General features: G+C 34.8%; 2 protein-coding genes, 2 non-coding genes and 2 pseudogenes across 4 annotated transcripts; 5 read left to right on the top strand and 1 right to left on the bottom strand.

Moving 5' to 3' along the window:
- Positions 1-12,602: 12,602 nt before the first annotated feature.
- Positions 12,603-12,709, top strand: LOC131176965 (small nucleolar RNA R71). Its single transcript, XR_009146746.1, has one exon. It is a non-coding gene; the product is annotated as a small nucleolar RNA R71 (small nucleolar RNA).
- Positions 12,710-35,959: 23,250 nt separating this feature from the next.
- On the top strand, positions 35,960-36,067 carry LOC131176966 (small nucleolar RNA R71). The gene has a single exon (XR_009146747.1). It is a non-coding gene; the product is annotated as a small nucleolar RNA R71 (small nucleolar RNA).
- Positions 36,068-48,498: 12,431 nt separating this feature from the next.
- LOC131176961 (germin-like protein subfamily 1 member 13) lies at positions 48,499-49,448 on the top strand. Its single transcript, XM_058141975.1, has 2 exons — positions 48,499-48,654; positions 48,829-49,448. The coding sequence occupies exons 1-2, from the start codon at positions 48,531-48,533 to the stop codon at positions 49,377-49,379; spliced, it is 675 nt and encodes a 224-aa protein (XP_057997958.1). The 5' UTR covers positions 48,499-48,530; the 3' UTR covers positions 49,380-49,448.
- A 2,270-nt stretch (positions 49,449-51,718) lies between these two features.
- Positions 51,719-52,551, top strand: LOC131176956 (germin-like protein subfamily 1 member 7; annotated as a pseudogene).
- Positions 52,552-53,880: 1,329 nt separating this feature from the next.
- LOC131176964 (germin-like protein subfamily 1 member 7) lies at positions 53,881-58,054 on the bottom strand. The gene is made up of 3 exons (XM_058141979.1): positions 57,868-58,054; positions 57,272-57,710; positions 53,881-54,004 (listed from the first exon to the last, which is right to left on the bottom strand). Exons 1-3 carry the CDS (start codon positions 57,992-57,994, stop codon positions 53,881-53,883), a joined length of 690 nt encoding a protein of 229 aa, XP_057997962.1. The 5' UTR covers positions 57,995-58,054.
- Positions 58,055-58,403: 349 nt separating this feature from the next.
- On the top strand, positions 58,404-59,289 carry LOC131176958 (germin-like protein subfamily 1 member 7; annotated as a pseudogene).
- Positions 59,290-72,089: the final 12,800 nt, after the last annotated feature.

The following is a 72,089-nucleotide window of genomic DNA, read 5'->3' as shown; positions in this document are numbered from 1 at the left end:
TTAACAATGATAAAAAGGCGATTCAGGAGTTCGGGATTTCATATTCAAGCTATTTCGGGATTTTTAAATTGGTTATCCAATCTTATGAAACTTATGAGTTTTAAGGAGATTAATTCTTAAATCCTTTGAATACCATTTCGAGTGAGACAAAGAGTGCCTTAATCAATATAATTCTACTTTCGTGGAGTTAGAGTTAATCAAGACCCATTAAGTTCCTCAATTAATCTGTAAATCCTCTTAATCCTTAGTCTATTTCTAGATCTAAGTTAATTAAGTTCAATTTCTTGATTATCTATCACAAGGCCTTCTCCTTTTGGTGCCTCAACCATGGATTAAGAACATCACTTAATGAGATCCTACATTAAGCATGTCATTAAGCACACAAGAAATGAATAAAACTCATTAAGACCACAAAATATGGATTACCCAATCAAAATCCACAAAATATCTCAAATATTACATCCCTTACTCCAAAATCTATCTAAAACTACTCACTATCCATAATGTTTACAAGATATGCTGAGTTTGTATGGAAATAAAGCTTTAATCTAAACTAAGAAACAAGAAGCTCAACACTAGAAATGTAGGAAAAATATAAGAAAAGAAAGAAATCTCCAAATTTGGTTGGAAATGGTGTGGGAGGTGATTGTGACTCTTCAACTATTGCCTCTCCTTTCCCTTTTCTTCCTCTCTTCTTTCCTTTTTTTTTAAAATGGGAAATGGGCCTATTTATAACATTTTCTGACATGGAGCCCTAAAATGGTGTGTTTGATGAGAGATTTTCTGAGGGAATCTTCTGCCAGCTCATTAATGAAATCTTTGTGGGACTGCATAAGTGGACTGCATAAGTCATGCAGTCCCTTATGCAGTTTTCGGCTGGTTTCTGGCTCACTTATGCGAAACTGCATGACCAAGCGCATAGGTTATGCACAATTCCATGAGATTGCATAAGGGAGGCGTTGGTGTGGCGAATCCGCAAGTATACGGGTCGTCTCAAGTAATAAAGTGATGAATCAAGTATCGTTCCCACGAGGATTTGCTGTTTGATTACTAAACTATGAATGAAGCGATTATTTGGGCTAATGATTAATGAATAAATGGTAAATGTAAATGAGCAAGGTAAATTGATTAATCCAATTGAAATGGGTAAAGAGCAAACAAATAAATTCTAATTCTAGCTCGCAATTAAACTAAAATTAACAATGGGTAATTTAAGCAAAAGTCTAGTTATGGTAAAAGTAATTCCAGAGTTGGGGGTTTATGCATAAATTAATTGGGATTTGTCTTGGGCATTCCAATTTTTAAAAGAAAATAGAGTTTGAAGGAAATTGATTCTAAATCCCTTTGATATCTTTTTCAAGCAAATCAAAGCGTATTCTAAAATAACCAAACCTACTTTCGTATGTATTTGATTATTTTAAAACCCATTAAGTTTTGTAACCAATAATTAATTCCTCTTAAAGTCCTAGTTTATTTCTAAATCTAGGTGATTTTAAGTTCCAATCCTTGATTAACTATCAATGACTTTCACCTTTCGGTCCTTCAATCAAAGATTAACACAATACCCAATGGGTACCAACATTAGGCAAGTAAATCAAGCACACAAGGAAGGAATCAAAACTCATATTTATGTAAAATAAGAAAATACCCAATCCAAATCCACAAATTAATCTAAAATATATTTCCCAACTCTGAAATCTAAAGAAATTACTCACTCATGATGGTATTTACAAGAAATATAGATGGAAGAATAAAGAAAAACATGATAAAAGGACTGAAATAGGAAAACCCAGGTGGAAGAACCAAGGTCTCTGGTTTCTGGAGCTCCAAACTCGTGCAGCAGCTCCTCTTCCTAGAGAGAATGGCGTCTTCTCTCTCTCTTTCTATTCAATTTTTCCTTCCTTTTTGTTTTTCCTCCCCCTTCCTCTTGTGGCAAAAATAAGGAAATGATGAATTTATATGGTCCCTAAAAGTTACCCTAAAAGTAAATAAAAGACAAGGAGTGGATAGGAAATGAGGTGTAAAATTATCCAAGTCAGCAGCACTATTCACGTTCTGGGCATTACGCAGGGTTCGCTTAACCCTAGCGACTTCTTAGCAAATTTAGCCTGCAGTCGCCTTTATGCGCTTAAGGTTAAGCAGACCTTCAGCAAATCTCGGCAGACTTATAGTAAAATGGACTTTTCTGCTCATGCTTGACTTGTGTTGCACCTTAAGCATTGCCGCTTTACCCTAAGCATGACCTTAAGCAAAGCCTCAAGCAAATTTCGGCTGGTTTGCTTTTTCAAGGTTTGATTTCTTTAACTTTCCTCCATGCTTAAAGAACTCCAAATTTCTTCAAATCACTTCCTATTGCACTCATTGATCTTCGATTTGCTACAAAATCCTATCAAAAACAATAAAATTACAAAAATCACATATAAAGTATTTAAATTTAACAAATAAGCTAAAATAAAGCTAAAAACATAAAATATACTAAAATATAAGGGCAAAATGGATGCAAAACTACCCTAAAATGCCTATATGAAATGAGTGTAACAAATTCCCCCAAACTCAAATCTTTGCTTGTCCTCAAGCAAATTAAAACAATTAATGCAATTTGGGGTACCTTACCTTAAATTTATGAAAATTACTTATCCAAACTCTTAAACTTACTTTTAGCCACCAACAAACCATATACCCACTTTCAAGGTACAAAGAATTCAATCCTAACCAAAGTTATCACCGCTTAGCCTTGGGTCAATTATCCATATTATCAAGTCCAAACCAATCAATCACAAAGAATAATCATGCCTAAATAGACATTAGGGTAATCCATAAACTAAAGTGTCTCAAATAATGATGGAAGTAAATGAATGTATTAGTGATATCACAATCCCATAGGCAATTCTCCTATTCCAATCTCTACTAATGTAGCAAAACACCATCAAAAGATCAAAAGGACTTTCAAGGGTTGTAATGGGGCTAAGGGGGTGATAATGTGGCTAACAAGGAAAGGATAAAGGTAACAAAATATGAGAATAATCAAATTATTAAAAGATCAAGACACACAATTTTTTTTTATTTTTTTTTGTTTTTTTTTTTTTTTAGATGAATCAATTTGGGAGAAGGAACTTTACAACTATTCACCAATGCTAGCATATAATTTTGAAGTTTTTGGAGGGACTACATAAATGACATTGACTTTGAATTATAATTGTCCCTTTCAATTCACCCCCAAACTCATTTTTTTGTGTACTTGGGTGGTGAATTACTTTACATACCATAATTGAATTTGCTAGCCTTTTTACTTTAGCCACTTCTCCCAACTAATTATTATTATTATTATTTTTTTAAGTGTATCTATCACTCAAAGAATTATTCTCATGGAGGGTAGGTAAGTGTTTGGGTTTATGGCTAGGCATTAATGTGGGTTCCAAAGGAATAAGAGAGATAAATGTAGGCTCAAATTGGTTCCAAAGGGAAATTTTAAAGTGAAGTTGGTTAAGGCTAAAATATGGGTTTAAAATTCAAAGAATGCCTAGATCATTTCTTTTTCAAGTGTATGCTATGATTTCGCCTTGAAAGGTTTAGAAAGATTGTTCTAGGATTGGTGAGACATCAATTAGCTACTTCTCACCCTAGAGTTTTCTCTAGACATTCAAAGTCAATGCAATTGATTGGGTGGCCCTTGGCTAAGAAGATATAAACTAAAACAAGAATCTAATAACTTTGCACCTATCTAGAACTTTCAATCCATCAAACCCTTCTAAAAGTAAGCTCAATTGCTCTTCAAAGCAACTCTCAATCCTCTAAGGACAAGGTAAAAATTTGTTTTTATGATATGCATGATCCTAAAATGAATGCATAAATCAAATTAAAACTAAGTGTAATCTATATGAAGACTATATGCAAATGTATGTGTATAAGTATAGATATGTGTGTGGTATATGTAAAAGTGTATGGATTATCTATATATGGATGAATGAAATGCAATAAATGAATGAATGAAAAATTTTAAATTTAAAAATTTTGCAAAAATTTTGCCCTCACCCCCAAACTCAAATGAAACATTGTCCTCAATGTTTAAAATGAATGCAAAGATGGCCAAAATTGTGTGAACTAATCAATTAATGAAATATATACAATTGGGGATTAAATCAATGTAAGCTCAAGTATTTCAAAATTAGCTCAAAATGATATTAACAATGAAGTTTTATAGAGAAAATGTGAAAAAAGTATCCCAAATGTATGAATTTACACTGCTTAAGATGTTGCTTAACCTGCTGCGTAGGGTAAAACGAAAGCATAAGCATTGGTAACATACCATAAGCTTAAATGGTGTAAGGGTAAGCTGTTACCTCCAACTGATGTGGAACAGGTGTGGCTCAAAGAAAATTTGTGCAACTCATCAATGTCAACAAAATTAGGATTGAAGAAAAGATAAAGTGCAAAAATAATGTGCAAGAAGATGAAAAAGTGTAAAGAAATAAAATCTAACAATTAAATCAAAAATTAAACCAAAAAGCATTCACAGAGTAACTATGTCCATAGCAGAAAATAAAATAAAATAAAATAAAATAAAATAAAGTAAACTAAAGGAAAGAAGTGCAAGTATAATCATAAAAACTAATTACCAAAGTATTACAACTAGTACCAAAGTTCGAATGCTAAAATAAACAGATTACAAAATAAACTTAAAATAGAAATTAAAACTGCTGCTACTGATCAAGTTCTGCTATCAAGCCTTTGTTCTTTGCATCGAGTGCCTTGAGTTCTGCAGTAGGTTCATTGTGATCCGAAGCTTCAGAAGCAGTTTCCAAGTTTTCTGTTAAGTCTTTCATTTCTTGAAATATGGCTTAGCCCCAATGATATAAATTGTTGTAGGATTGGGCCAGTTTGTTGTAAAGCTCCAGCATTTGAAGTTGATGTTGCTTCTGTTTCTTTTTAAGAGATAAAAATCTCTTTTTAAGTTTCTTTTCTAGCTTCTTCTTTTGGTTAACCTGCTCCTGACCCATGGCTTCAATTTTGATTTCTAAGTTTTTCAAGGTAGCAAGAATTTCTGTGGTGTCAGGTGAGGGAACAGATGGTTGGACAGTGAAATTTGTTATTCTGGATTCCAAGGATCTTAAGATGGATAAAATGTCTGCTGAAAACTGTGGGGTATTGGTTGGTTGTGGTTCTGCTGGTGTAAAGGTAGTGGGGTCTGTAGTACCAGTGGTATCAGGATGCTGCTGTAACAGAGTATAGGTATGGCCTATTTTCTCACAAACATCCATATGCAGCAACATTGTGCTGTCTATATATGATTCCCCAGAAACTGGCAGCAATTTATATAGACTAGCATCAAAGCTAAATGAGTTTGCTATAGCAGTTATATACCCCCCAAAAACAATACTACCTTTAGTATGCTTTGTGACAATTTGGTGCCAATGAGTAGCTATGAAATGGGCTGTACTTACTTGTTTTCTCTCCTTCATGCACCACAAGAGAAACAAATCCCCAGCACCCACAATACTGTTACTGTGTCCCCTTCCTAAAACAGTGTAAGTAATGAACCTATGGAGGTATTTCAATACATGGTCAACTATCCTAGAGGCTTTTGCAGTCCTCTGTCTATAATAACCCCCAAAAGGTGCAATATCCTTCCAGAATTGAACAGGGTCATAAACAGTTTGCTGCCACTCAATGTTTTTATACCCCGAATCCTGAAAACCAAAAATTGCATTCATAGCAGCCATGTCTAACTCCCTATCAATTCCAGCACATCGAAAATATATCATATCTTTATGTTCAGGCACTGTTGGTTTGAAACTCAACCTTAGGGAACTCAAAAATTCGAGGGTTAGATCCTTGTACACTGGTTCCCTAATTTTAGCAAAATCAGTCCAGCTAACAACATCCAAATAGGCAAATACAGAATCATAAATGCCTAATTCTTTCAAAATCTGCTCATCCATATACTTGTTTGCCAAAATAGTTTTAGAAAGTAATTTCTCATAGGCCTTTTTCATATCCATATCCCTAAAAGCCCAAGGTAATGGAGAAATTACCTCCTCTATAGTATCTGCAGATAGACGAGTCTTTGGAGAGTGTAAGGGAGGCGAGTTATTGGTGTTTGGGTCACTTTGGTGCTGGAGTTTGTGAGGAAGACACAGGTCCTTTTGCTAAGCGGTTCGGAAGGGCGGTGAGGTGGAGAATTCAGGTCGAAAGGAACAGAGGGTACTCGTTTCCGTTTTCCCACAGGGGTTTTCTTAGGTTTACTTGCAGCCTTTTTTTGTTTTTCCTTGGGTTTTCGTTTGAGTAGGCACAGGTTCAGGCGCTGGTTCTGGGGAATGGGAGTCGGGAATTGGTGTTTCATTTGGCGGCTCGGATTGCGGCGAGAGGGGAGTCGGCGGAATGAGAGGTGGTATTTGGCTTGGGGGTGGTGGCGGTGACTGAGGTGGTGGTGATTGTGGTAATGGCGGCGTTTGTGGTGGCGGTGACTGAGGGAGTGGCGGACTGGGGCTGGGGTTAGGGTTTGTGGGCAATGAAGATGGAGTACCCATTTTAGGTCGAAATTTGCTGAGTTTGGGTTTGTGGGAAGACCACATTTTAGTTCTTACCATTTTAATGGAAAGGAAGAAACTGTTCGGCTTCCTGTAAAAATTGCCGGAAGAAATGGCGTGGGAAAAGAAGTCGACGAGGTCTATCGGGAGTGTTGGCGGAGGCTTTTGGAAAATTGGCGGACATCTTGGGCTATTTTAAATTGTGGGGCAGACCTGTTGTAAGATGGGCCATGCTTGGGGTTAAGCATAAGGTTCAGCAGAATTTGCTTAAGACTCTGCTTGACAAGCAATGTCATCAGCAAGTTTCGGCAGGTTTTGGGAAAAATTATGGTTTTGCTTGCCAAAAACAGTCCAAAAGCTATGGAATGCTATCATGACCCTCAGCAATTACCAAATACACACAAACACCATAAAATTGAGGGATTTAAGTTCATCTCTCTCATAAACTTAGTAAGCATAGCACATGTTCATTTAGCTTTTTGCAATCATTGTTCATTTTAAGCACCCATTGTGACTACCTTTTTGCACATTTAATGAAATGGTCTCCTTTCTAAACTTATACCAAAAGCACATTTTCAGCAGCATTTTAGACAAGTTCCAAGCATTCAAGAATTGCAGAAAAGATGTAGAAATTGACCTTTTTAACAGCATGAACAGTAGCATATACAGTAACCAAAATCTGCGATTCAAAATTAGCAGCAATTCCAAACAAAAGCATGCAAATTCCTATCAGACTACAAAATTATATATACACTAAAAGGTGAAACTTAACAAACATTATTTTTGCACTTCAATAAAGCTCTCATCAGTCCTAAATATCAAAATTGATCCTCATTCAAGTTGCATTTCACAGAATTTACACAAAACACAAAATCAAACATGTGCTATCAAGTATATTGCAATATCAGCAATTTATCACAAGTTTAAAGGTGTTACTGTTCACAGGCACTGCATAAAGTGTAGAATGTTGCTTATACTTGCTTCCCTTCAATTCTTTCTTTTTGCCATAAGTGTAACTTGCCCCATCTTCATGAATGACCTACAAAAGATAAACAAATGTCACTTTTGAGATTAATGGGGGTGAAAACTGAAAGTGAAATGAAATGGAAAATTAATAAACTATAAAAGGATACGTTTGGGTTGCCTCCCAAGAAGCGCTTGTTTAAGGTCTTAAGCTTGACCTTCCACTCCAATTCTCCTAAGTATCCCTGACTGGAGAACCAAGCCATGAAACCTCTACAAACTTTTGCGTGGGTTCTCCAACAATATAATGTTTTAATCTCTGCCCATTAACTTTGAAAGTCCCTGAGGTCTCATTGCCTATCTCAACAGCTCCATAGGGGTATACTTTTATAACAGTGTAGGGCCCTGACCATCTTGACTTCAATTTTCCTGGAAATAACCTTAACCTAGAGTTATATAGGAGAACAACATCACCTTCTTGAAATTCTTTCCTTCTAATATGCTTATCATGCCATCTCTTAGTTCTTTCCTTGAAAAGCTTGGCATTTTCATAAGCATCCAATCTAAGCTCCTCAAGTTCATTTAGTTGCAGCATTCTTTTTTCTCCTGCAGTTTTTAAGTCAAAGTTCAGTATCCTTATGGCCCAATATGCTCTATGCTCCAACTCCAAAGGTAAATGACAAGCCTTCCCATAAACCAATCTAAATGGGGTAGTTCCGATAGGAGTTTTAAAGGTCATTCTATAGGCCCAAAGAGCATCATCTAACTTTAGTGACCAATCTTTCCTCGAACAATTCACTGTTTTCTCAAGAATTCTTTTCAGCTCTCTATTGGAGATCTCCACTTGACCACTAGTTTGTGGATGGTAGGGTGTTGCAACCTTATGCTTCACACCATATTTTTGCAATAATCTTTCAAATTGATGGTTGCAAAAATGAGAACCTCCATCACTTATAATGGCACGTGGAGTTCCAAATCTTGTAAAAATGAACTTTTTAAGGAATTTAATCACAACTCTAACATCATTAGTTGGAGATGGTATAGCTTCAACCCATTTGCTTACATAATCTACTCCAACTAAAATGTATTTGTGTCCCAAGGACGATGGAAAAGGTCCCATGAAATCAATGCCCCACACATCAAATAATTCCACTTCCAATATATTTTGGAGGGGCATTTCATCTCTCTTTGAGATATTACCCATCCTTTGACACCTATCACATGCATTTACAAACTTCCTCACATCCTTAAACATGTGTGGCCAAAAGAACCCTGCTTGAAGAACTTTTTCTGCAGTCTTTGTCACACTCATATGACCCCCATAAAGTGAAGAATGGCAATCTTTGATAACATTCCCTATCTCCTCATCAGCTAAACATCTTCTAATCAGCCCATCTCCACATTTCTTGAACAAAAATGGTTCCTCCCAATCATAATCCTTCACATCAAAAAGAAATTTCTTCTTTTGCTGCCATGTTAGATCAGGTGGAAGGATTCCACACACTAGATAGTTCACAAAATCTGCATACCAAGGGGTTTTTGCATTCATGATTACTAACAATTGCTCATCAGGAAAATAATCATCTATTGGGGGCTCTTTTCCCAGATTGTCTCCTTTTTCTTGCCTCAATCTAGATAGATGATCCGCTACCACATTTTCTACTCCTTTCTTATCTTTAATTTCCAAGTCAAACTCTTGAAGGAGTAACATCCACCTTATCAATCTAGGTTTAGCATCTTTTTTCTGAAGGAGATACTTGATAGCTGCATGATCCGTGTACACTATTACCTTAGACCCCACAAGATAGGACCTGAATTTGTCTACTGCAAATACTACTGCAAAAAACTCTTTCTCTGTAGTAGAGTAATTTATTTGAGCATCATCTAAGGTCCTACTTGCATAGTATATTGCATACACCTTCTTATCTTTCCTTTGTCCCAAAACAGCCCCAATGGCATAATCACTAGCATCGCACATTAACTCAAAAGGTAATGACTAATCGGGTGGCTGCATAATACGAGCAGATATCAAAGCTTCCTTTATCCTGCAAAAAGCATTCATACAATTAGTATCAAAATTAAATTCCACATCTTTACTCAATAAATTGGTAAGAGGTTTAGAAATCTTAGAGAAATCCTTGATGAATCTCCTATAAAATCCAGCATGCCCCAAGAAACTCCTCACTCCCTTCACAGATGTTGGGGGTGGCATTTTCTCAATAACTTCTACCTTTGATTTATCCACCTCAATACCCCTGTTTGACACAAGATGTCCCAAAACAATTCCTTCTTGTACCATAAAGTGGCACTTTTCCTAATTCAAAACTAAATTGAACTCTTCACATCTCTGCAAAACCTTAGACAAGTTAGATAAGCATTCATCAAAAGATTTACCATACACAGAAAAATCATCCATGAACACTTCCATAATACCCTCAATCATGTCAGAAAATATGGACATCATACATCGTTGAAATGTAGCAGGGGCATTACATAGTCCAAATGGCATCCTTCGGTATGCAAAGGTACCATAAGGACATGTGAAGGTAGTTTTATCCTGATCATGCAGGTGAATAGGGATCTGAAAGAACCACGAATAGCCATCAAATAGCAAAAATAAGAATGATGAGCTAGTCTCTCAAGCATTTGATCTATAAATGGTAATGGAAAATGGTCCTTTCTAGTTGCCTTATTCAATTTCCTATAGTCTATACACATTCTCCATCCAGTTACAGTTCTTGTAGGTATTAGTTCATCATTTTCATTTTTCACCACTGTGATGCCCCCTTTCTTAGGTACAACATGAACTGGACTTACCCAATTGCTGTCAGAAACAGGGTAAATAATACCTGCATCAAGCAATTTCAAGATCTCCTTTTTCACAACCTCTTTCATGTTTGGATTCAATCTCCTTTGTGATTCTCGAGAGGCTTTATGGTCATTTTCCAACAAAATTCTATGCATGCATACAGAAGGATGTATTCCTTTAATATCATCAATGGTATAACCAATTATCCTTCTATGCTTCCTAAGAACTCTCAATAATTTTTCAACCTCACAATCAGTCAATTTAGCACTAACAATCACAGGATATGTAGAATTTTGACCTAGAAAAGCATACCTGAGATTTGTTGGAAGAGGTTTCAACTCTACCTTAGGTGCTTCACCTTTTTCAAACTTTGATGATGAAGTTGTTTCTTGCTTCAAGTTCCCAATCTTTTCAATATCAGCCATAGGCAATGGTGGATTTCCTTCCAAAATTGTAGCATATTCTGCAGCTTCTTCAATCTCATCCCTTTTTTTGATGTTATGAACCAAACAAGCTTCTAAGGGATCTTTAGGATGTTGCTTTTTAAGCACTTCTCTAACCTCTTCATCTATCACATCAACTCTCAAGCATGAGTTTGAATCATCTTTCTTTTTCATTGCTTGAAACAAATTAAATTCAACTTTCTCTTCCCCAACTTCTAATGTAAGCCTCCCATTTTTTACATCAATCACGGCTCAGTAGCAAGGAAAGGTCTACCAAGAATAATAGGAATGTGTACATCCTCCTCCATCTCCAATACCACAAAATCCACTGGTATGAAAAATTTCCCAACTTTCAGAGGAACATTCTCAACTATTCCAATTGGAAATTTAATAGATCTATCTGCTAACTGTAGTGATATGGTAGTAGGCTTCATTTCTCCAATCTTCACTTTCTCATAGATAGACAATGGCATCAGACTAACACTGGCTCCAAGATCGCATAAAGCCTTATCTATACTGATATCCCCAATGTGACATGGTATGGAGAAACTCCCAGGATCTTTCAGTTTGGGTGGAAGCTTATTTTGCAAAATGGCACTGCTTTCTTCCGTGAGAGCTACAGTCTCAAATTCCTCCAATTTCTTCTTGTTAGATAAAATCTCCTTCAAAAATTTAGCGTAAGAAGGCATTTGTCCTAAGGCATCAGTGAAAGGAATAGTCACATGCAAAGACTTCAATACCTCCAAAAACTTCCCAAATTGTTTATCCAATTTTGCTTTCTGAAACCTTTGTGGGAATGGTAAAGGTGGCATGTAGGCTTTAGGTGCAACATATTTGGGCTCTTCTTCTTTGCTCTCCCTCTCCTTACTTCCTTTTTCTTCCACTGAATTTTCTTTCTCAGCTTCAATTCTAACTTCAACTTCAGTTTGTTCATCTCCTTCTCTGCTTTTCTTTTCTTCAACTTTCTCTTCAATATTTTTATCCCCATTCTCCAATATTTTTCCACTTCTCAATGTAATAGCCTTGCAATGCTCCCTTGAATTTTCTGGTTGGCTAGGAAGCTTCCCAAATGCTTTGTTACTTGAAGAGCTAGCTTGTTGAGCTATTTGATTCTCTAACATCTTGTTGTGTGTTGCCATTTGATCCACTTTAGATGCTAATTGAGAAATCATTTCTTGTTGACTTTGATGGCTCACAAGTAGAGTTTCAATCATAGATTCCAATCTAGCTGTCTTGTCTAGTTGTGCTTGTTGTGGTAGAGGTAGAGCAGGTACATTTTGAGGTTTAGAAATTCCAGGAGGAGGACCTCTATTCTGCTGAAAGTTCTGATGTTGTTGATATCCAGAAGGTTGCTGAAAATTCTGATTTTGCCCTTGTCTACCTCCCCAAGAGAAATTGGGGTGGTTTCTCCATGTTGGATCATAAGTTGCAGAAAATGAGTTACCACCTGGTCTTTGATTGTAGTTCCCCACATAATCCACTTGCTCACTTGAAAAATCTTGATTAAGTGCAGAAAAATCTGCTGCACAATTGACATTTGCAGCTCCAATTTCTAGTGTATTACTAGAACCTCTGGCTGAAGAATCTACTTTCATGCTTAGCTTGTCCATCTTCCTTGTCAAAGCATCAAACTTAGCATTAATCATATTCATGGCATCAAGCTCAAACATACCAGCTGGTTTCTTGATCTCATTCCTCTCACAACTCCATTGGTAGTTGTTATAAGCAATTTTATCAAGAGCAGAAAAAGCTTCATCTTTAGATTTCTCCATAAGGTCATCTCCAGAAGATGCATCAATTGTACTCCTAATAGCTGGTGAAACTCCATTATAAAAGTGTTGAACAAGCATCCACTTAGGAATCCCATGATGTGGACATCTCCTTTGCAAATCCTTGTACCTCTCCCATGCTTCATACAAGCTCTCATCATCTCTAGGTTTAAAAGAAGTCAGCTCATTTCTTAGCTTAGCTGTCTTGCTTGGTGGAAAATATTGAGCCAAAAATGCTTGAGAAAGTTCATCCCATGTTGTGATAGAACCCGGTGGCAAAGAATGTAACCACTCTCTAGCTCGGTCCTTCAGAGAAAAATGAAATAATCTGAGTCGAATTGCATCATCAGAAACTCCATTTATCTTCAACATATCACTGATCTCAAGAAAGTGTGCCAGATGCACATGTGGACTTTCACTTGGATTTCCTCCAAATTGTGCTTGTTGTACCATTTGACAGAGTGCGAGCTTGATTCAAAATTATTAGCTTCTACCCTTGGTCTTGTGATACTTGGCATGAAATCTCCAATGTTAGGATAGGCATGATCCTTCACAGAGCGGTTGTTATTGTTGTTGTTGTTGTCAGCCATTTCTTCTTGTAATTGCTCTTGCTCTTGTGCTCTTTCTTGTTGTTGTTGAGCTTTAATTTCAGCTTTTCTCCTCTTAGATTCTGCTCTTAAAGCTTTTGCTGTCTTCTCTATTTCTGGGTCAAAGAATAGATTGATTTCTTCACTTTTTGTCATTCTCATAAAATAAAGCACCTGAAAAACAAAAATAAACAAATTCTCAAAGTAAAATGGTAAAAAGAAAATAAAATAAAATGCCCAAATTAACCAAACAAACAATTGTTCAATATCAAACAAAAATCAAATCCCCGGCAACGGCGCCAAAAACTTGGTGTGGCGAATCCGCAAGTATACGGGTCGTCTCAAGTAATAAAGTGATGAATCAAGTATCGTTCTCACGAGGATTTGCTGTTTGATTACTAAACTATGAATGAAGCGATTATTTGGGCTAATGATTAATGAATAAATGGTAAATGTAAATGAGCAAGGTAAATTGATTAATCCAATTGAAATGGGTAAAGAGCAAACAAATAAATTCTAATTCTAGCTCGCAATTAAACTAAAATTAACAATGGGTAATTTATGCAAAAGTCTAATTATGGTAAAAGTGATTCCAGAGTTGGGGGTTTATGCATAAATTAATTGGGATTTGTCTTGGGCATTCCAATTTTTAAAAGAAAATAGAGTTTGAAGGAAATTGATTCTAAATCCCTTTGATATCTTTTTCAAGCAAATCAAAGCGTATTCTAAAATAACCAAACCTACTTTCGTATGTATTTGATTATTTTAAAACCCATTAAATTTTGTAACCAATAATTAATTCCTCTTAAAGTCCTAGTTTATTTCTAAATCTAGGTGATTTTAAGTTCCAATCCTTGATTAACTATCAATGACTTTCACCTTTCGGTCCTTCAATCAAAGATTAACACAATACCCAATGGGTACCAACATTAGGCAAGTAAATCAAGCACACAAGGAAGGAATCAAAACTCATATTTGTGTAAAATAAGAAAATACCCAATCCAAATCCACAAATTAATCTAAAACATATTTCCCAACTCTGAAATCTAAAGAAATTACTCACTCATGATGGTATTTACAAGAAATATAGATGGAAGAATAAAGAAAAACATGATAAAAGGACTGAAATAGGAAAACCCAGGTGGAAGAACCAAGGTCTCTGGTTTCTGGAGCTCCAAACTCGTGCAGCAGCTCCTCTTCCTAGAGAGAATGGCGTCTTCTCTCTCTCTTTCTATTCAATTTTTCCTTCCTTTTTGTTTTTCCTCCCCCTTCCTCTTGTGGCAAAAATAAGGAAATGATGAATTTATATGGTCCCTAAAAGTTACCCTAAAAGTAAATAAAAGACAAGGAGTGGATAGGAAATGAGGTGTAAAATTATCCAAGTCGTGACACTATTCACATTACGGGCATTACGCTTAGGGTTCGGCAACCTAAGCGACTTCTTAGCAAATTTAGCCTCTGTCGCTATGTCGCTTAAGGTTAAGCGGACCTTCAAGAAATCTCGGCGGACTTATAGTAAAATGGACTTTTCTGCTCATGCTTGACTTGTGTTGCACCTTAAGCATTGCCGCTTTACCCTAAGCATGACCTTAAGCAAAGCCTCAAGCAAATTTCGGCTGGTTTGCTTTTTCAAGGTTTGATTTCTTTAACTTTCCTCCATGCTTAAAGAACTTCAAATTTCTTCAAATCACTTCCTATTGCACTCATTGATCTTCGATTTGCCACAAAATCCTATCAAAAACAACAAAATTACAAAAATCACATATAAAGTATTTAAATTTAACAAATAAGCTAAAATAAAGCTAAAAACATAAAATATACTAAAATATAAGGGCAAAATGGATGCAAAACTACCCTAAAATGCCTATATGAAATGAGTGTAACAGGCGTGAATCTATAGAAGCTATGCACTCTTCTTATGCACAATTCGGCAGGTATTGGAACAGTGTTTCTTCTCCTTATGCAAATCTGCATAACTTATGCGGCAAGTTATGCGCAATTTGGCCAATGCATATTTCAACTTTGAAACTTGTTTTTGACATCTTTGGCTGCAGAAGTCACTCCTTAATGGAAAAATTTCTTTTTAGTCCTTCAAAAACACCATTTTTCCTACAAAACGAAGTAAAAATTACAAATTAATCCAAAATTGACAATTATGAAAAACTAACTAAATAACTAATGAAATTAACTAAAAGTGACTAATAATCAAATAAAATGGCTATGAAATTAAACCTAAATGATTATGCAAAATGTATGCATCAAATACCCCCAAACTCAAGCTTTTGCTTGTCCTCAAGCAAACTTTAAAATGTGATGCAAAATTCTTTAGGGGTGCCTTATCCAAAGAGCTATGAAAATCACCTATTAAAGTAACTTAACACACCTTTAGCCATACCGGCAATCCATATACCCATCCTTCAAAATGCAAAGAATCTAATGCTTATCCAAGATTTCACTGCTTAGCCATCAAGTCAATTATCATTCAAAATTCCAAAACCAACCAATCAAAAGAGAGATTCATGCTCAAAAGGAATTCTAGGACAATCAATAGTCAAAGTGTCTCTATATAGAATGATGGAATTAAATGAATGAATGGATAATTTTTCAATCCCATAGGCAAATTTCTTACTCCTATCTCCACTAATGTAGCAAGTACTATCAAGAGATCAAAGGTCTTTTTAGGGATGTAATGGGGCCATGGGGTTCAAAATGAGGCTAAGAAGAAAAATGGGTAAAAAGGATTCAAAGCATGAGAATATTTCAATCTTGACAACATAAGGTACACTTCTTATTTTATTATTATTATTATTTTTTTATATATATTTATATGGGGGAGAGAAATACACAATGAGGATTGTCAAGTGCTAGCATATTTTACAAAACACATAAAAAATGGAGGGACACTTTGATACTTTAAACTTGTATCTTGCATTTTCTTTTGATGATTGTCCCTAAAATTGCCACCCCCAAACTCATTTCTTTTAATACCTTGGGTGGATTTCTTTCATTTTGAATGACAATAGTGAAAAGCACATATACTAGCACTTTTACAAGATGACAAGCATTTCTTCTCCCTTGTATTGAAATTTTTTTCTCTCTCTCTTTTTTTTTTTTAATGTACCTAATGTTATAAATAATTATTTTCATGAAAAGGGTTGGAGTGTTTAGTTCATTGGCTAGGTAGCAATAAGAGATTCAAGAAAAATTAGGATTAAAAGGCTCAAAGGGGTTTGCAAGGGTCAATTTTAATTAGGAAAAGGGCCAAAGGTTTAAAATGAGAAGGTTTAAATCAAAGAATGCCTAATCATCTCTCTTTTCAAGTACAAGCTGGTATTTCGCCTTGAAAGGTTTAGAAAATTTATTCTAGGATTGGTGAGACCTCATTTGACTACCTTATATCCAATAACTCCCTCTAAACACTCCAATCTCTAAAGCACTAGTTGGGTGGCTTTTTGGCTAAGAAGATATAGGCAAGGGATAGACACTTCAAAACCTTGCACCTCTTAGGAAACTTTTAATCCGCAAACCCAACTAAAGGTAAGTCAAATCACTCTCATAGGCATCTTTTCAATACTCAAGGGATTTGGCAAAAGATTTTAATGCATGATGCATGATTCCTAAAAATGAACAATGCATTAACTAAATGGAGGAAATCTAAATGGAGGAAATCTATTTGTATGCAATGTGTACAATTTCTAAGTGATGTATAATGTGTGTGTAAATGTGTTATGTATATGTATGTATGGATGTATATGTAAAATATTTACAATATATGTAAGTGTAATGGGATGAGATGTTCCTATACTCAAAATGTGAAAAATGTAGCAAAAATCAAAATGCACACCCCCAAACTCAAAATTGGACATTGTCCTCAATGTCTCAAGCAGTGCATTATCAAAACTCAAAGCAAATAGTAATTACCAGGAATTGTGAAATTTAAGAGCAAAAAGAAAGAGTTACCTGGTATAGAGCAGATGAGAATTCAAGAGATAATGGGGATGCATAAGAAGCTACACAGGTTATGCAGAATTAAGTGCTGTCCAGAACAGGTGCATAAGGAGGATACATAAGCTGTGCGGTTCTGCATGAGTGGCAATAAGGACTGCACAGGCTATGCAGAACATTTGCATAAGGGGGGTACAGCCTGTGCAATTCTGCATGAGTAGCAGAAAGGACTGCACAGGCTATGCAAAATATTTGCATAAGGGGATTCACAGCCTGTGCAGTATATTTAAAAGCTGCTGGATGATGAAGAGCAAGGAAAAATGTGCAAACACCAGTAGAAGCATGCAAATAGATACAGTGTATGGACAAGTATGCACAAAGGGGCAGTAAAAGCAATGAAAATCAATGAAAAACTAATGTAATAGCCATCCAATAGAACTTCAAGAAAAACAGAATTCAAAACAAACTAAAATTGTTGCAACATATCTACAAAGAAAAACTCCTACAAGTTTGAACAAAAGTAAAGCAGAAAATAATCTAATTCTATTGTTTTGCCCTTGTCCAAAGATGCTCCTAAAGGACTGGTTGGAGCTGTTTGCTGTTGAAGTGATGGTTCTGGATGAGGTGATGGAGGTGGAGGTGGCATTCCCACAAAAATCATGAGCTGCTTCATCATCTCCTTTAATTCTTTCTGCTTATCTCTGGTTTCCATGACAAAATCAAAGAGTTGATCATGACGATCCTTGAGGGTATCAAGACTAGATTCAAGCTTTCTATCCACAAAGTATATATCATCACTAAGCCTTTCATGATAGGTGAATAAGGCTTTAGTGTTGAAGGGAGGAGGTGCTGTGGATAAAGAGGGTCCAGTGCGCAGGTTGTAGGTGCGAGAATCTGTTGGGATGTCTGTGTAGGCGAGGAGGGGTGTGGGTTCGTGAGAATCTTTGTTGGACTGGTGGGACAGATTGTCCCTCTGGTTGTGCAGTGGGTTCAATTTCTGTTGCTGGTTGTGCAGTGTCAGAAGGTGGCAAGCTGAATCCAGTTTTGGATAGGTGTGTAGCATCAAAATATAGGGTGTCTGAAAGTGCTGGTAGTGGATGCTCTTCCGGATTAAAACCAAAATGCTTGGCTATAACAGTTATGAGCCCACCCAAGACAATGTCACCTATGGATTTGGTGGCAATATGTAACACATGTTCACAAAAGAAGTAACTAGGAGAAACTTTAACTTTGTGAAAAGCACACCATAGCATGAACAATTCAGATTTCCCAACCGCACCAGAACTAGTCCCTCTGCCCAAGATAGTGCTAGCAATAAGCCTATGGATAAATCTAAGTGCAGGGTCTAGTATTTGAGAGGTTTTGGATCTGCCAGCAGAAAAAGTCTGAGGTTGGTTTGTGATAATTCTCCAAAACTGAGCAGCATTCCAAATACCTTTGTTTGCTACCTCTACCCCTGTATATGGTACCCTAAATAGTCCATCAATTGCAAACCCAAAAATGCTATGAAATTGGTCCAATGATAACGTCACACCTTACCCCTCTGTAAGGCATAACATGATCCTGTAGAATACCTAATGAACTACCGAACTTTACCTACCGATAACTCATTAAGTACCCTACAAGGGATTTTAAAACAATTTTCTTATTTTTGATAAGTGGTGAGCATTTCTAATAAGTATTTTAAACATGTAATTAAGTTGAAAGCTAGTTGGAAATTTTAGCTCATTTTATTTTTTCGCAAATTTTATAAAAATTTTGACAGAGTTTCCTCTGTATTTTGAGAAAACAGTTCTTCAAATACCTGTAAAAAGCACTTCTAAAAGTTTTTCTCAACCACTACTTCGATTTCACAATCAAACTCAATCAATTTCACAATCATTTCAATAAATTTCTCAAGTTCAAAATTCAATAATCCTCAGCATACTAGCAATACATTTCATTTAAATTAAATAAAATAGTTGTACTCATATTTCATTAGAGACAACACAATTTATGTACATTCTTACAAAATTTACATCAAAAGAAATACAACTAAACTTTATTACAAACTTCATACAAATTTTTGTACAAGCTGCTCAAGACCCATTTGCACGTCCATACATTTATATGCAATACATACATAAAAAGAAATATTTACAATTAGGGTATAAATTATACCCGAAAACTTTAGGCTGAATGATCCTCAATCTTTAGCAGCTCAGTCTGCTGCTCCTCTCGTCTCTATATCTGCGACAGCAATAAAAGCTATCTCTGAGTACTAGGACTCAGTGGTGCACAACATACTAAAATAATCTTTATGCAAAAATAAAATTATATTTATTCAAAAATTTGACTAAACATGAGAATTAAACACAAACATGAATTATGAGATTTTAATGCAGACCACGTTCATTTCGAAGTATCAAAACACATTTCATAAAACCCACAGTTAAATCATGCCATTCGAAACAAATAGAATCTCAATAGCCAGAGGCTAAAGAGAAATCACATCACAAGGCTAGCTAGCTCAAATATATGTATATCCATTCACATCCTCTTCTACTGGCACACCTCAACACTTCTCCAGAGAAGGAATCAAAATTCGAAACTAATTACCCCCACTAGTCGTGCTAGTGAGGTGTTCAAATATATGGTCATGACACTGTGGTTTCAAAACTTATCTTAACAATTTCCTAAACATTATCATTTCAAATATACACAATAACTTTCACAGTTTAAATCAAAACATCATAAATAATGTCACAATTAAACTTTCAACAATTCCAAAGCACAAGTAAAATACATATTTCGTTCACTTTATCAATGAATTTTAAAGCATGGAGATGTTGTGCACAAACCTCAAGCGAGTCGTCCCTTAGCCTCGACTCGGTTCCTCGGGTTCCTTCCCGATATTCTTTTCAACTGAAACACACAATTTTACAATGTTTCAGTACTAGAACTTAACACAAATCCAAAATAAATTTAGCTTCACATTTACCTAGTTCTAACATGTTAAATTCGACGTTCTCAAAATTTTTGTGTTTCGGGTTACTATTTACTATACTATTCAAGTCAAATAGTTGACTTTCTAAGGCTTAATAGGTATGAGAATTCCAAATTCACCTACCTTCCACATTTTGGTCACTAAATTTGTTGGTTTTGGTCATTTTCTCAAAACTTAGGTCTTTTAGGCAAAATTGTCAATTTTCGGTTTTGGAGTCCTAAGTTACACTGTTTCATTGGCCCTTTTACTGTTGAAATTTGGCAAAACTTCCTTCATAGAAAATGTTCCTTATTGTCTTAAGTGTATCTCATTTTTGGATCACCCCAATTGGAGTTTTGTAGCTCAAGTTATAGCCAAAATAAAATTACTGTTCACGTGCACTGTTCATGCTGCAATTTAGGTTATGGTAGATTTTTGATCCAACTTCGTTCAATAATTTGATCAAGTTAAGTCCATAATTTGGTCTAATTTCCTTCATACGAAATGTTCTACTACGTCTTAGGTTTCCATCGGTTTAAGAATCGCCTCAATCGGAGTTTTCTAGAGAGAGTTATAGCCATTGGAACTTTACTGTTCAAATGGAAATCTGCAGTTTTGCAGGTTCAGTAACTCAACTTTGCTCAATCATTTGATTAGGTTAATGGCATAATTTGGGTTGGTGTTCTTCATGAAAGTTTTAGATCTATATATTACCTAATTACTGGTAAAATTTCAGGTCATTTTGACCTGCCTAGCTCGAGTTATGACCAAATGAACAATTACTGTTCATTTGGTCAGTTTGTGTAGTGGCAGCCTACTCTCATTTCACTTTGGTCAATTGGTTCACTAAGTTTTGGTCAGTTTTTGGCCATGGTTCCTTAATGAAAATTGTGCCATTTTACGTCTATTTTCATCCCCAATTGGTGGTATATCAATTGGACTTGTAAAATTTTCGTTTTGGTCCTTCAAAGTTGGCTTGGTCATGCTGCCAGCAGCATGACCATTTACCCTACGAATTTGACTTCCATTCTAAAAATTCCCACACATCTCCTTTGGTCATTATTGACCATTTTTCTCTTCACAATAGGTCCAAGACACCATTTACTCATTTCTTACATTTTTGGTTCATAAACCCTAAGTCCCAAAACCCTAATTTTGTCCAATCTTCACAATTCATGTAATCTAGTTATACAATCGCATATATAATATCTATTCACCAATATTTCATGTTTAACCTAACTAAATATCATTAAAACCTTAGAGTTCTATGGCTGCCACATTCTTTCTTCCCTTATTTAAGCATGATTTCCTTTATTTCAAATGCAATTTCATCACACATAAACTCAAATTCATGAATTCCATAAGAATCCAAACTTGAAATTGCACTTACCTCAATTTGTAGATTTCCTAATTCTTCACTTATCCAAGTTTTCTTTTCCTTCTTGCTCCCAAAGTGTTTATCTAGGTCTAGGGATAAGATTTAATGTTGGGATTTAGAGGATTTCTGGAAAGGAACCAAAGAATTTCAAGCTTTTCTTGCTTAAAAATGGTGGAACAAAATAAGAAGAGAGGGAGAGGAGAGAGCTACGGGAATAAGCAAAAGAAGAAGTGAAAAAAAATCTTTTTGAATTTTTGTTTTTATGCCCATAATTGACTTAGTCAAAAAAGGTTGGAAAATTAAAATTAATTTTGACATCTTATATGATGTCATCATCATGATGTAATAAGTATCATTTTTATTCTTTTTCTTTTTCTTTAATTCTTCAATAGTTCTTTAATTTAATTCTGGATCCCAAAATTTTCTTTTCTCCGATTTTATTTGACAGTTAGGTCAGGAGTTAGCTCTCGGGGTCCATTGACTAAATTGCCCCTCGCCAGTTCATCCCGGTTTGCAAATAATTCCCTATTTCTTTCGGTTCTCTGACCTAATTATTTGACTGACTTAACAGTTCTTTTTTGTGATTTTCTCTTTTCCACTGTGTCCATAAGGGTCCTAAGGACCGTAGCGTCACTTTTTACGGTTCGAATTTTGAGTTTAAAATGACTTCGCAGTTGTTCCCGAGGAGGTCACCCATTGCTGTGACTCTCGGCTCGTTTAACTTCTTATGTTTTTATTTTTCTTGTTTATACTTAACTAATTGAACATTACTAATTATTTGTGTTTATGGCTTCTCTAATTGTCTTAAGTGTTATTCTAATCCCCTTAATTGTCCGGACCGACACCGGTCACCGGAACAGTGAAATCTACCAGGCTATGCAAACGGGGTGTTACAATTCTCCCCCCCTTAAAATAAATTTCGTCTCGAAATTTTACCTGGTATCAATCTCTGAACAGCTGTGGGTGCTGTCTCCTCATGTCCTCCTCTCGTTCCCAAGTAGCCTCCTGGCCCGAATGATGGTTCCACAGCACTTTTACCAACGGTAGACCGCTTGTTTCAGAGTCGCTTCACCTCATAAGCCAGAATCTCTATGGGTTCTTCTTCATATGTGAGGTCTGGATTTACTTCAATTTCCTCTACTGGTAGTACATGAGATGGGTCTGATCGATACCACCTCAACATAGACACATGGAAGACGTTATGTATTTTCTCTAACTCTGGAGGTAGTGCCAAACGATAAGCCAAAGGACCCACCCTTTCCAGAACCTCATATGGCCCAATGAAACGAGGACTCAGTTTTCCCTTTTTGCCGAATCTCATAATTCTCTTCCAAGGAGAAACCTTGAGGAAAACTTTCTCACCCACTGCATACTCAATATCCCTTCTTTTCAGATCAATGTAGGACTTCTGACGGTCTGATGCAGTCTTAAGTCGATCTCGAATCACCCTGATTTTCTCTTCAGTTTGTTGAACAATTTCGGGTCCAATCATTTTTCTTTCACCCACGTCATCCCAACACAAAGGGGTTCTTCATTTTCTGCCATACAAAGCTTCATATGGAGGCATCCCAATACTTGATTGATAGCTGTTGTTATAAGCAAACTCAATCAAAGGCAAGTGTATATCCCAACTACCCTCAAACTCAATCACACAAGCTCGTAGCATGTCCTCCAAGATCTGAATTACCCTCTCAGACTGGCCATCTGTCTGTGGGTGGAATGCAGTACTGAAGTTCAATCTAGTTCCTAGGGCTCTCTAAAGACTACCCCAAAATCTAGAAGTGAACCTAGGATCTCTGTTTGACACGATGGATACTGGCACACCATGCAGTCTCACAATTTCATCGATGTATACCTTGGCCAATCTTTCCAAACTATAATCCATCCGGACTGGCAGAAAATAAGCAGACTTAGTTAGTCTGTCAATAATGACCCAAACTGCATCATGACTCTTCTGTGTCCTCGGAAGTCCCATCACAAAATCCATCGTTATTCTTTCCCATTTCCATTCGGGCACTGGTAGTGGATGTAACAGCCCAGTGGGTAGGCCTTCACTTGCTGACAAGTTAGGCATTTGGATACAAACTCTGCCACACCTCTTTTCATACCCATCCACCAGTAATGCTCCTTTAACCCTCTATACATTTTTGTGCCACCAGGGTGCATGGCAAAAGGAGACTCATGTGTTTCTTTCAAAATGATCTTCCTCAATTCAACATCATTGGGAACACATATTCTGCCCTGGTGTAGCAGTAGACCGTCATCTCTGATTGAGAATTCTGGTTTCTTGCCCTGTCGGACTTCTTCCATCAACTTCTGATACTTCTGATCATTTTGAGCAGCCATTCTAATCTGATCAATCAACACTGGCTGTACATGCCATGCAACTGCTGTCTGCCCATCATCATTAATCTCTAAGCTGGCATGCAATGATCTTAACTCATGTACCAAAGACAAAGGAGTAACTTGTAGACTTGCCATAGTCTTGCGACTTAGGGCGTCAGCCACAACATTAGCTTTCCCTAGCTGATAGTCTATCAGACAATCATAGTCTTTTATCAACTCTAACCATCTCCTCTGTCTCAAATTCAGCTCTTTCTGGGTGCCCAAATACTTCAAACTCTTATGATCTGTATAGATGTAGCACTTCTCCCCATACAAATAATGTCTCCAGATCTTAAGAGCAAACACTATAGTTGCAAGCTCCAAGTCATGTGTCGGATAATTCCTCTCATGCGGTTTTAGCTGGCGTGATGCATAGGCAATGACATTTCGATCTTGCATCAATACACAGCCTAATCCATTGTGAGAAGCATCACTATATGCTGGGCTTCAAACCCGTCTCAAATCTCTTGCATCTTGCCTTGCTGGTAGTAAGGAGACTCCCCGCATAGTGACTCAGGCAGGAGAACTCTCTCTCATACTCTGCCACCGATCGGTTTCCTTGTTTCAGACTAAAAAATTCTTGCAGTTTCTGGTCAACATATGCATCTGGGATGTATTTCTGTCTAAATTCTCTGATGAAGTCATCCTGTGTCAAGATCGTGGTTCAAATAAGCCGTGGGGATGGTCTTCCACCAATCATATGCATTCCCTTGCAATAGTGACACCGAATACTCAAACTTTAGTTCATCTTGGCAGTGCAGTTTCTTAAACACTCTGTCCATTCTTTCAAGCCATTGCTCTGCCTCTAAAGGGTCCACTGTACCCTTGAATTCTGCAGCCCCATACTTCAATAACTTGTCATACTGTCTGACTGGAGGCAATGGTTGTGCCACAGGTGGTTGTGGTGGAGCTTGAGCAGGCATACCCCCAGCCATTTGTTGAAACATCGCAGCCATCTGCTGTGCGAATTGTGTAGAAAACTGCGGCATTTGCGGGGCTGGTGCTACTGACCCACTGACATTTCGTAAAGCTGGGGCTTCCCCTTGTGCCTCAGCTTCACAGACTGCTCAACTGAGCGATCCCCTTCTTCCATTTCAGTCTGAAGTTAGGGTATCTCCTGAACAAGTAACACATGGAGATTTCCCTCCGTTAGTTCATATTCATGATGTAATGCACTGTATGTAACAAATATGGACATTGAGCAGTTGTACTTAACAAAGAAAGACACAAATTTATATGTTAAAACATACTTCAAAAATTTGCTTTGATACCACTAAAACATGTCACACCTTACCCCTCTGTAAGGCATAACATGATCCCGTAGAATACCTAATGAACTACCGAACTTTACCTACCGATAACTCATTAAGTACCCTACAAGGGATTTTAAAACAATTTTTTTATTTTTGATAAGTGGTGAGCATTTCTAATAAGTATTTTAAACATGTAATTAAGTTGAAAGCTAGTTGGAAATTTTAGCCCATTTTATTTTTCCGCAAATTTTATAAAAATTTTGACAGAGTTCCCTCTGTATTTTGAGAAAACAGTTCTTCAAATACCTGTAAAAAGCACTTCTAAAAGTTTTTCTCAACCACTACTTCGATTTCACAATCAAACTCAATCAATTTCACAATCATTTCAATAAATTTCTCAAGTTCAAAATTCAATAATCCTCAGCATACTAGCAATACATTTCATTTAAATTAAATAAAATAGTTGTACTCATATTTCATTAGAGACAACACAATTTATGTACATTCTTACAAAATTTACATCAAAAGAAATACAACTAAACTTTATTACAAACTTCATACAAATTTTTGTATAAGCTGCATAAAGACCCTTTTGCACGTCCATACATTTATATGCAATACATACATGAAAAGAAATATTTACAATTAGGGTATAAATTATACCCGAAGACTTTAGGCTGAATGATCCTCAATCTTTAGCAGCTCAGTCTGCTGCTCCTCTCGTCTCTATATCTGCGACAGTAATAAAAGCTATCGCTGAGTACTAGGACTCAGTGGTGCACAACATACTAAAATAATCTTTATGCAAAAATAAAATCATATTTATTCAAAAATTTGACTAAACATGAGCATTAAACACAAACATGAATTATGAGATTTTAATGCAGACCACGTTCATTTTGAAGTATCAAAACGCATTTCATAAAACCCACAGTTAAATCATGCCATTCGAAATAAATAGAATCTCAATAGCCAGAGGCTAAAGAGAAATCACATCACAAGGCTAGTTAGCTCAAATATATGGATATCCATTCACATCCTCTTCTACTGGCACACCTCAACACTTCTCCAGAGAAGGAATCAAAATTCCAAACTAATTACCCCCACTAGTCATGCTAGTGAGGTGTTTAAATATATGGTCATGACAATGTGGTTTCAAAACTTATCTTAACAATTTGCTAAACATTGTCATTTCAAATATACACAATAACTTTCACAGTTTAAATCAAAACATCATAAATAATGTCACAATTAAACTTTCAACAATTCCAAAGCACAAGTAAAATACATATTTTGTTCACTTTATCAATGAATTTTAAAGCATGGAGATGTTGTGCACAAACCTCAAGCGAGTCGTCCCTTAGCCTCGACTCGGTTCCTCGGGTTCCTTCCCGATATTCTTTTCAACTGAAACCCACAATTTTACAATGTTTCAGTACTAGAACTTAACACAAATCCAAAATAAATTTAGCTTCACATTTACCTAGTTCTAACGTGTTAAATTCGACGTTCTCGAAATTTTTGTGTTTCGGGTTACTATTCACTATACTATTCAAGTCAAATAGTTGACTTTTAAGGCTTAATAGGTATGGGAATTCCAAATTCACCTACCTTCTACATTTTGGTCACTAAACTTGTTGGTTTTGGTCATTTTCTCAAAACTTAGGTCTTTTAGGCAAAATTGCCAATTTTCAGTTTTGGAGTCCTAAGTTACACTGTTTCATTGGCCCTTTTACTGTTGGAATTTGGCAAAACTTCCTTCATAAAAAATGTTCCTTATTGTCTTAAGTGTATTCTCATTTTTGGATCACCCTAATTGGAGTTTTGTAACTCAAGTTATAGCCAAAATAAAATTACTGTTCACGTGCACTGTTCATGCTGCAATTTAGGTTCTGGCAGATTTTTGATCCAACTTCGTTCAATAATTTGATCAAGTTAAGTCCGTAATTTGGTCTAATTTCCTTCATACGAAATGTTCTACTACGTCTTAGGTTTCCATCGGTTCAAGAATCGCCTCAATCGGAGTTTTCTAGAGAGAGTTATAGCCATTGGAACTTTACTGTTCAAATGGAAATTTGCAGTTTTGCAGGTTCAGTAACTCAACTTTGCTCAATCATTTGATTAGGTTAATGGCATAATTTGGGTTGGTGTTCTTCATGAAAGTTTTAGATCTATATCTTATCTAATTACTGGTAAAATTTCAGGTCATTTTGACCTGCCTAGCTCGAGTTATGACCAAATGAACAATTACTGTTCATTTGGTCAGTTTGTGCAGTGGCAGCCTGCTCTCATTTCACTTTGGTCAATTGGTTCACTAAGTTTTGGTCAGTTTTTGGCCATGGTTCCTCAATGAAAATTGTGTCATTTTACGTCTATTTTCATCCCCAATTAGTGGTATATCAATTGGACTTATAAAATTCTCGTTTTGGTCCTTCAAAGTTGGCTTGCAGCATGACCATTTACCCTACGAATTTGACTTCCATTCTAACAATTCCCACACATCTCCTTTGGTCATTATTGACCATTTTTCTCTTCACAATAGGTCCAAGACACCATTTACTCATTTCTTACATTTTTGGTTCATAAACCCTAAGTCCCAAAACCCTAACTTTGTCCAATCTTCACAATTCATGTAATCTAGTTATACAATCACATATATAACATTTATTCACCAATATTTCATGTTTAACCTAACTAAATATCATTAAAACCTTAGAGTTCTATGGCTGCCACATTCTTTCTTCCCTTATTTAAGCATGATTTCCTTTATTTCAAATGCAATTTCATCACACATAAACTCAAATTCATGAATTCCATAAGAATCCAAACTTGAAATTGCACTTACCTCAATTTGTAGATTTCCTAATTCTTCACTTCTCCAAGTTTTCTTTTCCTTCTTGCTCCCAAAGTGTTTATCTAGGTCTAGGGATAAGATTTAATGTTGGGATTTAGAGGATTTATGGAAAGGAACCAAAGAATTCCAAGCTTTTCTTGCTTAAAAATGGTGGAACAAAATAAGAAGAGAGGGAGAGGAGAGAGCTACGGGAATAAGCAAAAGAAGAAGTGAAAAAAAATCTTTTTGAATTTTTGTTTTTATGCCCATAATTGACTTGGTCAAAAAAGGTTGGAAAATTAAAATTAATTTTGACATCTTATATGATGTCATCATCATGATGTAATAAGTATCATTTTTATTCTTTTTCTTTTTCTTTAATTCTTCAATAGTTCTTTAATTTAATTATGGATCCTGAAATTTTCTTTTCTCCGATTTTATTTGAAAGTTAGGTCAAGAGTCAGCTCTCGGGGTCCATTGACCAAATTGCCCCTCGCCAGTTCATCCCGGTTTGCAAATAATTCCCTATTTCTTTCGGTTCCCTGACCTAATTATTTGACTGACTTAACAGTTCTTTTTCGTGATTTTCTCTTTTCTACTATGTCTATAAGGGTCCTAAGGACCGCAGCGTCACTTTTTACGGTTCGAAATTTGAGTTTAAAATGACTTCGCAGTCGTTCCCGAGGAGGTCACCCATCGCTGTGACTCTCGGCTCGTTTAACTTCTTATGTTTTGTTTTTCTTGTTTATACTTAACTAATTGAACATTACTAATTATTTGTGTTTATGGCTTCTCTAATTGTCTTAAGTGTGGTTCTAATCTCCTTAATTGTCTGGACTGACACCGGTCACCGGAACAGTAAAATCTACCAGGCTATGCAAACGGGGTGTTACAGATAACTCTCTATTTTGCCCCAAACATCTAAATTTCATAGTTGGCATATAATCTACGTCATGCAATTTCAGGATAGTAGAAAATGAGGAAATAAATTCCAAAACTAGAGCTGGATAAACTATTTCTTGCTTATGCACAAATTCCATCCAACCTAAACCATCAAGATATGCAACCACATTATCAAATAAACCAACTGATTGGAGGGCATCTGCAGAAATATTCCTAGTGGGTTGCACCCTCCTTTCCTTAAGTCTCTTAAAGGCTGCCTTTTGAGCTGCATCAGGAAGAGGCCAAGGTAGTTTTGATACCTGTGAGGCTGCTGACATTTGCTTTTTGCTGGAAGAGGGTGATTTGGCCTGTGGGGTAGAGGTAGAAACGCTAGCCTCATGTCGTTTGGAGGTTGAAGTTTTGGGGTTTTTGGGTGGAGGCTCTGACAGTGGAGTGGTGGGTGGTTCTTTGCGTTTGAGAGAGGAGGTGCAGAAGCCATGGGTCGGGTGGATTTCGACCTAATTTTTCTTTTATATGTGGCTGTGGGAGGTGGTGGAGGGGTTTCTTGTGGAGGGGAATCGGGGTTGGGAGGCCGCATTGCCAAGGGCAAGACTTGGAGAGGGGAAGTTTGAGGGGAATGAGGAGGCGATTCCATTGGGTGTCGATGGTGAGAATGGAGAAAATAAAGGATGCAGAGGGAAGCTAGGGCAAAGGCAGCGGAAAGATGAGTGGAGAAGAAGGGGAGGGATAATGCCGGGATAAATGGACGTGGAGGGACAGTCGTGAACAGAAAAGACGGGAAGTGGAGGTGGGAAAAATGGATGCCGAAGAAATTTTGATTTGAACAGGACTTGTGTAAAACTGCATAAGGGGAAAATGAGTATGCATAACTTATGCACTCTCTTATGCAGGTTTCGATGGAAGATAAAAAGTGTGAAAAACTGATTATGCAAGAGTGCATAGCTTTTGCGCTAACTTATGCAAGTTTCGGCCTGTTTTGGATTTCAGAGAAATAGGTCATGCGGAAGTGCATAAGTCATGCACTCTCCTTATGCAGGTCTTGGCAAGTTTTGATTTTTGGAAAGTGTGGTCATGCGAAAGTGCATAAGCCATTTACTCTCCTTATGCACGTCTCGGCAAGTTTTGGAACTCAGAGTTGGTGGTTATGCGGAAGTGCATAATTTATGCGCTCTCCTTATGCAAGTCTCGGCAGGAAGAGAAAATGCAAGAAAATTAGTCATGCAGAAGTGCATAAGTCATGCGCTCATCTTATGCAAGTCTCGGCAAGTTTTGGTTTTTCAAAATTTGTGGTCATGCAGAAGTACATAAGCTATGCGCTCCCTTATGCAGATTTCGGCAGAAAGAGAAAATGCAAGATTTGAAGTCATGCAAACGTGCATAAGTCATGCACACACTTATGCAAGTTTCGAAAGATATGAAATTTGACAAAAATATGGCTATGCAGAATTGCATAAGCTATGCACATCCTTATGCAGTTTGCAACAGAGATGAAAAATGGCAAGAATTGTGGTTATGCAGGATTGCATAAGCTATGCAGTTACTTATGCACAAATCAACAAGATTGAGATTACAATTGAAAATGATTTGCAAGTGTGAAAAATACCCTAGAATGAAGAAATATAATTCTATGAAGCATAAATCATGAGAAATTGTCATCAAAAACACATCAATATATACAAAATCCATCCAAATTGCATTACACAAGCTTGTAGAAGTGAATCCTGCATAAGAGGCATTTGTGAATCATGCCATTTCAACTCAAATTCTGCAAATCAACATTTAGCACATTAAGACTCAATAAAATCTGCATAAAGTTGCATCTATCCACAAATGAGAATGGACTCCCCAAGTTATGCCAAGAAAATACAGTATGTCCACCTTGAATTTCACAACCCAAATAAGCTCAAAACTACAAAAATGACCCACTTACCATCATATTAACATGATAAGCACAAATACTTAAAAGTTACACACCCAACCTCACAAAGAAACATAAGCCATGTGCTGCAGACCCTTCTTTGCTGCAAATTTCATTTTTTTTTCTCTGCACAAACCAGGTAGCAAACCTTCACAGGTTATGCAGTAAAAATCAATCAATTTTGGGAGAGTTGAAGGACATAATTTCAGATTAAAAGTTACTCCCCAGCAGTTCACCAACCTTCCTCCATTGAAATACATCTACAAGGGACAAGATTCAACAATGTCAAAAATTGAATTTGGGGAGATTTAAGATAAAAACAAAAGCAATGTAAATAAAAGTAAATCAGCAAAAGCAAAATAAAAGAACTTGGGATGCCTCCCAAGAGGGCTAATTTATAGTCCTTAGCTGGACTCTTCATGCATTTCACTAAAGAGAGGTGAGGGGTTGGAGAGCTTGTAACAGCTTGCTCCCTTTATTGGGTCTCCAGTTATGTAATGTTTCAATCTATGCCCATTGACCTTAAAATTCCTAGATTTTTCACTCCAAATTTCAATTGCTCCATAAGGGAAAACCTTAGAAACTCTATATGGACCAGTCCACCTTGATTTAAGTTTTCCAGGGAACAATTTCAATCTTGAGTTTAATAACAAAACTGAATCACCCTCTTTAAATTCCTTTTTCCTAAGATGCTTATCATGCCAAACTTTAGTTCTTTCTTTATAAATACTGGCACTTTCATAGGCATCCATCCTCAATTCTTCAAGCTCATTAAGTTGCAATAGTTTCTTTTCACCAGCTTGCTTAAGATCAAAATTCAAGGTCTGAATGGCCCAATATGCTCTATGCTCTAGCTCCACAGGTAAATGACAAGACTTACCATACACCAACCTAAAGGGAGTAGTTCCTATAGGGGTTTTGTAAGCAGTCCTATATGCCCATAAAGCATCATCTAGTTTGACAGACCAATCTTTTCGAGAATTGCTCACTGTTTTCTCCAAGATATGTTTGAGTTCTCTGTTAGAAATTTTAACTTGTCCTGAAGTTTGAGGATGGTATGGGGTAGCTATCTTGTGCACTACACCATACTTCCTCATTAAGCTTTCAAATTGCTTATTACAAAAATGTGAACCCCCATCACTAATTACAGCCCTTGGAGCTCCAAATCTACTCAAGACAAATTTCTTCAAGAATTTCACTACCACTCTAGCATCATTAGTTGGAGTTGCAATAGCTTCCACCCACTTTGACACATAGTTAACTCCAACTAGAATGTATTTATTACCATATGAAGGAGGAAATGGCCCCATAAAATCTATTCCCCAGACATCGAATAATTCCACTTTAAGAATATCATTTAGGGGCATTTGATCTCTTTTTGACAAATTTCCACTCCTTTGACATTTATCACATTCTAACACAAATTTCTTCACATCCTTAAAAAGATTTGGCCAAAAGAAACCAGCTTGCAAAATTTTACTAGCTGTTTTAGAGATTCTAAAATGTCCTCCATAATCAGAAGCATGGCAATGATGCATATACTCTGTGTCTCCTCATCAGGAATACATCTTCTTATTAAACCATCACAACATCTCCTAAAGAGTAAAGGATCATCCCATCTATAAAATTTTGCCTCATGCAAAAACTTTTTCTTTTGTTGCCATGTCATTCCTAGAGGTAAGACTCCACAAGATAGATAATTCACCAAGTCTGCATACCAAGGTAGTTTAGTAACAAGAGAGAAAAGTTGTTCATCCAAGAAAAACTCATCAATAGGGACTTCATCCATTTCTTCATCATCCAATTTCAACCTGCTAAGATTATCCGCAACTACATTTTCAGCTCCCTTCTTATCTCTAATCTCCAAATCAAACTCTTGTAGCATCAGAATCCACCTAATGAGCCTAGGTTTAGCCTCCTTTTTACAGAGTAAATACCTGATGGCTGCATGATCTGAAAATATAACCACCTTTGAGTCAATAATGTAAGGTCTGAACTTTTCTAATACAAAGACAATTGCTAAGAATTCCTTTTCAGTTGTTGCATAATTTGTTTGGGCCTTATCCAATGTTCTACTAGCATAATAAATAGCATAAGCCTTTTTGTCCTTTCTTTGACCAAGAACAGCTCCAATTGCATAGTTGCTAGCATCACACATGATTTCAAAAGGTAGGCTCCAATCGGGCGGTTGCATGATTGGTGCAGTGATAAGAGCTTGTTTCAACCTGCAAAAGGCATCCAAACACTCTTGGTCAAATACAAATGGTGTGTTATGACTTAATAAATTAGACAAAGGTTTGGCTATTTTAGAAAAATCCTTGATAAAGCGTCTGTAGAACCCGGCATGTCCTAGAAAACTTCGAATTCCTTTGACATTGGTAGGAGGAGCCATCTTCTCTATCACTTCAACCTTGGCTTTATCAACCTCTATTCCTCTGTTAGACACCAAATGTCCCAGCACTATCCCTTCCTGAACCATGAAATGACACTTTTCCCAGTTTAACACAAGGTCAGTATCCGCACATCGCTGCAAAACTTTAGAAAGGTTAGCCAAGCATATGTCAAACGAAGATCCATAAACAGAAAAATCATCCATAAAAACCTCCATTATATCTTCAATGAAATCTGAGAAGATTGCCATCATGCACCTTTGAAAAGTGGCTGGTACATTACACAACCCAAATGGCATCCTTCTATAAGCAAAGGTTCCATATGGACAAGTAAAAGTGGTTTTCTCTTGATCATTTGGATGGATAGGGATTTGAAAAAAACCTGAGTATCCATCTAAATAGCAAAAATAAGAATGCCTAGCTAGTCTTTCTAACATTTGATCAATGAAGGGAAGTGGAAAATGATCTTTTCTAGTGGCTATATTTAATTTTCTGTAATCTATGCACATTCGCCAACTAGTCACTGTTCTTGTAGGAATTAATTCATTATTTTCATTTTTGACCACTGTCATTCCACCCTTTTTTGGGACAACATATACTGGACTCACCCAAGTACTGTCTAAAATAGGATATATGATCCCTGCATCTAGCAACTTCAAAATTTCTTTTTTAACAACTTCTTTCATATTTGGGTTCAACCTCCTCTGATGTTCAATAGATGGCTTACAATTTTCTTCCAAAATAATTCTGTGCATGCAAAAGTGTGGGCTTATTCCCTTAATGTCGTCTATGGTGTATCCTAAAACTTTCCTAAATTGCCTCAACACTCTTAACAACTTATCAGCCTCTAAGGTACTCAAGTTTGCATTTACAATTACTGGATAAGTGTTATTAGTGCCAAGAAATTCATACCTGAGCTGAGAAAGAAGTTGCTTAAGTTCTACCTTAGGTGCATCTTCTTCCTTGAATGATGGTTGCTTAGATTCGACTTTTTCCTTTTGTGTGAGTTGAAAAACTGGAGCAGAAATGAATGGTGGACTACCCTCTAGATGTTGAGCATATGCAGCCACATGAGGGTTGTCATAGTCTATGCCTCCTCCATGAACCAAACAATTTTCAAGTGGATCTTCCGGATATCTCTTTCTGAAGTGTTCTTTAACCAGCTCATCAATGATATCAACTCTCAAGCAAGTATCAGCTTCAGAATGATGCTTCTTCATAGTGTTATTAATATTGAAAACCAATTGATCTTCACCAACTCTAAGAGTCAATTTTTCTCCCTTAACATCAATCAATGCTCCTGCTGTAGCTAGAAAGGGTCTTCCCAAGATAATTGGAGTATTAGAATCCTCCTCCATGTCCAAGATGACAAAGTCAACAGGTATATAGAACTTCCCAAACTTTAGAGGCACATTCTCCAAAATCCCTTCAGGATACTTAATTGATCCACACTAATCAAGAGAAATGTGGGTTGGCTTAAGATCTCCCATATTGAGCTTCTCATAAATGGAGAGGGGGCATAAGGCTAACACTAGCCCCTAAATCACATAAAGCTTTTGTAGAACATGATTCCCCAATGTGGCATGGAATTGAAAAACTCCCTGGATCCTTGAGCTTTGGAGGAAGTTTCCTCTGGAGGATAGCACTACATTCTTCTGTCAAAGCTATAGTTTCATGGTCTTCAAGTTTCCTCTTGTTTGAGAGAATTTCTTTTAAGAATTTTTGCATAAGAGGGCATTTGTGAAAGAGCATCAATAAAGGGCACATTTATGTATAGCTTCTTCAAAACCTCTAAGAACTTCCCAAATTACTTATCAAGCTTGGCTTTTTGAAATCTTTGTGGGAAGGGAAGTTGTGGCTTGTAGGGCTCTGGAGGTATATACTTCTCTTCCTTCTCTTCAATTTTCTCTTTATATTTTTCTGCACTTTCTTTCTCACTTTCTTGTTTTTCACTCTCATAAGTTTCTTTCTCATTTTCTCTCTTCTCACTAGTTTCACTTTTCTCATTTTTTTCACTTTTCTCATTATTTACAACTTTCCCACTTCTTAAAGTAATAGCTTGACACTGCTCTCTTGGGTTTTCCGGTTGACTTGGAAGTTTTCCAAAAGACTTGGTACCTGAGGAAGATGTTTGTTGTGCAATCTGATTTTCCAAAGATTCATTATGTGTTTGCATCTGTTCTAGCCTTGCTTTCATCTCTCTCATCTCTTCATCATGCTTAGTTTGGTTAGCAAGAATCTGTTGTAATAAAGCTTCTGTGGTGGAACTTTGTTCTTGCTGTTTTGGTGGAGGTGCAGGATTCATGTTTCTCTGCTGAAAATTAGGCAATGGTTGCCTATTTTGCTGATATGGCATTCCTTGTTGCTGTTGTGGTTGAAAATTATGATTTGGAACTTGACTTTGCTGATTTCCCCATGAAAAGTTGGGATGATTCCTCCAAGTTGGATTATAAGTTTGAGAGTAAGGATTCCCCATTTGCTTGTTTCCATAATTACCAACATATGCAGCTTGCTTTCCATAGTCTACTCCACAGCTAGCAGTTCCCTCTGCATAAGCGACTTGTTGTGAACTTCCAGATGATGATGATGAACTAACTAACATACTCAAATCTTCCATCTTCTTAGCCAAGACATTTGTAAGTGCATCAAACTTTGCATTAATCATGTTGAATGGATCAAGGTCGTACATTCCAGCAGCTTGCCTTTTTTGAGTTGGAGCTGGTCTTCTTGGACTACTCCAAAGATGAGTGTTCTTTGTAATTTTCTCCAATAGCTCATAAGCTTCATCTTCATGCTTCATAATAAATTCTCCTCCTGTTTGAGCATCAATAATCCCTCTAATTGCAGGAGTGACATTGGTGTAAAAATTCTGGTTTATCATCCATTTTGGAATGGCATGATGTGGGCATTGTCTCTCTAATTCCTTCCATCTCATCCATGATTCATAGAGAGTTTCATCTTCTCTTGGTCTGAAAGCTGTCATTTGATTCCTTAATTCTTGAGTTTTTACAGGTGGAAAATATTGAGCAAGAAATGCATCAGTGAGTTGCTCCCAATTTGTGATGGAGTTGTGAGGTAAAGAATCAAGCCAATCCAATGCTCTATCTTTCAAAGAGAATGGGAATAGCTTCAATCTTGCTGCATCATCAGACACTCCAGGTTGTTTTTGCATGTCACAGATCATAGCAAACTTCTTTAGATGTGTGTGTGGAGTTTCAAAAGGATGTCCCCCAAATTGAGAATTTTGAATCATTTGAAGAACTCCAAAATCCATCTTGTAACTATTTGCATCAATCCTTGTTCTTGCTATGCTTTCTCTCAAGTCATCAAAACGAGGAAAAGCATGATCCATCATACTTCCCCTAGGCACATTAGCATTTACAACTTCTTCTCCTTGGGCTACATTTTCATTGTTTCGATCATTCCCAGCGTTACCACCAATTCTAATTCTTTCATTAGCCATGTCTGCTTCTAATTCAGTTTCTCTCAATGCTTCTTTTCTTCTTCTGGTTTCTTTCTTATTGGCTTTACAAAATTTCTCAATTTCAGGATTAAACAATAAGGATGTGTCACTTGTGCTTCTAGCTCTTCTCATAAAAGATTAAGAGTACCTGAAAAAGAACAAACAAACACAAAATGAAAAGATAACAAAGATAAAACTAAAAACAACTAAAATAATCAAGAATTCAATCTTAAACAAATAACTCCCCGGCAACGGCACCAAAAACTTGATGTGGCCCAACCGCAAGTGCACGGGTCGTACAAGTAATTTAGAAAAGATATCATTCCCATGAGGAGTTGTGTTAATGATTGAATTTTTAATATAAAAAGTTGACTAAATTGAACTATTTTTGAAATTAAAGCAATAAATTGATGGGTATTGGAGTATGAAGTCTATATGTGCAAAGTTAATAGTCTATTCAACTATGTAGAGATTTAACTAAATTTGCATCAAATTAAAATAAGCAAATTCAAATATGGCAAGATTTAAAAATGGCAAGTGATTAAATTCAATTAGAAATTAACAATGATAAAAAGGCGATTCCGGAGTTTGGGATTTCATATTCAAGCTATTTCGGGATTTTTAAATTGGTTATCCAATCTTGTGAAACTTATGAGTTTTAAGGAGATTAATTCTTAAATCCTTTGAATACCCTTTCGAGTGAGACAAAGAGTGCCTTAATCAATCTAATCCTACTTTCGTGGAGTTAGAGTTAATCAAGATCCATTAAGTTCCTTAATTAATCTGTAAATCCTCTTAATCCTTAGTCTATTTCTAGATCTAAGTTAATTAAGTCCAATTTCTTGATTATCTATCACAAGGCCTTCTCCTTTCGGTGCCTCAACCATGGATTAAGAACACCACTTAATGGGATCCTACATTAAGCATGTCATTAAGCACACAAGAAATGAATAAAACTCATTAAGACCACAAAATATGGATTACCCAATCAAAATCCACAAAATATCTCAAATATTACATCCCTTACTCCAGAATCTATCTAAAACTACTCACTATCCATAATGTTTACAAGATATGCTGAGTTTATATGGAAATAAAGCTTTAATCTAAACTAAGAAACAAGAAGCTCAACACTAGAAATGTAGGAAAAATGTAAGAAAAGAAAGAAATCTCCAAATCTGATTGGAAATGGTGTGGGAAGTGACTGTTGTCGACACCATATTTTGGCCGACCCCTAGAATCAATAAAAATTCTTCTTTGAACAGCTAATCACGTTTCCGATCCCTCTTTGATAGGCGGTCACATTTCCGATCTCTCCTCACAAAGGATTGAATCAATGCTAAGTCCTCACATTCATTAAAGCCTCGCCGATCTCTCAAATCATTTACCGACCTCTCAAACCCGTTGTCGAATTTCCGGACCTGTCGAGTATATTCCTGATCTCTGTTGATAAATAAAATGAACTGGCACTAGATCTTTTCCTACCAGTTTTATTGCCGACCTCCTTTCCGAAAGTTTAAGAGCTAAAGTTTTGGTTCGATTTAATGAGGATTCCGATCTTAAGTGTTCGAGTTAAATTTTCAATCAAGTTCCGTTCAGCATTTCTTCCCTACCGATCTCATGCTTAAAGTGCTTTCCAATTTCTCATACTTAGATTAATAATCACGTTTAGTTTTTGTTTTGCTGTGCTCATACAATCAAATACTCAGACAAACAATGGTTTAAAATTTTCCGATCACAATCATTCATTGAACAAAGAGGCATTCCATTTCATGTCATAATCAGACAGTTATTCGGGGATCACCCCACTGATCTACATTTGGATCACTCTCCTCTCTCCCTCACCTTCGGCTTCCTCCTCACTATCTTCGCCGCCCTCGGAGCCAGTCATCCATCCAGAGAAGTCCTCTTCAGGGTAGCGCTTCTGGAGTTCGGCCAAGAGGACCTTGTGAGCATTCACATAGGCTCCTGCTATTCTGACACCATCTCTTCATCTTTTCCTTAAGCTCTTTGTCTTTCTCTGTAAAGCTCCTTATCCTTCGCGTTAAGCTCCTCTATAAGTTGAGCGACTGAGCGGCCGTTGGCTGAAGTGCCCGGACTTCTCTCGAGAGCCCGTTCTCTTTCACCAGTCATGAGACTTCTCGCCACCTGGTCTTCATGGTACTTCGCCCGTCCCTCGACTTGAGATATATAATCCCGAGCGGATGAGAGTTGGGATCGGAGGAAGCCAATTCTGATTTTTCTTCCCGACCTCCTTACCTGACGTTGAATCTTTTCCCGAACCATGGTCTGGTTCACCAGACACTCCACATTCAAGCTCATGGTTCGAGTCAAGATATCATCGAGACCATTCCGGGATAGCCTGTCCCGATCCTCTTGAAAGAAGATGGTAGATCCCGTGACTTTGGCAAAATCGGGGTTCTCCCTATGATCGGTTATTCTTCAAGCGATCGATCGATTTGAGCGCCACGAGAAGAGGTCCTCCCAGAAGCTTGAGTAGGCTCCCTTTCCGTGCTTGGAATAACTGAGAGAGGCGGGGGCTGCTCTTCCGATCTAGGAGGAGATCTGACAGCTTCAGTGGTCGGCGGACCCGAAGGTTGAGGTGGATCTTTTTGTATCTCCCCAGGTTCGTGACCGGGTGTTTGAAGACGTTCCGAACGCTTCATCTCCTTTATCTTCCGGGAGATCCCTCTTTCCTTCTTTCGCTTCCTAGAACCCTCACCACCCGCCATACCTGCACAGAAAAGAGGTTAGTGAGATCGCTAAGGTCCTGAGAACTGAGATATAGAAAATACCAATGCCGAGGTCAGAGAGCGGAAGTTCGCGATCTTGGCCGGTGATCAGTTGCATGGTCCAATGGTGCAGTTCGGCAGTCACCGCATTTGGACAGGAATATTTTAGAGTGGCGGCCTGACTCTTCAGCTCCATCACTATTAAGCTTTCCTCTTGACTCAGGGTAATGTGCTTCGGAAGCAGGGGCCCCTGGTACCACCAGCTACGAGGAAAGTCCTCAAAGCAGCTCGGATCTTTACTCCTCAGAATGAAAAATCGGTTCTTCCAATTCTTAAGGGATGAGGGCAGATCGGAAAAGAGTCCGCAATGAGGCTTCGCCTGAAAGAACCAGTGTTCGTCATCCTTTCGGCGAGTTAGTCTGTGCAGCTCGGCGAACACCTTAGCCGTAGGTCTGATTCCCTTAGCTCGGCATAGACCTCGGAAAGCTACCAAGATCCGCCACGAGTTGGGGTGAATTTGAACAATGGATGCTCGGTGAAGTTTTAGGACCTCCTTATAGAAATCGTCTAGAGGGAACCTCAGACCGCCTTTAATCGTTCCTCGTACACCATGACCATGTCATTCTCTTCAAAAGAGTGATCGACACGAAGATCGCCATGGCACTTGATCACTCATATGAATCGTGACAAATATTGTATTCTTGAACAAACGATTGCAGATCGGATTCTCAAGAACCGACAAGCTCGTCTATAGGAAGGGTCTCTCCTTGAAGAAGGTGCGAGCCTCGATGGTATGACCCGCCCGAGTTGGAGCGGAGGCCCCGGAGGTTCTTGTTGAACGCTTGGCCCGATCGCCTCTTCTTCGACGATGACCACGAGACGAATCGAAGGAGGGCTCGCCGCTCTCTGACCTTCGGCACCGTTCATTTTCAAAAGAAACAAAGAATTTAAATTAAAAAGAGGATCAAAGCCCTTACCGGAGTCTGATCGGCATCGGAAGAACTTGAGAAAACGAGAGAACTTCGAAGTTGTGAGCAGGGGATTGAAAATGGAATGAGAGAACAACTGGCTAACCCTCCCACCCCTATTTATACTAGTCCGAGCATTTAATGCTCGCGAGGTTCTAGGCAGCGCATCGATTGGTGGGACTCGACAGCTGTTCTGACACTTCTCTCAAATATCCGAATGTTCAGGGATGAGTTAATTGGAGATCGGCATAATAAGTTAAATATTTTGAATAAAGGATCAGTTAAGTATCATTCAGGTAAAGAACCAGATCGGATAACCACATTAGAGATCGGAAAAATAATCAATGCAAAAATAATAAGATGATGACCGATAAAATAAAGTCTTTATTTTCAAAAGATCGGATTACATCATTTGGGCGATCTCTAGGGATCGGATTACACTAACATTGGATCACATCATTTCTGTGATCTCTAGAGATCGGATTGCATTAAAAATAAAATACATCATTTGGGCGATCTCTAGGGATCGGACTACAATAAAGGTCTAACTACATCATTTGGGCGATCTCTAGAGATCTGATTACATTTTAGGATTACATCATTTGGGCGATCTCTAGAGACCGGTGGAACATCCTATCTAAAAGGCCTATGTCAAAGCCTAGTCTTGTGGCTGAATCAAAAGATGTGTTTGACCAGGAGACCGGCTGTTGGCATCGGATAGATGTGCAGCTCAGATGGGGTGACTATGACTCCCATGAAGATGAGAGACATCGTCACCGATGTTACCACTCGAAACCGACTACTGTCGGAACACCCAATGTGGAGGAAAACCGCTGTCGGAACACTCAATGTGATGAGAAACCGAATGAACTCAGTTGAGCGACTCGAGATCGCTACAACTAAGGTCCGCAATACAGATCGGTCAAATCCAGTCCTCTCACCATCGTCAGTTAAGGTCATTCGATCACCGGGATCGTGAATTTTCAGTCGGTGAGTAAAGAAGTTCATCGGAAAAAGATCAAAGCCACAGTTATAGCTAACTTCCACCGAGCCTAGAACAGGAAAGTAAGAAAAGAAGAGAGGAAAGTCGATGAAGAAAATGTCTCCGTTATTGTGGGTATATATAGGGGAAATGGGCATTTAATGTCGAAGGAAAACGGCGGACGCCGAGAATCGAGATGTAATTAATGCTTGGACCGAATCCGCATCGATTAAGGGATAATAGAGATCGGAGATAGGAGATCGCATGAGAGATCGGAATAGGAGCTAGGGAGGGATCGGAAGACAAAAAGAATAAGACAAATCCCAATAACCGTCGTAATCGTGAGCCGAGGTAGTTAAAGCGTGGCGACGAGATCTCCACCGCACGCCTAAGAATCGCCGCACGCCGACAGTGCTGTGGGTATGTCATGACAGTCCTGTACATCCCAATCTCCACCGTTGATCCCACTTGTAAGGACAAACCCGGAACCCTTAGATCAAGAGAGAAGACGACAATACCAGCGTCTTTCGCTCTTAACCCTCGGATCGTTCCGGACAAGGAATTTGGGACCGTCAGATGGAAAGAAGAAAAGGACAAATATTATGAAGAGTGATCTCAACCATTCATTTTGATTCTCTTTAATTCCTGAACCTCCGATCATGTCCTTCGAAATCTCGAGCCTCCATCTCCCTCAAATAAATCCTGACCCTTCACAGAGAGCGCCCGATTCCTATAAATACCTGCATGAAAAACTGTTAAGGGGACGGACGGAAAAATAGACGAGAGGCTGTTATTATAGCAAGAGGAACTCTGAAAGTTCATTTAGTTTGTTACTCTGCTATTTAGAAGTGTTGATCAAAAAGACTTTGGAAACTAGTTTTCTGAAGTGTTTTCTTGAAGAGATTTTGAATACTGGAACTCTATATTTCCAGTTTGTTCATTATCTGCTCATACTCTCACTTTCTGTCTTTTATCATTTCTGTTTTCACTGCCCAAGATCAACTTCATATCACTCATTTCTTTAGCTAAGTACCCTCCAGTTCACGAAGAACACCACCCTCAAAGCTAATCGCCATCGTCTCATCCTCGCTTGCCACCCCGTAACTACTTTAGTAGACCCGGCTCCTCGCAGGTAAGAGTTCATACTGCTGTTTACGTTTATTTTCTGCACTTCCTTTGTTCTTCATACATCTGCAACTTTCTTCAAGATTATTTTGTACAAGAGAACCCAAGAAAAATGTTGTTGTAAGAGTTCATGCTATCGCTTTATTAAGTGTCTACGTCTATTTCCCGCATTTTCCTTGTTCTTCTCACATCTGCGATTTTCTTCAAGATCATTTCTGCACAAGCAATCCCAAAGAAAGTCACTCTCAAATCATCTTTTTAGTGCTCAGTTCGTTTTATTGATCTCCGTCATTTCTGAAAACAAGTTTTTCTAACTCCTAGTAGTATGTAAATGGTTGGGTAAACATAGGTAGCTGCAACTTAGGGGTCTCTTTTAAAAGAGAGAACATGAATAACACGTCAGGAAGATAGCCAAACTATTAGGCTGACGTAAACAGCAATTTGGCAAGATGTCATAAAGCGAAATAGAACCAAAGTAAACATAACAGCATAGATCGGATGTTAATAGATATTGGTAAAATGAATACATGGAAGGTCGGTAAATCGAGTCTAGTTTTCCCCATCTAGCCAAAAGGTATCGAGAAATCTTATCCCCAACCTCTTTAAATTTAAGGATCCTTATCCTTAGGTTCTTAGGACACCAAAATTCGGGAGATCGAAAAAAAATCCCTTTCAGGCTCCTTTCTAATTTAAAAGAGATCGGAGGAGAGTTCTTATCCGGTCTCAACTCAAAATTCTAATTTAAAAGAGATCGGAGGAGAGTTCTTATCCGGTCTCAATCCAAAATTTTAATAACTATTAAAAGAGATCGGAGGAGAGTTCTTATCCGGTCTCAACTCAAAATTCTAATAAACATTAAATAGGGATCGGAGGAGAGTTCTTATCCGGTCTCAACTCGGAACATTAATAAATAACTCTAAAGGAGATCGGAGGAGGGTTCTTATCCGATCTCCCCTCAAAATTTTAATAAATAACTCTAAAGGAGATCGGAGGAGGGTTCTTATCCGGTCTCCCCTCAAAATTTTAATAAGTAACTTGAAAGAGATTGGAGGAGAGTTCTTATCCGATTCTCACACCCGTTCACTAAGGTTGTCTCATTTACTTATGTATCTGGGTGATCCAAATTTAGTGAAAAATCAAATATTCCTTCTACCAAAAGGATTAACATTGCCGCCTAAGCCCTCCTAACTAATTTATAAAGGACGCAGAATTAAATCTACTTACCCTTATTAAGGGACGAGGTGGGGTGCCTAACACCTTCCCCACCCGTTTACGGACCCCGAACTTAGAATCTCTGTTTTGAAGTGGTTTCATTTTTAATTTAACTTCTCAAATGGTTTTCTTTAGTTTCCCTCAAAACTAAGGTGGCGACTCCTCACTTTTTCCCACTTCGGTGAGTGATCGTCCAGGCGACCGCAAAATCTATTGCGACAACTGTGACTCTTCAGCTGCTGCCTCTCCTTTCCCTTTTCTTCCTCTCTTCTTTCCTTTTTTTTTTAAAAAAATGGGAAATGGGGCTATTTATAACATTTTCTGACATGGAGCCCTAAAATGGTGTGTTTGAGGAGAGATTTTCTGAGGGAATCTTCTGCCAGCTCATTAATGAAATCTTTGTGGGACTGCATAAGTGGACTGCATAAGTCATGCAGTCCCTTATGCAGTTTTCGGCTGGTTTCTGGCTCACTTATGCGAAACTGCATGACCAAGCACATAAGTTATGCACAATTCCGTGAGATTGCATAAGGGAGGCGTGAATCTGCATAAGCTATGCACTCTCCTTATGCACAATTCGGCAGGTATTGGAACAGTGTTTCTTCTCCTTATGCAGATCTGCATAACTTATGCGGCAAGTTATGCGTAATTTGGCCAATGCATATTTCAACTTTGAAACTTGTTTTTGACATCTTTGGCTGCAGAAGTCACTCCTCAATGGAAAATTTTCTTTTTAGTCCTTCAAAAACACTATTTTTCCTACAAAACAAAGTAAAAATTACAAATTAATCCAAAATTGATAATTATGAAAAACTAACTAAATAACTAATGAAATTAACTAAAAGTGACTAATAATCAAATAAAATGGCTATGAAATTAAACCTAAATGATTATGCAAAATGTATGCATCAAGAATGAAGAAAAATCTAAGCTTCAGACAAAGAATGGAGTGTGTCGGCTCCCCTTTTTCTCTTTTCCTTTTTTTCTTTCTTCTTGCAGCAAAAAGTGATTTAAGAAAGTTTTTATACCCCCAGAAAAAAACCTTAAAAAGGACTAAAAATGGTGCGAGGTGAGGTCACTACACGTGTGAGAAGATTTGCTTCTTCAGCCTATTAATGAGGAAGTGCAAACCTTAAAAAGTGCCTGTGCAACATCTTGTGCAGAGTCAAGTCTGGAGTGGATGACTGAAAATTGTTTTGCATGGCCATGCAGGTCCTTGTGCACATTTTGGTAAGCTCCAAGTGTTTTCTGTGATATTGCATAGGTAGATGCATAAGCTATGCAGGTTTTGGTGAATCTTTGCAATTTCTCAATCTATTGCATAAGCAAGTGCACAGGCTGTGCATACAAATGTGCATCTTTAAGTGAATCTCAATTTGTCTTCCATGATAGTGCACAAGCACATGCATAGGCTATGCGATATCTTGTGCAACTCTCGTTATGTTTTAGCTATTTTCTGGGCTCTCACATAAGTAGGTGCACAGGCTGTGCACCATCCTATATAACTTCTGGGAACTTACAAAATTTCTTCTAATTTCTATACACAAGCTGCACAGGCTATGCAGTATGTTATGTAGATTTTGGCAGCCTTCAGAATCTTTAATTTTTAGCCTTCATTTTTAGCACTTTGGATTTGGAATTTACTTTTTACTTGCACAGTTACTTTTTAGTCCTTCAAAACACATTTTATCTACAAAACAAAAAAAAAATTATAAATTAACCTAAAATTAATAATTATGAAAAAATAACTAAATAACTAATGAAATTAACTAAAACTAACTAACAAATGGATAAAATGACTATGAAATCTATTCTAAAGGACTACATGAAATGCATGTATCAAATACCTCCAAACTCGAATCTTTGCTTGTCCTCAAGCAAACTTTGAAATACAATGCAATTTTTGGGTGTCTTGTCCAAGAATTATGAGAATCATTCACTAGAGCAATTAAACCTACCTCTAGCCATACCGACTATCCATATCCTATCCTTCAAAGTGCAAAGAATTAACATCTATACAAGCTTTCACTGCTTAGCCTCAAGTTATTTTCTAAGAATCCCAAGCCAATTAATCAAAAGAGAAAGCCATGCTAAAAAAGAAACTCCTGAACAATTAATAATCAAAGTGTCTCTATGTGGAATGATGGAATATAATGAATGAATGGATAAATTCCCTATCCCACAAGCAAATTCCCCAACCCTATCTCCACTAACGTAACTAGTACAATTGAGAGATCATAGAACTTTTAAGGATGGTATGGGGGCTACAGGGATTAAAATGAGGCTAACAAAGAAAGGGCAAAAGAAATGCAAAGCATGAGAATATTTTCACCTTGAAGACATAAGGTACACTCTTTTTTTTTTTTTGGGATAATCATACATATTGTAAAATAGGAGAGAAATACATAATGAGAGTATTTAAGTGCTAGCATATCTTACAAAATGCATAGAGATAAGGGACTACTTTGACACTTTTAAGTTTGTGTCTTGTATTTTCTTTTATGATCATTGTCCCTAAAAATAACTCACCCAAACTTATTTTCTTTTAATACATGGGTGGTTTTCTTCCAATTTAAATTACAATAATGAAAGGTACATTTATACTAAGCACTTTTTCATAAAGGATAAGCATTTCTTTTCCTTTTTATTTTTATTTTTACTTTTGTCTTTTTTTATATGCCTATTATTATGAAAAGATATACTCATGGAAGGGGTAGGAGTATTTGGTCTATCGGCTAGGAAATGAGATTTCCAAGAAAAATTAGGAGTAAATGTAGGCTCAAAGGGGGTTTGCAAGGGTTAATTCTTATGAAAGGAGAGCCAAAAGGTTAAAATGAGAGGGTTTTAATTAAAGAATGCCTAATCATTTCTCTTTTCAAGTACAAGCTAATATTTCGCCTCAAAAGGTTTAGAAACTTGTTCTAGGATTAGTGAAACATCACTTAACTGCCTCTTGCTCTAAAATTTTCCCTAAGCATACCAATCTCTAATGAATTGATTAGTTGACTAAAAGCTAAGATGATACAGACAAGTATATATATTTTAAAACTTTACATCTCCGGGAAACTTTCAATTCGTAGACCCAACTTCTGTATGCCAAACTAGTCTACTAAATAACTCTCATTATTCTAAGGACTTGGCAAAAATTGTATTTTATGAATGTATGATTCTTGAAAATGAGAAATGCATTAACTAAATATAAGAAATCTATATGCAAACTTTTTATATGGTTGCTATATGAAGTATGCAAGTATGTATGTAAAATATTTATAATATGAATATATAATGTATGTATAGGATGAAATGAAATGCATTTAGACTAAATAAGAAAATAAATTTTTGCAAAATTTACGTACACCCGCAAAACTTATTTTGGATATTGTCCTCAATGTCAAAGATGTGTAAAGGAAAGAAGAATTGCAAAAAGTATACAGATTCCAAACAGATGTTGACAGTTGGCAAAGGGTAACTAGTTCCAGTTGCAAAGAATAAAAAGTAAATCTTAATTGAAATTGCATAATTAAAGTGCAACTAAGATAAGAAAAATAAAGTGACAAGAAGGTACCTGAAGATGTATTGGAATAAGTTAAAGATTATAAAGGTGCCTTGGCAACACAATTAAAAAAAAGGAACGACTAATAGAATATCAATCAATATTGTATAAGTAGATGCACAAGCTGTGCAGTAAGTTGTGCAAAAGTTTGGGTAAAATGATGGATAAGCACAACTTATGCTTAGTCTTAGATTTTATTTTTTCTCTTAGTCTGGTGTCATTTTTTTTTTTGGGGGCATCAATGCTATTCTCTATCTTTTTGTTCTTCAAATTTCATAGAAGAACCATTCTCCAACAACTCTAAATAGACTTCTTCTATGGGTTCCAAAATATAATTCGATGGGCTTGGAACTAGTCAGTTTTCTGATTTCCTTTTCATATTATCTTAATTTTGTTTCTCATTCTGTTCATAGCAAAGTTTTTAATCAAATTAACAAATACCAACTCTATGTAGTATGTACCGAGTAAATCATGCAATAAAGTCGAAAACACCATAAATAGCCCGCAATCGGACCTTTTCATTGAATGAAAATTTAAGTTATGGTATTAATTAATCAAGTCAAATATGAACCATTTATGCCCAAATTAAAATATTTAGGAGCAAAAGAAAAGATCTTTCAAATTGATTTTTACCAATAAAGAAATCAATCCATGCATTATCCAGTATAGATAACTTTCAACTGCGTTGACCTTGTCCCAACCAAATACATAACTTTCCACTACAGTCACCACACTAAAAATAATATATTGTAACTAAAAGTTTTGTTTTAAAAAAATATTTATTTATTTTTATGTCATTTTATAGATAAATAATTATTTGTGACGTCTACTACTGTTTCTTAATGTAATTAGTTATAGAGATATTATTGGAACAAAAAAAAAACTCCCAATATAATTATACAAAGCACATTGTTTGACTCTAAATCAACTAAAATAGATGTTCAAATTCCATCTACAAAGCCTTTAACTGGTTGCCAACAAGAAAATTTTAGTCTTTTTCTTTTAAGTACTCTTTACTCTTTCCAGAATTGTTGTTATACTAATAACTTGTAGGATACATGTTACTCTTCAATTACTCTATATTAATTAACCAAGACGAAAACACGGATAAGAAGGACTAGTTCCAACCTAAATCGTGTTGATGTAAGCACTGGAAGTCATATAGACATGAAAAAAAATGCATATATTTGTTGTGGAACGGTTCATCCATGAAAAAAAGAAAGGAATAACCACTGGAGACTAATTAAGCAATTATCCATTAATTTACTGTACTGCGCAGATGACAAGGACTAGTTCAATGATGCCAAATCCCTTCTATAAAAACTCTTCTTTTCCCTGCAAGATTTCCCAACCCTCACTCAGCTCAAGCAGTCTTCCAGAGTAAAAAGCTAAAGACATCCAGCCTAGCTAGCTTAATTAATTAAAACATGAAGGGAATTCATTTCCTTGTAGCTTTTGTCCTTTTGGCCTTGTCTTCCTCCTTTGCTTTTGCCTTCGACCCTAGTCCTCTTCAAGACTTTTGTGTTGCCATCAATGACCCCAAGGATGGTGGTATGATTAACTTCTTTTCTTTCTTTCTCTTTTATTCCTGTATATTCTGAATTGTGTGTTCTATTTCAGTGTCACTTTTCCTTTATCTATATATGCGATGCAGTTTATTAGCTTCCATCCATTTAAACAAGATTACTAACTGATATTGATTCACAAACTTAATTTTCGATGCAGTGTTCGTGAATGGAAAGTTCTGCAGAGACCCGATGCTTGCAACCGCAAACGATTTCTCTTTTTCTGGTCTCAACATCCCAGGGAATACATCAAATCAAGTTGGATCAAATGTAACTCTTATAAATGTTGACAAAATTCCAGGACTTAACACTCTTGGTATATCCATAGCTCGTATTGACTTTTCGCCATACGGAGGCCTAAACCCACCACACATTCATCCTCGTGCCACAGAGATTCTAGTAGTCCTGGAAGGGACCCTGTATGTGGGTTTTGTTACATCAAACCCCAATCGTCTCATTACCAAAGTTCTAAACGCAGGAGATGTTTTCGTATTTCCGATTGGTCTGATTCACTTTCAGTTCAACATTGGAAATACTAATGCAGTTGCTATTGCTGGACTGAGCAGCCAAAATCCAGGAGTCATCACAATTGCAAATGCAGTGTTTGGATCCATTCCACCAATTAACCCTGATGTTCTTGCCAAGGCATTCCAATTGGACAAGAATGTGGTGAACTATCTTCAGAAACAGTTCTGGGTCAACAACCATTAGGGAGTGGCTGATAATATATATTTAGCAACTTCCATAATTTTTTGTTCTGTATACCAATGTTGTAACACAATAAGGAGGCACTAATACGCCTCTCAGTGTTAATGTTGAGTCCACAATAATACTGCAACGTGGGCAACGTTATCTCCAATTTTATTTTAGTCCAATTGCAATTAATATTTGAAAGTGAAATAAAATTACAAAAATTAGAATAAAAAGATCAAATAAAATTTACAAAAAATTAAAATGACTATATATATTTTTTTTTACCGTTATTAGGCTAAAATGAAGATTAATAAATAATGAGATTTAAATCATGTATTTTTTTTAAAGAAAAAAAAAGTATATAGATAGTCTGATCACATAATAATCTCACCGGTGTTAAAACTACTTCTTAAAATATTTCTGTAGATGAGATTAATTGAATATAAATATATAATCAAACTGATATTTAAAATGTAGTAATAAGATTCAAATGTAAGGCCTTCAAATCCAACACCAATTGCCTTGACTATGACCATGTCTTGAGTTAATAACTTGTTCCATCATATGTATAATTAATTAAATATGTACCTATAATTTCTGAAATTGGATAATACTCCACTCCTTTCGCAAATTTTATTATTTTAGTATTTTTAGAAGCAGTCGTTAACCACTTTCCAAATTAATGCAATATTCATTATCACCCTTTAAAATAATTTTTATATTGGAAGTTAATTTATTTTTTTAAAAAAAATTAAATTGACAAAAATCCCATTGAAATATTACTTTGATTGTTCTTGAAAACGGAAATGGATGTTAAATCGCATCTTGTTTGAAGTTTATTATCTCAAATTTTATCTCAATAAAAATCCAAATTATTCATCGGTTAACCATAAAAAAAATATAGATTATTTTAAATTGCGAGTCATTGTATGTTAAAATATTGAATTTATTTAAAAATAATAATTTTATTTATTTAATTCTTAGATCAATGTTCAAATTAATTGGATTAAGTCCAAAACATTACCAATCAGTAAATAGATATCTTAAATGAAAATAGAAAAGAATTACTAGGTGATGAATAAACAATTAGAGACGCTTATCTCTAATTAAGCAAAATAATTTTCAAATAAAAAATAATTTTAATCATTATATTTCCATTAATGACATTGTTTTCAGTTGTAAAATAGTTATCTCATAGGATAAACTTAATTTGTTCCAAAAAGCTATTTGAGACGTAGATATGGCAACATTTTATACGATGATATTTTTCATCCCATTAATATTTTGAGACATTATTTAAAAGTTTTGAAATCTTTTCATTTTGTCTTTAATTTTCATTTTTCTTGTATATAACTCAGAATTGATTAGTTTTGGATTTTTTTTCTTAGTCTTGCAACAATGATATTCTTTTTTTTTTTTTTCATTTAATTTCATAGACGAACCATTCTAAATAAACATTTGTTTTCTATAAGTTCCAAAATGTAATACAATCAGCTTGGAACTAGTCAATTTTTAAAATTTCTTTTTCATATTTCTTTCCTTATTTTTGTTTCTCATTCTGCTCATGGAAAATTTTTAATCATACTAACAAAGACCAACGCTGTGTAGTATATACTGAGTAATCCATGCGATAAAGTCGAACACACCATAGATAGACCTTTTCATTGAATGAAAATTTAAGTTATGGTATGAATTAATCAAGTCAAATATCAACCAGTTATGCCCAAATTAAAATATTTAGAAGGAAAAAAAAAATCTTTCCAAATTGTAAAGAAATCAATCCATGCATTGACTTTGTCCCAACCAAAGACAAAACTTGCCACTGCATTAACTTCCCATATGTTTTTACAAACCATATTATCAATTAAAATAGATGTTAAAATTGCATCTACAAAGGCTTCAACTGGGTTGCCAACAAGAAAATTTCAGTCATTTTCTTTTAATTACTCTTTGCTCGTTCCAGAATTGTTGACATACAAATAACTTGTAGGATACATGTTAGTCTGCAATTACTCTATATTGATTAACTGAGACGAAAACATGGAAAAGAAGGAAGGACTAGTTCCAACCCAAATTTTATTGATGTAAGCATAGGAAGGTATTTAGACATGAAGAAAAATGTGTATAGTTGTTGTAGAATGCTTCATCCATGGAATAGAAAAAACCAAAATTCAACTGCTGAAGACCATTTAAGCAATTCTTCATTAATTTAATGTAGGACTAGGTCAATGACTCCAAACCCCATCTATAAATACACTTGTTTCCCATGCAGGATTTCCTATCTCCACTCAGATCAAGCACTCTTCCTGAGTAAAAGCTAGAGACATCCAGCCTAGCTTAGTCTAATTAATTACAACATGAAAGGAGCTCATTTCCTAGTAGCTTTTGTCCTACTGGCTTTGTCATCCTCCTTTGCCTTTGCCTTCGACCCTAGTCCTCTTCAAGACTTTTGTGTTGCCATCAATGACCCCAAGGATGGTGGTATGATTAATTTTTTTTTTTCTTTCTTTCTCATTTATTCCATACATTGTTGGTTGTGTGTTCTATTTCAGTATCACTTTTCCTTCATATATGCATGTGATGCAATTTATTAGCTTCCATCCATTTGAACAAGATTATTATCTGAGATTGATTCCCAACTTAATTTTCCATGCAGTGTTCGTGAATGGAAAGTTCTGCAAAGACCTGATGCTTGCAACAGCAAACGATTTCTCTTTTCGGGTCTCAACATCCCAGGAAATACATCAAATCAAGTTGGATCAAATGTAACTCTTTTAAATGTTGATAAAATACGAGGGCTCAACACTCTTGGTATATCAATAGCTCGTATTGACTTTGCACCATACGGAGGCCTAAACCCACCACACATTCATCCTCGTGCCACAGAGATTCTAGTAGTCTTGAAGGCACCCTGTATGTGGGTTTTGTCACATCAAACCCCAATCGCCTCATTACCAAAGTTCTAAATGCAGGAGATGTTTTTGTGTTTCCAATTGGTCTCATTCACTTTCAATTCAACATTGGAAATACTAATGCAGTTGCTATTGCTGGACTGAGCAGCCAAAATCCAGGAGTTATCACAATTGCGAATGCAGTATTTGGATCTAAACCACCAATTAACCCTGATGTTCTGGCTAAGGCATTCCAATTGGACAAGAATGTGGTTAACTATCTTCAGAAACAGTTCTAGTCAACAACCATTAGAAAATGGTTGATAATATATATTTAGTTGCTTATTGTTTTGATCAGTATACCAAGGTTGTAATACAATAAGAAGGAGCTAACACGCCTCACAATGTTGATTTTGAGTCGATAATACTGTGCTCTGTTTTCTTTATCTTCCAATGCCGTCATTTTCACTCTTACTTCCCATGTTTTCTTTCTTTAAGTTATTATTCTTTCTAATTGGCTGCAACCTAGGCAACATTGTCTCCAATTTTATTTTTTAGACAAATTGCCATTAATATTTGAAAGTGAAATAGAATTACAAAATTAGAATTAAAAAAATTAAATAAATTTATAAAAGCATTAAAAAGTCAGATTTTTGTTTTTTACCATTATTAGGCCAAAATGAAAATTAATAAATAATTAGATTTAAAACTTTGACTTTTTAAATAAAAGGTGGACAAATAGGTTGACCACACACCTAGTAGAAAATATTACATATTTTACATCCACACACATCGTGAATCATCCTCATTGCACCTATATCGGGCCAAAACTTAGTAATTTCTGTGAATAGGGTTAATTGGACATAAATATGCTGCCACATCAAATTTGTTGACGAGAACCTGAAACTCCTCAAATTAAATAAATCTTCCTTACCACTAAATCAACCCATTAGAAATTTTGTAACGTGGAGTTTCAACTAAAAAGAAAAAGAAATCTATCCATTATAAATATCCAAATAGAGCTCATTTACACTTCGCTTATAAATCTATTGTCGCTTCTTCAAATTCAACACTAACTACCTATGAGATAATAACTTCTAATTGCCTTGACTATGATGACCATGTCTTTGAGATAATAACTTGTCATGACATACGCATACAATGAATTAATTATGTTATCTATGTACCTTTAAATTCTGAAATTGGGTTGCTCTACTCCACTCCTTATGGAAATTTTATTATTTTAGTATTCGTAGAAGCATTCATAAACCACTTTGCAAATTAATGCATTATTCATTATCAACCTTTAAAATGATTTTTATATTGTAATATAATATAATTCTATTAAAAAATTAAATTGACAAAAAAATCCCATTGAAAGAATTTTTTTTTTAATTTGATAATTTATTCATAAGAATAATAATATAAGTACAATATAATCTCTGTCATAAGAGGAAGAAAATATAAATATAGACAATTGAAAACTTATGTACAGATATAACTTTGGTAGAGGATAATAATCTTTTGGATTTTTAGATGGTAATAGAAATCTTGTAATGCTCTCTCAAGAATTACTTCTATAACCTGCAGAAGAAAAAAAAAATACTAAATTTTAATGGAGGAACATACTACATTATCAGATTTGATTGATAAAAAATATCGATGATTCTTTCTGCAATTACTACATCAGCATCTTCAGCACCTTCAGTTAAATGCTGATCTTCTGGTGCATTGATCTTGGTTGAAGTCACACTGACAATAGAAAATGGATTAAACTGTTTTAAACAAGAAGCACTTAATTTATCCGAGGAAATTTTAAAAAATTTAATTTTCCAAGACAAAAGCTGTGCCTGGCATCTTTAGATATAGATAAATTCAAAACAGCACTTTTTTGTTGCCTCTCCTTTTATTATTCCAAGACATTAGATATTTATTATCAAACTAGTTTATATAAATAGTTAACTAAATATAAAATATATATTTTTTATAACAGTATTTATAAATTTTTATATTTTTTATTTTAAATAAAATAAAAATTAAATATTTTATAGAATTATTAAATTATTAAAATATAAATTATTAATAAAAAATATTTTTATATAGATTATTAATTAAAATACATAAAATTAAATAAATTTATGTATTTTTTTAATAGTAATAATTAAATTTGAAATAGATTCAGGTAATAAAGAGTAAAAATTGAAACAAGATTGAATTTTAAAAATATTAATCTAGTTTCAAATTTGGGTAGGTAATTTTTATTTTGATTGGGTTCATAAAATATAATCTATATCTATATCTATATATAATAGTAAAATATTTCTAATAATTCGTTACACTTATTCTTTTTCATAGTATTGTCACGTAATTAATATGGACATAGTCTAACACTTATTAAACTTTTATTATGCGTAAATTACAAATTATTTAATAACTACCCTATTAATACTATAATAAGTAAATATGTATATATATATAGATCTTGATTAAAAAGTTTGACAAAAAAAATAATTAAAATAAAAATAATAAAAGAGTCTAATATGTAAGTTTAAAATGTTATATTATTTTTATATATTAAAATAAAAAAATATGAATTAAAATGATTTATAATTACATACATTAATATGGAGAATTTCCTAGTTTTTTGATAAACCTACATAAAGAATTAGTTGTGCAAATTGTTTCCACGTTTCCAAATGTAATTGGTAGACCAACTCCAGATTACAATTAACTGAAAAAGCTTACAAAAGTTTTGCACTGTTTCAATCATTTGGCCCAATTTTATATTAAATATTTATTTCAAATTTTTTTATAATTAATTAAAGCATATATAATTTAAATATTAAAATTATTAATTTTATAAATTTTATTCTAAATTTTTAATTTAAAAATTATTAAATTTATTTTTATATAAATTTGAGTTCATAATTATTCTACTTTAATTTAAGGGTTTTTAGACTTTAAAAAATCTTTTATTACTTAAAAAAAATCTCTTCTCAAATAAATGTGTAAAAGCTTATTCAATTAACTAAAAGCAAGATAATGACAATACCAACATTTTCTTTTATATTAAGCTTATTTTTTTTATTTAAAAATAAAGTGGTCTTTAAGATTAGAGTGTGTATTATTCGGTTATAATTAAATAATCAAACTGAACCGATAAAATTTAATTATTTTTATAAGAGTAAATTTAATTTGATTTAATTTTTTATTATTAATAATAAAATTTTTAGTTTTTAGCTATCGATTCGATTACCTTTGATTTGATAACTGAACTAATCAAAGTAATCAAATTTTAATTAATTAATATATTAATTATAATTTTATTAACATTATATTATTTATAATTATTATTTTTATAATTTTATAATAATATTTAACTTATAATTATTATCTTATTAATATTAAATTATATTTATTATTTTTTATAAATAAAAAAGAATATAAATATATTTTTATTAATATTTTATTAAATAATTAATAATATAAAATATATATTTTATTTTTTTCCGGTTAATTTGGTTATAATCGATAGCCAATCAAATTTTTTCGATTTCAGTTAATTTTGATTTTCTCTCAATTTTAATTGGGTTCGGTTAATATTTTTATAGTCGATTAATAATTTAATTAGTTGAAAATTCAATTCTTTTCGATTCGGTTAACCAAATGCTCACTAATATTTAAAATGTGAGATTTTGAGTTCGAGTTTCAATAACATCTAATTATAATGTAAATGCAATTCTTCTTAAATTTATCATTGTTATAAAGAACTATTTACATTATTTTGTTTAAGAATTTACTTATTTTTCTTGAACTTAACATGTGAGACAAAATGAACTCACCTATATATCATGCAAAGCATATTGCTAACAGTAATATGATTGGGCATGTGATTTTTGTTTTCCAACTTCTGTATATCTTCAATTTTTTTTTTAAATTCAATTTAGTCCTTATTTTTAAAATAGATTTTGGCTATAATTGTGTATAATTGTGAATATTCTAAAAGTTTTGAATTTTTTTTATCTAATAAGTTTAATAAATAATATTTTGAATCTTTAAAATTTATTTTAAAAATTTCTAAGTGTTATATTTATGGTTACTGTTACGGTGTAAATTAACTGGAGAAGCAAGGTAAAAGAGGAATGAGAAAATTTTCAAAAGAGAAAATGATTGATAATAATTTGGAATGAACATTCACATTTTTTAGGGAAAAGTAAACTTTTAACATTTAATATTTTAATTTTCGTTTTTTCTTTTTTTATATTTACAAGATTTATATTTTCAGTCTTTTACACTTAGATCTCAAATTGCTAATGCGCCTAATGTCAGCACTAAATTAGCACATGTTTGACGCTATTAATCACTTTATTCTTTAAATGCTAACAGGATTATGTCACATATTTTCAAATAAAGAAAAATCTCAAATCAATTTAATAAAATGCATAAGATACTAATTAATTATAAGAATTTTAATTATAAAATTAAAATATATATATATATATATATATATAAACAATAAAAATAAAAATTGAAGGATACATTTTATTAATTATAAGAATAAGGAAGAAATTTGAATTGTATGTGTCACATGATAAAAAAATTCAATGAATTTAATTTCAACTTTTTAATTAGAATATCCAATTAACAAATCAAGAGCCACATAGGCTCTCATTTGCGGGCTTTATCAATTAGCACTTTTGTTGAGCTTAATTTGGATATTGGTATAACTGTTCTATGAAGAAGTAAGAAACTGCCATCTCACAAGAATATTTAAAACCCAAATCCAAAATCAATATGGAGATAATCTGCTCCTTATTATATTACAACAATGGTCATTGTAACAATAATATAAAAACTTGACAGATATGATTTCAATCACAATGCTGTTTCTGTGACTCCCTAACTCATCGTTGTTCTTGTTGATCTAGAATTGTTTCTGAAGATAGTTCACCACATTCTAGACGAGTTGGAATGTCTTTGTGAGAACATCAGGTTAATTGGTGGATTTGATCCAAACACTGCATTTGCAATTGTGATGACTCCTGGTTTTGACTGCTCAATGCAGCAATAGCTACTGCATTAGTTTTTCCAACATTGAATTGGAAGTGAATGAGACGTATTGGAAACACTAAAACATCTCCTGCATTTAGAACTTTGGTAATGAGGCGATTGGGGTTTGATGTCACAAAACCCACATACAGGGTGCCTTCCAAGACTATTAGAATTTCTGTAGCACGAGGATGAGTGTGGGGTGGGTTTAGACCTCCATATGGTGCGAAATCAATACGAGCTAAGGATATACCAAGAGTGTTGAGTCCTGGTATTTTATCAACATTTAAGAGAGTTACATTTGATCCAACTTGATTTGATGTGTTTCCAGCAATATTAAGACCCGAAAAGGAGAAATCATTTGCTGTTACAAGCATTGAGTCCTTGCAGAATTTTCCATTGACAAAGACTGCATGAAAAATAGCAAAGTTAATACATAATAATTGAGTGAGTAAAGTAAATAAATCATGTATCATGCAGGTAGGCTATCAACATAGTATATATTAAGGTATGGTCTAGAGGAGGCACAAACTCAAGGAAATTTAAAGAAGGGACAAGTGACATACCGCCATCCTTGGCGTCCTTAATGGCCACGCAGAAGTCTTGAAGGGGACTAGGGTCATAGGCAGAGGCAAATGACGAAGCCAAAGCCAGAAGGACAAAACCAACAAGGAAATGAGCTCCTCCTTTCATTGTAATTAGGCTGTGTCTCTGTATAGCTAAACTGATCTCAAAGAGTCTTATAATTAGAGGTGAGGGATGGGATATATATATCTTGCATGGATAAAAGATGTATTTATAGATGGAAGTCATTGAACAATTCTTAACAAATTATATTGATGAAGAATGGAAAATGCGGAAAATGGACTAATTCCAAGCCAAATTGTATTGATGTAGGCATAGGATCGAAGTTAAACAATGAAAAATGTGCATAGTTGTTGTAGAATGGTTCGTCCATGGAATAAAATACTAAAAAAATAAACCATTGAAGACTAATTAAACAAGTCTTCATTTGTTTCCTGTACTGCAGACTAGTTCAATGACTCCCATCTATATATAAATACACTTGTTTCCCTTGCAAAATTATTCACAGCACCACTAAGCTCAAGCAATCTTCCTGAGTAAAAAGCTAAAGAAATCCAGCCTAGCCTAATTAACTACAACATGAAAGGAGCTTATTTCCTTGTAGCTTTTGTCTTCCTGGCTTTATCTTCCTCGTTTGCCTTTGCCTTCGACCCTAGCCCTCTTCAAGACTTTTGTGTTGCAATCAATGACCCCAAGGATGGTGGTATGTGATGTGCATTTCTAGATTAATTTCCATCTAATTGCTTTCTTTTTCCTTTTTCCCTATATGTTAGATTTGTTCCATTAATTTGAAGTAGATTACCTGAGATTTTCCCCATTTTTAATTGTTGTTCTTAATTTACTGTTAACCAACGTAATTTTGCATGCAGTGCTTGTGAATGGGAAATTCTGCAAGGACCCAATGCTTGCAACGGCAAATGACTTCTCTTTCGGGTCTCAACATTCCAGGAAATACATCAAATCAAGTTGGATCAAATGTAACTCTTCTAAATGTTGACAAAATACCAGGACTCAACACTCTTGGTATATCATTAGCCCGTATTGACTTTGCACCATATGGAGGCCTAAACCCACCCCACACTCATCCTCGTGCCACAGAAATCCTAGTAGTTTTGAAAGGCACCCTCTATGTGGGTTTTGTCACGTCAAACCCCAACCGCCTCATTACCAAAGTTCTAACTGCCGGAGATGTTTTTGTGTTTCCAATTGGTCTCATTCACTTTCAGTTCAACATTGGTGAAACTAATGCAGTTGCTATTGCTGGATTGAGCAGCCAAAATCCAGGAGTTATCACAATTGCAAATGCAGTGTTTGGATCTAATCCACCAATTAACCCAGATGTTCTTACCAAGGCATTCCAATTGGACAAGAATGTGGTGAACTATCTTCAGAAACAATTCTAAATCAACTACCATTGAGAATGCAGTTGATGATTTTTAGAAATTTTCCATATTGTTTTGATCATTATAAATGGTTGTAACATAATAAAGAGGTTCCTTTATGCCTCTCCACGTTGATTAATACATTATAGAATGCAGTTTGTTTAAGTACTTCTGTCTCTCTTAAACATACTAATATATAAAGCCACAATATAAGTGCTAACTCAAGAATGAATAATTCAAAATCATAATTGTGAATGATAATATTATCCTCGTTGCCTAGTCGAAGGCTTTTTATCAATGTAACTATCAATTTTCGCCTGAACCGGACTGACTGGTTTTGGTCAATCAAAGTTTACCGGTTTTTATTCTGAGTTAGATCGGTCAGCTTTCAATTCCGAACCAGACAGCAGCCATGATTATGATCATACAATTCAATGTCATTATGATCCATCCAATCATCATCATCATCTAGAAAATCTAATAAGTGAACCATCTTACTTCAATGTATGAATATGTGAAGCCAGATCTGGCAATTTGACATCGATCTTGAATCTTCTGCAGTCGCTTACATCTAACTGCAGGAGGCACTAATTTACTTGCCAAACTAATAATTGTTATTGGTGAAATTCATTCTCGGCATTTTTGCAAGTTGTCATTTCACGTTAATTTCCTCTAATTGCCTGAGAAGCTTGTGGATTATGGCACCATAAATGGATAGATAGAAGGGCCTGAAATGGAGGGGAACTCATATATAGGACGCTTTTATTGCTAAGGTCTTCTTAAGATATGCCTGAGGATATAGGGCAATAAGCGTCCAAGCCTATGGGTGGGGGGCATGGGGGGTGGCGTGGGTGGGGATGGGGTGGGGCGGGGTTATGACAAGGTGATTTTTTTTTTTTTTTTTTTTTTTTAAGTACCTAATATGTTGGCCTATTCTTCAAATCTTGTTAAACAAGAACTTTTAAGGCCCTTTCAACTTGATTAACTACACGTCTCCAGTACATAACTCCCCATCCCACATGCTCTGGGAGTATTCCAATAGGCAATAGATGTTCAAATTGTGCCTACAATGTCATTAACTGGGTTCCCAACAAGAAAATTATAGTCTTTTTATTTTCAACTACTCTTTACTCCTTCCAGAATTGTTGATGTGCTATTAACTTGTAGGATACATGTCACTCTGCAATTACTCCACATTAATCAACTAAAGAAGAAAACATGGATTAAGGAAGGAAGGACTACCCATATCGTATTGATGTAAGCATGGAATTTATTAGGCACGAAGAAAAATTAGTTGTTGTAGAATAGTTCATCCATAGAAATGAAAAACAAAGATTAACCACTGAAGACCAATTAAGCAATTATTCATTAATTTCTTGGACTGCGCAGATAACAAGGACTTGTTCTTAATAAAATCTGATGTATAAAAAAAAAAAGGGTCTACTTCAATAACTCCAAACCCATCTATAAATACACTTGTTTCATGCAAGATTTCCAACCCACACTCAGCTCAAGCTGTCTCACAGAGTAAAAAGCTAAAGACATCCAGCCTAGCCTAGTTAATTACAACATGAAAGGAGCTCATTTCCTTGTAGCTTTGTCCTTCTGGCTTTGTCTTCTTCCTTTGCCTTTGCCTTCGACCCTAGTCCTCTTCAAGACTTTTGTGTTGCCACCAATGACCACAAGGATGGTGGTATGTGATGTGATTTCTATGATTAACTTTTCTTTCTTTCTCTTTTCTTCTGTAAATTCTGAATGGTGTGTTCTATTTCAGTATCACTTTTACTTCATCTATACATGTGATGCAATTTATTAGCTTCCATCCATTTGAACAAGATTATTATCTGAGATTGATTCCCAACTTAATTTTCCATGCAGTGTTCGTGAATGGAAAGTTCTGCAGAGACCTGATGCTTGCAACAGCAAACAATTTCTCTTTTTCGGGTCTCAACATCCCAGGAAATACATCAAATCAAGTTGGATCAAATGTAACTCTTTTAAATGTTGATAAAATACCAGGGCTCAACACTCTTGGTATATCTATAGCTCGTATTGACTTTGCACCATACGGAGGCCTAAACCCACCACACATTCATCCTAGTGCCACAGAGATTCTAGTAGTCTTGAAGGCACCTGTATGTGGGTTTTGTTACATCAAACCCCAATCGACTCATTACCAAAGTTCAAAATGTAGGAGATGTTTTTGTGTTTCCAATTGGTCTCATTCACTTTCAATTCAACATTGGAAATACTAATGCAGTTGCTATTGCTGGACTGAGCAGCCAAAATCCAGGAGTCATCACAATTGCAAATGCAGTGTTTGGATCTAACCCACCAATTAACCCTGACGTTCTGGATAATGCATTCGAATTGACAAGAATGTGGTTAACTATCTTCAGAAACAATTCTGGGTCAACAACCATTAGAAAGTGGTTGATAATATATATTTAGCAACTTTCCATATTGTTTTGACCTGTATACCAATGTTTTAACACAATAAGGAGGCATTAATACGCCTCTCAGCGTTGATGTTGAGTCCACAATAATACTGCAGATTGTTTAAGCTCTTTATCTCCAAGTTATTCTTTCTAATTGGCTGCAATGTAGGCAACATTATCTCCAATTTTATTTTTTAGACGAATTGCAATTGGTATTTGAAAGTGAAATAAAATTGCAAAACTAGAATAAAAAGATGGAATAAAATTTACAAAAACATTAAAATATATATATATATATATATATATATATATATATATTACTGTCATTAGATCAAAATCAATATTAATAAATAATGAGGTTTAAATCATTCACTTGTTTTTAAAGAAAAAATGGTGTATAAATATGTTGATCACATAACCTCACCTGACTATATCTTAGAATATTTAAACGAGACTAATTGGACATAAATATATTACCACATTGAAAAATCAATAATGAGATTCGAACTTAAAACTCTTAAAGTTCAGGACTATATCTTAAAATCTTTAAACGAGACTGATTGGACATAAATATATTACAACATTGAAAAATCAACAATGAGATTCGAACTTAAAACTCTTAAAGTTGAAGACTTTGTTTATGAATCTATTAATAGATGCTGCTTAAAATCCAACACCAATTGCCTTGACCATGACCATGTCTCTGAGAAAATAACTTGTCACATCATATGTATAATTAATTAAATATGTTCCTATAATGTCTGAAATTGGATTGCTTTACTACTCCACTTTCTTCCGCAAAATTTATTATTTTAGTATTTGAAGAAGCAGTCATTAACTACTTTCCAAATTCTATCACCTTTTAAAATAATTTTTATATTGGAAGTTAATTTAATTTTTATTAAAAAAATTAAATTGACAAAAATCCCATTGAAATATTACTTGAAAAAGGAAATGGATGTTAAATCACATCTTGTTTGAAGTTTATGATCTCAAATTTTATCTCAATAAAAATCCAAATTATTCATCGGGTCACCATAAAAAAAAATTTAGATTATTTTAAATTGTGAGTCATTTTATGTTAAAATGTTGAATTTATTTAAAAATAATAATTTTATTTATTTAATTCTTGGATCAACGTTCAAATTAATTGAATTAAGTCCAAAACATCACTAATTGATTGATACACATTCTAAGTGAAAATAGAAAAGCGTAATGATGAATAAACAATTAGAGACGTCTAGTAAAATATTTCTAATTAAATAAAACTATTTTTAAATTAAAAATAATTTTAATCATTATATTTTCATTAATAACAATTTTTGCATTGTAAAATAGTCATCTCATAGGACGAACCTTTATTTGTTCCAAAAAAACTTAGGTAGATATAACAATATTTTATGTGATGATATTTTTTCATTCCCATTAATATTTGGAGACATTATTTAAAAGTTTTGAAATCTTTGCATTTCGTCTTTAATGTTGATTTTGAGTCGACAGTAATACTGTGCTCTGTTTTCTTTATCTGCCAATACCGTCATTTTCACTCTTACTTCCCATGTTTTCTTTAAACTATTATTCTTTCTAATTGGCTGGAACCTAGGCAACATCAGCTCCAATTTTATTTTTTAGACAAATTGCCATTAATATTTGAAAGTGAAATAACATTACAAAATTAGAATTAAAAAAATTAAATAAATTTATAAAAACATTAACAAGTCAGATTTCTTTTTTTACCATTATTAGGCCAAAATGAAAATTAATAAATAATGAGATTTAAAACTTTAACTTTTCAAACAAAGGGTGGACATATGGGCTGACCACACACCTAGTAGAAAGTGTTGCATCCTGAATCATCCTCATTTCACCTTTATCGGGCCAAAACTTAGTAAACTTCTGTGAATAGGGTTAATTGGATATAAATATGCTACCACATCAAGTTTGTTGGTGAGAACTCAAACTTTTCAAATTAAATGAATCTTCCTTACCACCTAAATCAAACCATTAGAAATTTTGTAACGTGGGTTTCAACTAAAAGAAAAAAAGAAATCTATCCATTAAATATCCAAAGGTAGAGCTCATTTGGACTTTGTTTAAGAATCACATAGATGTCGCTTCTTCAAATTCAACACTAACCAGCCTATGAGATAATAACTTCTAATTGCCTCGACTATGATGACTATGTCTTTGAGACAATAACTTGTCACAACATACGTACAATGAATTAAATATGTTATCTATGCACCTTTAAATTCAAATTGGGTTGCTCTACTCCACTACTAGAAATTTTATTATTTTAGTATTTGTAGAAGCATTCATTAACCACTTTCCAAATTAATGCATCATTCATTATCACCCTTTCAAATGATTTTTATATTGGAATATCATATAATTTTAATAAAAAATTAAATCGACCAAAAAGTCCCATTGAAAGAATTTTTTTTTTAATTTGACAATTTATTCATAAGAATCATAATATAAGTACAACATAATTTCTCTCATAAGAGGAAGAAAATACACAATTGAAAACTTATATTCTGATATAACTTTGGAAGAGGATAATAATCTTTTGGATTTTTAGATGGTAAAAGAAACCTTGCAATGCTCTCTCAGGAATTACTTCAGAATCTGCAGAAGAAAAAATGCCAAATTTTAATGGAGGAACGTGCTACACTATCAGCTTTTATTGATAGAAGATCATTACTCGAACTTGAAGATTCAAAGTCTCAAAATAAAAGAAATCATTTGTACACACAATGTTTTGAATGCTAAAAAGTCTATCAAAATTGGAAGAAACAAAATAAAAATAAAACTCCACTAAGAGTGATAGGATTCCCAGAATGGAAGGGTAAGGCCCTAATATTAGCATAGAACTTTATACATATTTCAAAGGAATACAAATATGAGAATTTATTAAAAAAAAGAAAATGATAAAAAAATCAATATGAGGATAATTATTGCTGGGAAACTTACCATTTTTTGTAAAAAAAATTAAAAAAAGAAAAAGAAAAATGATGAACAAGATGGAAAAGGCATTGAAAGATTACTTTGATTGTTCTTGAAAATGGAAATGAATGTTAAATCGCAAAATCAAGATTCGAGTTTAGCTCAAATTTTATCTCAATAACAATCCAGTTTATTCCAATATTAAAAATTGAATTCATTTTGAGGAAAAAAAAAATAGTTATAATTCATTTATGGGTGGTAAATGGTTTGGGTCAGATGGGTTTTAGTTATCGCAAATTTTGTCTTTTTTATGTGAGTTTAGATTAAGTCATCTCAAGTTATTGATGTATCCCAAACACAAGTGCACGAGTCTTTCAAGTAATATAGAAAAATATATCGTTTCCTTGAAGAGTTGTGTTATAAATTGAATCTTTGATATAAAATGAGCTATACTAAAATTGTGATTCAATCAAACAAGTAAAAGACTTTTGGGAATCTAAAGTTTAAAAAATGAAAATGCAAAACTCAATTCAAGAGAAGATTAATTCACTAATTGACTAAATGAAGAAATTGAGAAATTAATGATGAAAACTAATGAAAATAGATTAAACTAAGCTCTCAAAGTATAATATCAAGCAACAATTGTAAAAAGGTGATTTCAGAGTTAAGGGTTCATATTTAAGCTATTTTAGAATTTTAATTGATTAGCCATACATATGAAAATTATGTGTTTCAAGGAGATCGATTCTCAAATACTTTGAAATCTTTTTCGAGTGATATAAAGAGTGCTTTGATTAATTAAATCCCACTTTATGAGTTTAAAATTAACCAAGACCTATTAAGTTTTTTAATCAATCTATTAGCCCTCTTAGTTCTTAGTATATTTTTAAATCTAAGCTAATTAAGTCTAATTTCTTAATTATCTATCACTAGGTTTTCTCCTTTCAGTGCTTCAACCAAGGATTGAGAATAAAACTTAATGAGATCCTACACTCAACATGTCATTAAGCATACAAAAATGGATAAAGCCTCATAATAATCATAAAATCTGAATTAACCAGTTCAAATCCACAAAATATCTTAAATATTACATACCCAACTCCAAAATCTTAAAGTATTACTCACTATCCATGCTTAATACAAGAGATTCTAAACAAAAGAAGAAATAAATATGAAAATAAACTAAAACTGAAGAAATTCGGTAGAAGAAGTGTAGAAAATGGTGAAGAATTGATGTGGCCTAATCGTAAGTGCACGGTCGCATAAGTAATATAGAAAGATATCGCTCCCACGAGGAGTTGTGTTAATGATTGAATTTTTGATATAAAAAGTTGACTAAATTGAACTATTTTTGAAATTAAAGCAATAAATTGATGGGTATTGAGTATGAAGTCTATATGTGCAAAATTAATAATCTATTCAACTATGTAGAGATTTAACTAAATTTGCATCAAATTAAAATAAGCAAATTCAAATATGGCAAGATTTAAAAATGGCAAGTGATTAAATTCAATTAGAAATTAACAATGATAAAAAGGCGATTCAGAGTTCGTGATTTCATATTCAAGCTATTTCGGGATTTTTAAATTGGTTATCCAATCTTATGAAACTTATGAGTTTTAAGGAGATTAATTCTTAAATCCTTTGAATACCATTTCGAGTGAGACAAAGAGTGCCTTAATCAATATAATTCTACTTTCGTGGAGTTAGAGTTAATCAAGACCCATTAAGTTCCTCAATTAATCTGTAAATCCTCTTAATCCTTAGTCTATTTCTAGATATAAGTTAATTAAGTTCAATTTCTTGATTATCTATCACAAGGCCTTCTCCTTTTGGTGCCTCAACCATGGATTAAGAACATCACTTAATGAGATCCTACATTAAGCATGTCATTAAGCACACAAGAAATGAATAAAACTCATTAAGACCACAAAATATGGATTACCCAATCAAAATCCACAAAATATCTCAAATATTACATCCCTTACTCCAAAATCTATCTAAAACTACTCACTATCCATAATGTTTACAAGATATGCTGAGTTTGTATGGAAATAAAGCTTTAATCTAAACTAAGAAACAAGAAGCTTAACACTAGAAATGTAGGAAAAATATAAGAAAAGAAAGAAATCTCCAAATTTGGTTGGAAATGGTGTGGGAGGTGATTGTGACTCTTCAACTATTGCCTCTCCTTTCCCTTTTCTTCCTCTCTTCTTTCCTTTTTTTTTAAAATGGGAAATGGGCCTATTTATAACATTTTCTGACATGGAGCCCTAAAATGGTGTGTTTGATGAGAGATTTTCTGAGGGAATCTTCTGCCAGCTCATTAATGAAATCTTGTGGATCAGATATGGATCGCATAAGTCATGCGCCCTTATGCGCTTTCGGTTTCTGGCTCACTTATGCGAAACTGCATGACCAAGCGCCTAGGTTATGCACAATTCCATGAGATTGCATAAGGGAGGCGTTGGTGTGGCGAATCCGCAAGTATACGGGTCGTCTCAAGTAATAAAGTGATGAATCAAGTATCGTTCCCACGAGGTCAAAACTATGAATGAAGCGATTATTTGGGCTAATGATTAATGAATAAATGGTAAATGTAAATGAGCAAGGTAAATTGATTAATCCAATTGAAATGGGTAAAGAGCAAACAAATAAATTCTAATTCTAGCTCGCAATTAAACTAAAATTAACAATGGGTAATTTAAGCAAAAGTCTAGTTATGGTAAAAGTAATTCCAGAGTTGGGGGTTTATGCATAAATTAATTGGGATTTGTTTTGGGCATTCCAATTTTTAAAAGAAAATAGAGTTTGAAGGAAATTGATTCTAAATCCCTTTGATATCTTTTTCAAGCAAATCAAAGCGTATTCTAAAATAACCAAACCTACTTTCGTATGTATTTGATTATTTTAAAACCCATTAAGTTTTGTAACCAATAATTAATTCCTCTTAAAGTCCTAGTTTATTTCTAAATCTAGGTGATTTTAAGTTCCAATCCTTGATTAACTATCAATGACTTTCACCTTTCGGTCCTTCAATCAAAGATTAACACAATACCCAATGGGTACCAACATTAGGCAAGTAAATCAAGCACACAAGGAAGGAATCAAAACTCATATTTATGTAAAATAAGAAAATACCCAATCCAAATCCACAAATTAATCTAAAATATATTTCCCAACTCAAATCTAAAGAAATTACTCACTCATGATGGTATTTACAAGAAATATAGATGGAAGAATAAAGAAAAACATGATAAAAGGATCAAATAGGAAAACCTGTGGAAGAACCAAGGTCTCTGGTTTCGAGCTCCAAACTCGTGGCAAAGCCTCCTCTTCCTAGAGAGAATGGCGCTTCTCTCTCTCTTTCTATTCAATTTTTCCTTTTTTTGTTTTTCCTCCCCTTCCTCTTGTGGCAAAAATAAGGAAATGATGAATTTATATGGTCCCTAAAAGTTACCCTAAAAGTAAATAAAAGACAAGGAGTGGATAGGAAATGAGGTGTAAAATTATCCAAGTCAGCAGCACTATTCACGTTCTGGGCATTCTGCTTAGGGTTCGCTTAACCCTAAACAAATTCTTAGCAAATTTAGCCTGTCAGACTGTCGCTAAGGTTGCTGCATCTTCAAAGAAATCTAGGCGCACTTATAGTAAAATGGACTTTTCTGCTCATGCTTGACTTGTGTTGCACCTTAAGCATTGCCGCTTTACCCTAAGCATGACCTTAAGCAAAGCCTCAAGCAAATTTCGGCTGGTTTGCTTTTTCAAGGTTTGATTTCTTTAACTTTCCTCCATGCTTAAAGAACTCCAAATTTCTTCAAATCACTTCCTATTGCACTCATTGATCTTCGATTTGCTACAAAATCCTATCAAAAACAATAAAATTACAAAAATCACATATAAAGTATTTAAATTTAACAAATAAGCTAAAATAAAGCTAAAAACATAAAATATACTAAAATATAAGGGCAAAATGGATGCAAAACTACCCTAAAATGCCTATATGAAATGAGTGTAACAAATTCCCCCAAACTCAAATCTTTGCTTGTCCTCAAGCAAATTAAAACAATTAATGCAATTTGGGGTACCTTACCTTAAATTTATGAAAATTACTTATCCAAACTCTTAAACTTACTTTTAGCCACCAACAAACCATATACCCACTTTCAAGGTACAAAGAATTCAATCCTAACCAAAGTTATCACCGCTTAGCCTTGGGTCAATTATCCATATTATCAAGTCCAAACCAATCAATCACAAAGAATAATCATGCCTAAATAGACATTAGGGTAATCCATAAACTAAAGTGTCTCAAATAATGATGGAAGTAAATGAATGTATTAGTGATATCACAATCCCATAGGCAATTCTCCTATTCCAATCTCTACTAATGTAGCAAAACACCATCAAAAGATCAAAAGGACTTTCAAGGGTTGTAATGGGGCTAAGGGGGTGATAATGTGGCTAACAAGGAAAGGATAAAGGTAACAAAATATGAGAATAATCAAATTATTAAAAGATCAAGACACACAATTTTTTATTTTTATTTTTATTTTTTTTTGAATCAATTTGGGAGAAGGAACTTTACAACTATTCACCAATGCTAGCATATAATTTTGAAGTTTTTGGAGGGACTACATAAATGACATTGACTTTGAATTATAATTGTCCCTTTCAATTCACCCCCAAACTCATTTTTTTGTGTACTTGGGTGGTGAATTACTTTACATACCATAATTGAATTTGCTAGCCTTTTTACTTTAGCCACTTCTCCCAACTAATTATTATTATTATTTTTTTTAAGTGTATCTATCACTCAAAGAATTATTCTCATGGAGGGTAGGTAAGTGTTTGGGTTTATGGCTAGGCATTAATGTGGGTTCCAAAGGAATAAGAGAGATAAATGTAGGCTCAAATTGGTTCCAAAGGGAAATTTTAAAGTGAGGTTGGTTAAGGCTAAAATATGGGTTTAAAATTCAAAGAATGCCTAGATCATTTCTTTTTCAAGTGTATGCTATGATTTCGCCTTGAAAGGTTTAGAAAGATTGTTCTAGGATTGGTGAGACATCAATTAGCTACTTCACACCCTAGAGTTTTCTAGACATTCAAAGTCAATGCAATTGATTGGGTGGCCCTTGGCTAAGAAGATATAAACTAAAACAAGAATCTAATAACTTTGCACCTATCTAGAACTTTCAATCCATCAAACCCTTCTAAAAGTAAGCTCAATTGCTCTTCAAAGCAACTCTCAATCCTCTAAGGACAAGGTAAAAATTTGTTTTTATGATATGCATGATCCTAAAATGAATGCATAAATCAAATTAAAACTAAGTGTAATCTATATGAAGACTATATGCAAATGTATGTGTATAAGTATAGATATGTGTGTGGTATATGTAAAAGTGTATGGATTATCTATATATGGATGAATGAAATGCAATAAATGAATGAATGAAAAATTTTAAATTTAAAAATTTTGCAAAAATTTTGCCCTCACCCCCAAACTCAAATGAAACATTGTCCTCAATGTTTAAAATGAATGCAAAGATGGCCAAAATTGTGTGAACTAATCAATTAATGAAATATATACAATTGGGGATTAAATCAATGTAAGCTCAAGTATTTCAAAATTAGCTCAAAATGATATTAACAATGAAGTTTTATAGAGAAAATGTGAAAAAAGTATCCCAAATGTATGAATTTACACTGCTTAAGATGTTGCTTAACCTGCTGCGTAGGGTAAAACGAAAGCATAAGCATTGGTAACATACCATAAGCTTAAATGGTGTAAGGGTAAGCTGTTACCTCCAACTGATGTGGAACAGGTGTGGCTCAAAGAAAATTTGTGCAACTCATCAATATCAACAAAATTAGGATTGAAGAAAAGATAAAGTGCAAAAATAATGTGCAAGAAGATGAAAAAGTGTAAAGAAATAAAATCTAACAGTTAAATCAAGAATTAAATCAAAAAGAATTCACAGAGTAACTCTGTCCATAGCAGAAAATAAAATAAAATAAAATAAAATAAAATAAAGTAAACTAAAGGAAAGAAGTGCAAGTATAATCATAAAAACTAATTACCAAAGTATTACAACTAGTACCAAAGTTCGAATGCTAAAATAAACAGATTACAAAATAAACTTAAAATAGAAATTAAAACCATTACATCGATCAAGTTCTCGCTATCAAGCCTTTGTTGTCGATCGTGGTCCGCTTCAGTTCTCGCAAAGAGGTTCATTGTGATCCAAGCTTCGTAAGGCTTTCAAGTTTTATGTTAAGTCTTCATTTCTTGAAATATGGCTTAGCCCCAAGGATAAAAATAGGTGGAGGATTGGGCGGGCTTTGTTGTAAAGCTCCAAAGATTTGAAGTTGATGTTGCTTGCTTTCTTTTAAGAGATAAAAATCTCTTTTTAAGTTTCTTTTCTAGCTTCTTCTTTTGGTTAACTCGCCTCGACCCATGGCTTCAATTTTGATTTCTAAGTTTTTCAAGGTAGCAAGAATTTCTGTGGTGTCAGGTGAGGGAACAGATGGTTGGATAGTGAAATTTGTTATTCTGGATTCCAAGGATCTTAAGATGGATAAAATGTCTGCTGAAAACTGTGGGGTATTGGTTGGTTGTGGTTCTGCTGGTGTAAAGGTAGTGGGGTCAGAGTACCAGTGGTATCGTGGATGTCGCTGCAATGAGTATAGGTATGGACTATTTTCTCACAAACATCCATATGCAGCAACATTGTGCTGTCTATATATGATTCCCCAAAAACTGGCAGCAATTTATATAGACTAGCATCAAAGCTAAATGAGTTTTCTATAGTAGTTATATACCCCCCAAAAACAATACTACCTTTAGTATGCTTTGTGACAATTTGGTGCCAATGAGTAGCTATGAAATGGGTCAGATTTACTTGTTTTCTCCTTCATGCACCACAAGAGAAACAAATCCTCAAAGACTCCACAATACTATTATCGTGTCCCCTTCCTAAAATAGTGTAAGTAATGAACCTATGGAGGTATTTCAATACATGGTCAACTATCCTAGAGGCTTTTGCAACTCTGCTTATAATAACCCCAAAAGGTGCAATATCCTTCCACTGAACAGGTCATAAATACTTGTCGCCACTCAATGTTTTTATACCCTAACTCGAAACCAAAAATTGCATTCATAGCACTCATGTCTAACTCCCTATCAATTCCAAAGACATCGAAAAATATATCATATCTTTATGTTCAGCACTATTGGTTTGAAACTCAACCTTAGGGAACTCAAAAATTCGAGGGTTAGATCCTTAAATTACGGTTCCCTAATTTTTTGGGCAAAATCGATCCCTAACAACATCCAAATAGGCAAATACGTAATCATAAATGCCTAATTCTTTCAAAATCTGCTCATCCATATACTTGTTTGCCAAAAATAGTTTGTAAAGTAATTTCTCATAGGCC

This window comes from Hevea brasiliensis, unplaced genomic scaffold (genome assembly GCF_030052815.1).
Source record: "Hevea brasiliensis isolate MT/VB/25A 57/8 unplaced genomic scaffold, ASM3005281v1 Scaf296, whole genome shotgun sequence".
NCBI classification, from domain to species: Eukaryota; Viridiplantae; Streptophyta; class Magnoliopsida; order Malpighiales; family Euphorbiaceae; genus Hevea; species Hevea brasiliensis.
The sequence above is the reverse complement of the archived record's forward strand: the minus strand, read 5'-3'. Positions and strand labels throughout refer to the sequence as shown.

Coding starts and splice junctions, on each gene's coding strand:
- LOC131176961 (XM_058141975.1), top strand. CDS start 48,531: ATGAAGGGAATTCATTTCCTTGTAGCTTTTGTCCTTTTGGCCTTGTCT. Junction 48,655..48,828: donor CAATGACCCCAAGGATGGTG/GTATGATTAACT, acceptor TTTTCGATGCAG/TGTTCGTGAATGGAAAGTTC.
- LOC131176964 (XM_058141979.1), bottom strand. CDS start 57,994: ATGAAAGGAGGAGCTCATTTCCTTGTTGGTTTTGTCCTTCTGGCTTTG. Junction 57,711..57,867: donor TAAGGACGCCAAGGATGGCG/GTATGTCACTTG, acceptor TTTTTCATGCAG/TCTTTGTCAATGGAAAATTC. Junction 54,005..57,271: donor TCATCACAATTGCAAATGCA/GTGTTTGGATCA, acceptor TTCTATTGTCAG/TGTGACTTCAACCAAGATCA.